This window comes from Camelus ferus, chromosome 21, assembly GCF_009834535.1.
Source record: "Camelus ferus isolate YT-003-E chromosome 21, BCGSAC_Cfer_1.0, whole genome shotgun sequence".
Classification (NCBI taxonomy): Eukaryota; Metazoa; Chordata; class Mammalia; order Artiodactyla; family Camelidae; genus Camelus; species Camelus ferus.
This window is the reverse complement of record NC_045716.1, coordinates 19366363-19437288: the sequence shown is the minus strand read 5'-3', so window position 1 is coordinate 19437288 and position 70926 is coordinate 19366363. Positions and strand designations below refer to the sequence as shown.

Sequence of the window (70926 nt, the reverse complement as noted above, 5' to 3'; positions counted from 1 at the left end):
GGATGGAGCACTGAGCACACTGTACTGCAGTCAGTGCCGTGCATGTCTGTCTCCTACCAGACGGCGAGCCACTGAGTTCCTCCTACCCTTGTCGGTCTGAGCAGTGTCTGGCACATGGCATTGCTCAATATATGTTTGCTGGGGAGAAAAAAAAAATAATGAAGAGACAAACAAACTGACTTAAACAAGTCTCTGTTCCCCAGAGACTGTTCCATTATACCACAATCATTTATTTTTATAATGGAAATATTAGGTGGAAATCCTTGAAGTGGGACCTAAGAACTGGAGCCTTTTTCTGCTCTTCTACCGCAAAGTGGTAGTTGAAACAGTCAACTTTCTCCAGAGCTCCAGTGTTGACACCTAGTTTACTGAGTGTTTCCTATCAGATGGGTTCCCATAAGCTTAAACTCAACAGAGTTTAAACAGAATTAATCTTCGTCCATCCCCTAATACAACACCCCACTGACAGATTCTCCTGACTCCACTATTTCTTTCCATGGGTCAGCCTTTTCCAAGCCGATCGATCACTGCAATCGCAGAACGGAGGGGGCCCTCCGCCTTTTCCCCTGTCTCAGGCTTCCCAGGACCTACACCAAACACAGAGCCTCCCTTCTGTCCCCAGCCCCCAGTGCCACCACCCTAGTGCAGGACTGTGTGACTTTCTTCCTGAATGTCTACAATCCCCTTTCAACAAACCTCCTTAGAATAAGCTTTTGAAATTATCTTAAATCTTAAATCTCACGCCCACTCCTCAAATAACAATTTTCCAAGTTTTACATGTTTCTGTTTGTTGTTTTTTTTTTTTTGAGGGGGGTAGGTAATTAGGTTTATTTATTTAATGGAGGCACCGGGATTGAACCCAGGACCTCGTGCATGCTAGGCACACGATCCACCACTGAGCTATACCCTCCCCCAACACAGTCTGAATAAGAGAAGCATGCATCCAGTGCCTACTCTGTGCCAGGCACCATCCAAAGCTCTTGAAATAGATCCATTTATTTAGCTCATATCATACAGCCCTAAAGCGTATGTACTATTATTACCCCTCTTTTCCATTCAAGGAGCATACAGTATAGGGAGGTGAAGCATCCTGCCCGAAGTCGCACGGCCAGTACGTAGCTACTCGTTTACTTAAACACCCATTTTCACCTATGTGAAATGTCACATATGTAAATATATTGTTTTAGGCTTTTTTTTCTTATTCTACACAAAAGGGATAAGAGTATGTGTATTATCTTTGTATTTGCTTCTTTTTTTTCATTTTTTTAAATGAAGTACAGTCAGTCACGATGTGTCAATTTCTGGCGGACAGCACAATGTCCCAGTCACGCGTATACATACATATAGTCGTTTTCATATTCTTTTTCATTAAAGGTTATTTCAAGATATTGAACATAGTTCCCTGTGCTATACAGAAAAAACTTTTCTAAAATCTATTTTTCTATATAGTGGCTAACCTGTGTAAATCTCAGACTCCCAAATTTATCCCTTCCCACCCCTTTTCCCCAGTAACCATAATATTGTTTACTAAGTCTGGGAGTCTGTTTCTGTTTTGTAGATGAGTTCATAGTGTCCTTTTATTCTTTTTTTTTAGATTCCACATACAAGTGATATCATATGGTATTTTTCTTTCTCTTTCTGGCTTGCTTCACTTCGAATGACGATCTCTAGGTCCATGTATTTGCTCTTAACAATACATATACATACATATAAAAAAAATTGGTACTTATAACTTTACCTCATTCTTTTCAACTGTTATATGTTATTCTGAAGCATAAATATAGCGTAATTTCTTTGACCGATTCACTGTTGATGGATGTTCAGGTTGCTTTCCATTTTTCACTGCTGTGAAAAATGATTCACATCTACGTGCATAAATCACGGCACACATGTGAATGATCTGTAGCAGACTGGTGGAAACAGCACTGTTGGTATTTTCATTTTTAATTCTGATACATTCTGCCAGAGCATCTCCAAAAATGCTACACCAATTTACAATCTCACTAACAATGAATGAAGGTACCTGTTTCCCCAAACGCTTGCCAACACTGGATATTATCTATCATTTTAATTTTTAACAAATGAGGATCTCCTTGTTGCTTTAACTTGTATTTCTCAAAATTCAAATGCAGTAGATGGTCTTTTAGATGTTTACTGAACAACTGTACTTTTTCTAAAACTTCCTACTCATACCCTTTGTCCAGTTTTCTACTGAATTGTTTTGTCTTTTTATGTGTATTTATTGGATATTCCAGATGTTATCAATTTAATATTTTGTTACCTATGTTGTAAATAAAATTATCCCCATCTGTAACTTACTTTTAAATTTTATCTCTGGTGTCTACAATGATATCAATGTTTAAAAATCCATGCAGTAACAAAAAAAAATCATGCAGTAAAACTTATCTTTCTTTTATGGATTCTGGGTTTTGTGTCTTGTCAAAGAAGCTGTTTCCCACTCTGAGATTAAACATATCTTCTATAGTTTTTAACAATTTTCTTTCAGTTTGGTTTTGTTTATAAAACTTAGCACTTCTGTGCATCTGAAATTGATTTTTGTATGATATGAGGAGGGCTCAACCTACCCCACCTCAACTGGCACATAGATACATATCAATCATTCTAATACCACTCACTAAGTAGTCCTGCCCTTGGGTTCCAGTGAGAAGTATAGTGTATGATATGGTGTATGTCTTCATACACTAAACCCACATTGGTTTGTGACGACTACACATACTTTAATTCCATGGAACTACTGCATATTCCCATGTCAATACTTCAGTGTTTTCACTGCTACAATTTTAAAGTAACTTAGGATAGCTGGAACATCAACCTCCCCCCAACCAACTCCATAGGTTTTTAACAAATCATGGCTATTCTTGACTTTATTTTCCAAGGGATAGTTTGAATTGACGGATCAAGTTCCATGAAATAAAATATTGGGGTTTATCATGGGATTGCACTGAATTTACAGATTAAGAGGGAGAAAGAGTTAACATCTTTACCATCTGAATCTGAGGATTAATCTCTGACTGCCCATCCAGTCACAGAACATCCTGGAAAAAATTTTCCCACTGACGTTGGGATAAAGATAAAACTCTTCAGTGGCTGGTTTTCACATCCTAGCCTCTCAAACTTGGTTTTTATTTCCTTTTATTCTCATCCACAAAGTTTTTCAAACTGGTGTACTTACTATATCCTTAACCATCCTTCATAAGCTTTGCTAGACATGCTTTGCAATTAGGAGAGGGAGAAAGCAGGTACATCCTTTGTCCACACAGCTTCACTGTGAAGCACTAGCATTCTGGCTCCATCCAAGGTCCACCATGACCCTTTGGCAAGGCAAGAATAGGTATATTTCCACTTATTAACTTAAAGAGCTCTGACACTGGGGGCAAAGAGAGGGGGCCTCTATAATTAAATAACCTGTGACAACTTACCACTCTTTCAGCATTCATAGGCCAGAGAACCTGGTGTTGAACAGGGCAACGGATAACAGGATTTGAAGCCTGAAGAGGTCTTACTGGCAACCAAACTCTCAACATGCAGGATCCATTTCTTACAGAATCTCCGACAGATGAGTTGAATATTTAAAATGGAATTGAGGAAAGGTTAGAAGAACCGAGATAATACTACCTGAGAAGAAAAGACGAGTTAAACTGAAAAGTGCTTTATGCACACGATCGAAAGTCAGAGCAGTTGGGCTGATTCAGCTAAGACGCTGGGAAGAAGCTGCATTACAAGCAAAGCGACCACGGCGAGGGAGCAGAGGATCAGGAATGGCGAGGGGTCAGGGTGGCCACACGAGGGCAGCAGAGAGCAGGCGAAACAGAAGTGCTCTGGGTACCGTGAATGAGCTGCTGCAACGGAAAATCTAGATCCAAGCAGCACTTGGGCACAGAGCAAGCTTCTACGTACACCCAGGTAGAAGAGAGAAACGCCTCTGACACATCTGCTCTAAAGTGAAGAGAGCACAGAGAGGGGTCACTAACGTGTACTGAGTTCTTAGCTAGGAGTTTTACATAAATGTCCTCATTTAGTCTTCACAGCAAGCCTACAAGAGAGACAATAACCATGTGTAATGTGAAACAGGTGAAAAGACTGATCTCAGACAAAGGAGGTGGCACAGCTGGTGTTCAAGCCCAGGAAAGTCCAACCTCAGAAGCCGTGCTCTCTCGCTGTCCTGCACAGCCTCTACCAGGAATCAGGAAGGGCTCCTTGCAGCTGGACCCAGAGCCTGCTTAACTTTATTAGAGAAGGACGCACAGCCCTTCCCTGCCTCATCCTTCATTCATAAGCCAGGGCTTCACGGGAACGTAGTGAGGATAACCTACACGTATCTGCCTCCGTGTCTGGCTTAGCCACAGGATCGACAGGTATGCGGGAGGTAGTGGGGACAATCGCCCACAAGGAAGCCCTGGGATTGGAATCTCTCGGGGCAAATCTCATCAGGTGGCGCCTGGCAAGGGCATATTTCTTGAGTGGCTGCAAGTTCTGGAATTTGGGGGCTTAAAAAGGTCTTAGGACCAAAATGGGCCACACGTGATCATGAGTTAGTGACAGATGAGCTTAAAACTCAAGGATAGCAGAAAAATATACAAGGGAGTAATGTAGCTCATGTTCAACTAATAACCATTAGCTGTGGCCTTACTCACCTACCAGGGCCTGTTCTGAATCCAACTACCTAAGAGGGAGAAGAGGTTCTGAAATAATAAAAGAATTGGCAGAAGGTTAAGCATTAGGACACTTCACCTGGTACACAGGAGGCTGAGGGGCAATTTAATAGCAGTGTTAAAGCCTCTAGAGGGACATTCTACAGAAGCGAGAAAGACATGTCTTCATTCATGAACCAGAGGGAAAATCTTAAATGGTGGTGGGAGGTTCCTGATTGTGAAATCAATGTGTGAAATCAAAGACTGTGGACACTCTTCTTTAAACGTGAGTTCTGAGAGAGTTCTTTCATGCATCTATTCAAACAGCACTTAATAAGCACCTATTATGTGCCAAGCATTGTTGTGGGCAATAGCATTTCGGTTTCCGGCCACAATTTGACAGAAACATTGACGAGGTTTCTTCTCTCGTGATGCCTACGTCTACTGTGAGAAGGCATACAGACAACAGGTAAATAAAAGAGAAACTAGTAACCTATAATGAAAAAGAAAATGAAAACGAACATATGTATGTGTACGTATGACTGAACTATTGTGCTGTACACCAGAAACTGACACAACATTGTAAACTGACTATACGTCAATTTAAAAAAAAAGAAAGAAAAAGAGAAATTATTGAGAAAAGAGCAGAAAGTGCTAAGTGATTACACGGAATGGGAAGGCCTCTCTAAGGAGGCAGCATTTAAGCTGGGAAGTGCTGGCAAGAGCAGCTTCACACAGAATAGAGGGAAGGTTCCGGATCAGGAGGACCAGCCAGTGCAAAGGATTCGGGTGGGCCTGAGCTTGGTGTGTCCGAGATACAAAAGGAGGGGCGGTGTGGCCAAGAGGTAACATGAGGTCGGAGAGATACGCAAGGGCCACGCTGCATAGGGTTTTATAAACAAGGCTAACAATCACCAGAGAGGGAGAGCCAAGGATATTATTTGCAGAAAGACTCAGTGATTTTTTTGGTTTTTGTTTTAAAACCTAACATAACTGTGTTCTAATAGACTGTTTACACACATGGTTCTCTCAGGAGTCAGTGAGTTCTTTGTGAGGAGACACAAGGTGAGGTGTGTTGTTTCTCAGGACTGTCAGGACCTAGGCATCACCTGGGAGCACCTGCTACCCTACAGAACCAGAATCTCCTGGGTATCTGAATTATATGTAACCAGTGCCCCCAAGTAACCCCGATGGGCACAGACAGATATACTGGTTTTCTGGAAGAGCAGGGACTTTGGAGACACACCTAAATTAACATTCAGGTCCACCAGTTCATGTGTGACTTGTAGGAAATGACCACATTTCCTGAGCCTCATTTAGCTCATCTGTAAAATGGGAATAATAATACCTACAAGACACAGGGCCATGGGTGAGGAGTGAACGATAACAGCATATGCAAAGTGCCAGGAACACAGCAGGCCCTCCGCAAATGAGGGAGGAACAAATATACATAACTGTCCCTCAGTATCCATGGGGGATCGGTTCCAGGCCTCCACCCCCAGGAAACCAAAATCCGCAGATGCTCAAGTCCCTTACAGTTGGCCCTCCATATCAGAGGGTTCTACCTCCTCAAACACAGAGAAGATGACCACACATTTATTGAAAAAAATCCACATATACGTAGACCTGTGCAGTTCAAACCCGTGTTGTTCAAGGGTCAACTGTGTATGAACCCCTTGCATGAATGGAAAGCTAAATATATACATTCAATTCACTCTTTGCAATGCTTTCTTTGTTTTGAGTCTGCAGTGTTCCTTACCACCAGCAGAGAGCCCTAGAGCTCAGAGAATGGGGGTGAGATCCTGGACCAAAAACCAGCCTCCACCCTCTGCCTCTTACTTAGCCTTGCTCCTTTCCCCCTGTTCCTCCTCCCAGCTATTCTGACTCATTGCCATCCCTATCCTTCCCATCTCGACCCTCCCCCAAACAGAAAAGACCACGCTCAGCTCTCCTCACCCTCCACTCTGCCCTGGAGATGACCCCCAGCGGCTAGCCAGGGAGATGGTCTGAGTAACAAGTGCTACCGAAGGCAGGCTGTTCCTGCCAGGAACTGCCTAAGGAGAGCAACCATCCCTGCTTGTCTGGGGCTTTTCCAATTTCAGCACTGAAAGTCCTGGAAAGTGCCCCAGTCCCTGGCAAGCTGCACAGTTGGTCATGGTACCTAATTCCTTACTCTACACAACGTTGCGTTGCTGGGCACCACTGCTTGGGTCTGCGCGCTCCACAGAACTGTCCACACTAGGTATTGATGTATCCTGGGGCTCATCTGCAACCTACTCATAGGATCGGACAAGACCACACTCGATGGGTTCTATTCAATGTCGTGGTACTGGATTTGTGGTCCCCAGAAGGGTCAGGATTCTGAATCAAATGATGTGTATCCTCCAGTCCATCCATCCACCACTGCCAGAGTTATCGCTCTAAAATGCAAATCTGACACTGACATTTCCCTGCTTAAAACCCTTCAATCCTTCAATGACTCCTCGTCTGCAGAATGAAGAGCAATCTCAAGCACTGATTCCCTTCCCAGGCCAGCCACAACTGACTATACTGTTTCCTCCTTTCCTGCTTTTGCATACGCCGTTCCTTTCTGGAATGCCTTTCATCTTTTTGACACCTGGCCAACTCCTGGTCATTTCTTTAGGTTTTCCATAAATTTAATCCCTGCCTCTTCTCTGATTCTGTGGTGCATTATATAGAATTGTACTGTAGCATTTCCATGGTGTGAACTATGGTGTAGTAACTATGTGTCCACCTGTCTTCCCTACTGGACTATGAGTTCCTTGAAGGTAAGTTTCATGACTTACTCAACTTTGTATTCTCCAGAGCCCAGCACTAAACACTGACGTTCTGTTACAGTATTTTTTAACATTCACTCCTATTTTATGGTTCTAAGAATTAAGCCATTAGTGTCAGCTTGGTCTTCATCATCAAGAACTTTGCATCCCTGAATATTACTCTATCCCTGACCCTTGTACTATTCCTTGCAGATAAAATGAGGCTCGAAAATGGGGCAGGAATTGGGGATGGGGTAAGAGCATCCACTGACCATTTTGCTCTGTAATTATAAAAATAAAACCTGGGTTTATAGATTTTTTTATAGACTTGCAATGAAACAGCCGGGTCAAAATATCCAGTTTCAACTGGCATTGCGCACTGCACATAAAAACCCAATACACTATAAATGAATGAATGAAAGAATGATCAGGGAGTTGTACTCTGGACATACGATTTTTTTGTGTACTTATGCTCAAGCATGTATGTTCACCAAGTGTGACTGTAAAATGACATCACTTGTTTGATTTTGTTTGTACTAACAAATAGATCAGAATGCCACAGCTCAAAAAATTTTCTACAACTCCTTTTCAGGAACTGCCTTAAGAACCAATGTATTAGTCAACCTATAAGCCATTATTTTCCATTACTATTACTCTCCAGCCAAATCTTGTTTTTGTGTTACCTGACATGAACTGCCACTTGTCTGTAAGGCTTGGATCTCAAAGACCTTTGGCTATTTTCAAAATTAAAAACCAACCTCAAAGGATGAAAATTTTCCACAATTGAAGATACGCAAATGGATGTGGCAGGCTCTAAAGTCAATTCCAAGAATTACAAAATGTATCTTGAATAAGTGGATGAAAATATGTACGTGTGCATTAGACTCATTCACCTTATTTGGGGCACACTGTATCTACATGAACATATATTCCTACCAGGAGTGTACCAATGAACTGAGGTTATGTACATGGACGCGCTTAAGAAAAAAATGGTTCATCAAGTCTATGTGTTTATAAACATATCATCTCAGCCTAATTCAGCAGAATTAACTGAGTATCTACTATTTTTCTGTTTCTATGTTAAATACTGGGAATAACAAAATTCACAATTATCATTTCTGCCCTCAAAGGGCTCTCAGAAAAGAAAAAAAAACATACTTAAAAAAAAAAGAAAAAAAAGAAAAACACATAGACAAACCATTGCAACACAGTGAAAGGAGCACAAGAGTGGAGGTATATGTTCAATTCAGTGGTAGCACCTAACAAGGAGTGATCATCTCTGTGTAGAAGGCTTCCCAGCAGCAAGGACACCTAATCAAAGTTTGGATGAATAAACACAAGCACAAGTTTCATCAGGCTTAATAAGATGGGCAATCCAGGTACAGAAAATAGTATGTGCAAAGACACTGAGGCATGAAACAGCATAGTGTGTCTGGGAAATTACAAGCCATTCGATACCGCTGGAGCACGGAATGCAAGGGGAGGGATGCAGGCATACTTCACTGGAGAGGCTACAGATACCCAGGTAAGTGAAATGTGTATTTCCATTTGCAGATGATGCTGTGTGTCTACTGTCTGACCAAAATATCTCAATCAGCCTGTAGCTGAAGCATTAGTGGCACACATGTTTATTATATGATTTTATTTTTGCCTGAACTTATCACAAAAATAATTTCCCGGGTCTCTGCTCGTATTTGTTCTATTCCTTTCTTATGCTCTAAGAGGGGACTTTTACTGTATGTTTTTTTTCTTTTTAACTCATTTCCCTCTGTCTGCTAGTCATCTTGCTCCTTTTCCCCTTGTATTGTCTCCTCCCATATCGATCTGAGTCCATCTACCGTCTCATAGGTCATCCTCCTTTCTAATATCAAGCAACTCCCCTTCTCTCCTCTAGAATAAAGCGCCAATGACCTCTTCGCTAACAAGCCTCCCCGGCTTATCCTCTAGCGGTTAAAAATGTAGGCTGTGCAGTAAGACAAATCTGTCTTTGAAACCCGTGTCTCTCATTCATCATCTCGGTGATTTTGTGCCATCCTTTGGCTTCTGCAGGCCTCGCTGTCCTCATCTGTAAAATAGGGGCAATGCATCCTGCACAAAGAGCTGGTGGACAGGAAAAGGGACAACAAATGCAAAGAGCTTAGCATAGAACCTGGCACCCTGTTAGCCTTTAACAATTCTGGTTAAATCATAAATACAAATGGTCTAACAATCTTCATGCCTAAGTCACACACGTGCACAGGGTGACTTCATTGGTTTTACTTTGACTTTGGCTGCTTTCCTGACACATACGCTGTGGGAGGAAGGGCCACCATGTCGCAAAGCTCCGGTGGGAGCGATGCCACCAGGAGTGGTGCAATATGGCGCGTCTGGGAAGGAGGAGGAAGCTTTTCCTCTCACTTTGTTTCTTCCCCTAGTTTATTTTAACCTTATAAATACATTACCTTAATGTTTTAAAGTGGAAACGGGGTTTCTGGGCAGGAAGATTGGAGCTTTTTGTTGTTGTTGTTGTTGTAGATTTGTTTGGTTTCTATTTTGTACCACTATTTACTGGAAAAAAATTTTAACTAATAATATACTCTCAAGAAACTCAGTATTTTAGAAGTTATTCTGGTCAGAATTAGTTAGGATTTTAGGGAAAGGTCGATCAGAAAGTTTTTGTTAGCAGAAAGAGAAATGAGCACAAACAATGGATTTGGATCCACTATTTACAAAGTATTTAATTCCATGAAATCTTTATTTCCTTGTATTTGTAAGGCAGCTAATAACTCCAGCCACATCTGGGCACTTTCGGGTACATAAATGATACACTGTGCATGTAAAGTACCCGGGCAAAGTCTAGCATACAATAGATTCTCAAAAAATGGTACCTGTGATCATTTTCATTATGTCCAAGATGCTGTCTGAGTTGGCGGCTTATAACAGGTTAGAATTAAGATGCTGCTTAAAATTAACAATTAAGTTGGGGTTGGTCTTGGGATTAGCCGTTAGAGTCTGTAATAGATTAGGGTTAAGGTTGAAATTAGAATTCAATTAAGGTTAGAATTAAAACACATACAAAGGTTATTATTAAGGGTAGGGTTAATTAAAACTGGATAATAGAAGTAAGATGGAGGATGAGGAGTCCTGGTTTAGTTGGGTGGAAAATTAAAGAGGAAAGCAATGCAGAAACCTGCGTAGAATTTACTGAAAAAAAGTCATACAGAGGCGAAGGGTTAGAAGGCAGAGCAGGTTTTTCCTGCAGGTGTTATCATCCCCCTCCTGGATGAATATGCAGCATTCACCCGACTCAGTCCAAGTTCCTTCCCTCCCCCGCCCAGCCGAGCAGCGTGGGGAAAGGAATGCCCAGGGCCCACACAGCTGCGGCCGGCCCAGCACCGGTGCCAGCGCCACATTCCTCAGCCCCGGCCACCCAGGCTGCTGCTGAGTGGACAGGGGCACCCAGGAGCCAACACCCGCCTTCTCTCCACTGCCCTTCCCCGCTCCCCCCGGTCTCCACTGTTGCTCCCAGTTCTTTAATCCCACAGACAAGCTACTCCAGACTCTGTGCAAGTCTCTGGGAAACCCAGATTGTATACTGTCGCATTTTGGAGTGAAAAGTAACCATAGTGATCAGCATCCAACGTGGATACTTTTATTTTACCTGTTTTCAGGATGAGCATAATCCTTGTAGGTCAGTCTTTCTTTGTAAAACCCTATTTCTAGAGAATGGGGTCCCTGGAAGATGCTGGGTGCACAGGTGCAAAGGGCAAGAGAATGCTTACAGGTAAGGCGTTACCCAGGAGACAACCACACCTGCAGGAAACCTTCCCCTTCTACTCTGAGATACACGGGAGTGGGAACTCCTCAAAGTGGACACTGCTGGAGAGCACGGGAATGACCATCCTCATTCCTCCTGCCCCCAAGGGTACCCTCTGCCTCGTTTATCCAATACTGGGAACCCCTTTACGATATAGCTATGTGAACCCGGAAAGTCACTTAACGTCTCTGAGTTTCATTTTCCTCATCTGTTCAACAAGGGGTATTAATTAGGTAATCTTGATGGCCCCTTACAACTCGAATATTCTTTTATCTTAAAATTCTGAAAGCCAGTGATTGCTTCCTATTCCCAGGGCCTAAAGTGCTGCCAAACTGATGCTGATGATGCAGAAAAGAGAAAAGAGCATTCCACAGTCTCCTTCACTAGCTCTTAAGACGCTCTCTCCACAAAAGCTCTCCCCCTCTCCTCCCACCCCTGGTTCTCATCCCGTGCAGTTACGGTACAGGGTGGGGCCGGAGCGGCAGAGTCATTAGAGAATTACAGGAGGACAGGCAGAAGGGGATCACCGCAGAGCAGCAGATGGGAAAGATGATTAGTTGCAGGAGCTTGGGACCTAATCCCACATCCTGCCATCTCAGTCCCACTCATCCCCACTCTCGCTCCCCAACCCTAACCTGTCCTCTCTTAAGCCCACTTAGAAGATCTCTAAAGTTTCCTCTAGCTCCAAAGATAATACTCTTTATCTATCAAGACTCTTTAACTGAGATAGCCTGATCATTCTTCCCTGAAGCCTTATTCTCTTTTCAAAAACACGCCCACCCCCCCGCTTTTCTCAGCATAACTAAACTCATGCCAACGAAATCCCAGCTCTGTCAGAAAATCCAATCTTCCCCTTCTGCCCCGCCCCACAGCCCCAGCTCTCCTCTCTCTTACATCCAAGTCTCCATAACCCTCAACCACACTACTCCATCCATCTCTGCCTCTCAGAGATTTCAAGATGTCAGGGAGCCCCAGGGAGGCAGAGAAGCCCAGGGCAGCAGAACAGTTTGGAGTCACTGAGATACGTCAAGGCGGGAAGTCAGGCAGCCCAATGTGGACAAAAGCTGTCTTGCAAATAAGTCTTAATAACGACCCAGACACTCAGGAAATGTTCAAGAGGGAGGCAGAGCTCCTCTCCCAGAAACCATGGATAAACTCTGCAAACAGAGAGAGGAAAACAGTGGGGCAGTTTTCTGACTATCCTGTAGGATCTTCCTGGAAAATACCCTGTCTTGGCTGCTCTCTCAGTGACTAACATTTACATAGAGCTTTCCTGATTACAAAGTACTTTCCATGTCCTTGTCCTTGAGTTACTAGGTGACAGAGACATTAAGTCCATCACAGACATCTGGGAAAGCCTGTCTGAGAAGAGGAAATATTACCCAAACATTAAAGACTAGCATGGGGAGGCAGAGGCATCAGTGCAGAGAGGGGGCTGGTCCACGAGTTAGAAGACATTCATCCAGAGCCCTCATCAAGGGAAAAATCAGCCTCACGGGATTGGACAGCACTTTAAAAATTATATTGTTTCATGTCCTAGCCAACACTTGTGTTTTCCACTGTTAACTGTCAGTATAACCTTGAGTAGACCAGTTCATACCCGTTGGATCTCAGTTGCACCTGTGCAAGAAGGAGTTGGACCAAATATTTTCTAAGAATCCTTACACATGTAAAATTTTTTGATTCAGAGATTCTAAAATTTAGAAATGTATCCCCAAAAGCTAAGTTTGAGCAAAATGGACTCAGAAGGATCTCTTTCTGAGACGTCCCAGCACTCACTCAGAGAGCCTCAATCACAAAAACAAAAGCAAGCCAACAACAGCAAGTCCCAGGGACCTGGGACTCTTGAGCCAAGAGCAAGTACAGACATCCTGCCTCTTTCGTTCATCTCTCTGGCCTCAGGGGCAAGAGCTACCTTAGCCTCAGATGCACTGGTCCTTAATAGGGCAGCTTCCTGAGGGTCTACAGATCAGACTGTTTGCCCAGGAATCTTACTAAAATGTGAGAAGTTGGGACAACATCCTCTGAAATATTAAGAAGGAAGAAAAAATACTGGGGGATAAGAGCTGGGAGTAGAGATTAAGAGGGAAGATCAGTGAGTTGCTTTGTGGGCTGCTTTGTTGGGCAGAGTTTGAAGTGAAATCACTGTCTTTGGCGGGGGTGGCGGGGAGGAGTAATTTATTTGACAAGGGATTGAGGGAAAGGTTGATTCCATGGCCTGGGGGTTTGCTGGAAGAGGCTCTTCAGGGGAAATTGCCTGGGGCCACAAATTGTTGCTGGACAGTTAACTAGGGGCTCTTGGGTCAGAGGAACTAAGGATGTTAGTGTTCCGGAGAATAGTTAGGATAACTGGTTACCCACTGCAGCGATGTCCCTGGGCACACTGTTGATAGGGGGACCCCAGGACTCCTGGGGATCCCCACCTGCCAAAGGAGGAAGGGCGGGGCTGGAAGACCTCGGGCAAGTGGGCACGCCCTTGCCCAGGCCTGCAGTGGCTGCTCCCGCCAGCTGGCCCAGGGCCCTGCCCGACTCCCCTCCCTCCACCCCAGGCCTAAGAGGGGTGGGCGCCGGGTCCCACTGCTGAGCCAGCTCGCTCCCTCCGCTCCACACACGAGCCGGGCCGGTGGAGCTCCCGGGGGAGAGGGCGGAAGGCACCACGACGGCGCGGAGGGGGTGCGGGAGGCGGGGGTAGTGGGGAATGCGGCAGCCTGTCCCCCCCGCGACCAGCCCAGCCCCCCGTCAGCCCCCCCTCCACCTCCAAGCGAATGGTTTGCTCCGAGCGCCCTATTTAATCCCCGCGACTGCAGCAGCGCCGGCTCCCTCCCGGTCCCCGCCTCGGCCCCGGGCTCCGAAGCGGCTCGGGGGCGCCCTTTCGGCCAGTGTCGTCGTCGACCCCCTCCCCAGCCCCAGCCCCTGGGGACCCAGGCTCGCCAGCGCCCAGCCAGAGAGCCGGCCGGGAAGCGCGATGGGGGCCCCTTCCGCCCTGCCCCTGCTCCTGCTTTTCGCCTGCTGCTGGGCGCCCGGCGGGGCCAACCTCTCCCAGGACGGTGAGTGAGGGAGGGGGCGGCGCCAGGGGAGGTGGGGAGTGACCGGGGCGGGGGCTCCGACCGTTGGCGGGGGCGGAGGGAGCCTGTTGGCTTTGTTTGGAACCGGGGGTTAAAGTCGCCAGTCGCTGCTAACACCCCTGTGTCTGTCTCTGAGCATCCGTGTCTCTGTGGATCGTGGGGTGTGCCGGGTTTGCCCCCTCCGTGTACGCTGTCGAGTGTGTCTGCGTGTGCACCCGGGCTTTGGGTCTGTTATCGGCAGCTCGGGCTCTGGATGTGTTGATGTCCGCGTGTGTGTGTGTGTCTGGGTGTGCGCGTCTGTGTTGGTGTCTGGTTCTGCGTTTCTGTGTCAGTATCTGTGTGTATGTCTGTGTCAGTGTGTGTTGGGGGCGGAGTGAGATCTGTCGCTGTTTCAGTCAGGGCGTGTGTCGGGTGTTTGTGTATGTGCGTCTGGAGGGGCTGGGTAGCCAGTGCAATCCCCCAAACTGCTGTATGCAAACATTTCTGCTCCCCCGCCCGTCCCCCCCCCACCCGCGGCGGAGCTCCGAGTGGGCAGGGAAGGGGACCTGGGTGAGGCTGCTGAGGGGGGCGTGGGCAAGGAGGAGGGGGGCTTCTCCTTGTAGCAAAACAACAACACAGGGAGGAGAGGGCCCCGGGATGGCAATATCCCTAGCGGTAGCAGAAGCTGGGAAAAGAAGCCCAGACAGGAGCGGAGGACATGGTGGGGGCGGTGGGGGGAGGCTGGGCAAAAAGAAGGAGGAAGATATTTGGGGAGGAGGCGGCATAGAAAGCCCAAAGCTTTCTTGGGCTAAGCATTGATTTTCCCAGATTTGAGGTGGGGTGGCTTGCCTAGCCCCCTTTGCTTCGGTCTGGAACTCAAACCTTCTTGGGTTTGTACTGGTAAAGAGACGGAGGAGAGTCGGGGGAGAGAGGAGGCGGGGCTAGAGGTGAGGGGACTTGGTGAAGAGCCCCTCCCGCCCTGGACTGGGCTATGTAGGTCAGCGCCGTGGGGGCACCTCAGCTTTCTTAAAGGCTGCTTGACGGTTAATGGGGTGACAGGGGGCAGTTTGTAGGAGACCAGGAAACGAGCCACAGCTCAGAGCCTCAGGTCCCCGGAGGAGGCAGGGCAGGCTGTGAAGGGACTAAAGGAATGCATCCTCCTGTCTCCTCCGCCCCATCAGAGGCGGGCTGGCCTGGGGGAGGGGAAGAGGGACCGGGACCTCTGCGGAGCCATGGGATATGGGGAGAGTGAGGGGGAGGGTGGTGGCTATGCCCGGCCAGATGCCAACGAAAAACAGAAAGAACCGCAGGGGAGGAGAAAGGGGAGGCGGCTCCTGGGCGATGGACCCAGTGGCCAGCAGGGATGGGCACAGGGCGGGGCGGGGGTGGAGAGGGGAGGGGTTGAAACTGGGGAGGATGATGTAGAGAATTTCATCGGAAGGAAACAGGAGAAGAGCCAGGGTACTGGAGGAATAACTGCTCCATCTCGCGTGACCTTCTCCCCCATCCCTGTCTTCATCATGATAAAGGACCTTCTGCTGATATGGGGACACTAGGGATCCCCTCCCTACAGCTGGCTGGCTGACTCCTTCCACCCTGTACCCATCATCACTCCCCAAAGGGAGTTCCTGCCCAAGTCGCCACGGAGACAGCAGCCCCTCCTCTTTCCTAGGTGGAGTCCCCCTTCCCCAGAGGACTGTACTGATGACCCCACTCACTGAGGAGGTCAGCAGAGTCCTGAGGGAGGGCAGGCTAAGTGCAAGGCAAGGAGAGGCTACTGGGTGTCTGTAGCACAATAACAACCCTCTACTAGGCTGACGTTCAGCTGCAGCCCCTGGCCTTCCCATCCTGCTAGCTGTGTTTAAGAGAGCCAAGCAGGACCCAAACTGCACCTGTTCTGCAACGGGAACTGATGGGACCAGGCTGAGACCTAAACAGAAAGAAATCTTCCCAGAAAGCTGTGAGCTCTTTAACTCTAGGATATAAACCCTGGAGAACAGAGTAAATCTGTATACTAGACAAGTCTTTCTTCACCAACAGCACTGTTCTTTCTTGGTCCTTAATCTGGGGGCCAGCCCCTACTCAGGCTTAAGGTTGGGAGGAAGAGAAAGGCTCTAGCCTCATATTTCTATCTGTGTCTCAGAGCAGTGGCTGGAGGGAAGAGTGGAAGGCACTAACTTTGGAGTGGAGAATTTCCAGAGGAGGGGTTGAGAATTTGGGGATGGGGAGGGGATCTGTTCCAGAGAAAGAAAGAAATCAAGCATCATTTTCCTTGTAGAGCATCATCTGTCCAAGACACTGTCCAGACATCTGTCCAGTGGACCCTGGTCTGCTGTGCAATGTCGCAGGGTACACTGATGTACAAGAGAACACAACCATATACCATCTTCTATCTAAATTAATCCTACTTCTTAGTTTCTGGATCTAAAAGGGCCAGCTCTGATGTGGGAAGTAGGTGCATAGATTTAATGCTCATAGATGGTGACTGAAGGCCATTCTGTCCAGGATCATGCAGAAGGTGTGTCTAGTACTTCTGACTGGGGACCGAGGCCCCAGGACAGGGAGCTAGCCAGTACATAGCTTACCTGGTAGTGTTTGACCAAAACAAGGAGAGATGTGGTGTGAAAGTTTAAGGACAGGACATCCTAATACACTGATGCTGGGGTGGTCGAGGGTGTATGGTAGAGTGGCTATTTCCATTAAAATGAGGAACACCAACTTCATGTGCTGCTGGGGTGCATAGCTCCCTGGTGTACAGCATGTATGTTTTAGGTGTCATAAGGCTGAACAGGGACTGAGATGTTGCAGAAAGGCAAACAACTGTTATTCAAACCTGGCCATTAGTGCTGTGGCTAGAGGCTCAGGAACGTGTAGACATTCAGAGTTTGGCACGTGCCCCTTCCTTCTCACAGTTCACTAGCACTGGCAGGAGTTGGTATTCCAGGTTCGGAGGATACAAGGCCTGTGAACTTAATGCTAGCCTGTGGTTGTCTCTCTGGTGAGCAGCTCGACATTCAACACTGTGACCAGCTTTCCTTGGAGTCTCCCTTCTCAAGTTATTTCCAGCACTCTCAGTTTTGATCGAGTGCAGAGACAGACAGGTGGGCAGCCTCACTTTGCGTTAGACCAGGATATAGCAATTTAACCTTGTACTGCGCTGCCTTACACATGAATATCTTTCCCTTCCCGATGACCTTCTGTCCACTGCCATCCATTCTGCAGCCCCCTGGCCAGGTGCCCAGTGTAGAGCTCAGGCCCAATGTGCCAGAGAAGTCCAGCAGGCATTCACGCCAGAGCTGCCCACGGACCTGCTTGGCAGACCTGCTCCATCCAGTTTCTGTTCTTAGTTGCAGCTGTAGCTGTTCTGTTTCTGTTCCTAATCTCTTCCTCACTGCAGCTGGAACCCCTGAGAGGGAGAGGCTCTCCCTTCAGACATGTGCATTTTCTGGCACAGAGAAGGTGAGACGGTCAGAGACACTGGTGAGGCAGTCTCGTTAATTCCATGTAAAACCAGTCTGTCTGATGTGGCACCCACGCTGTGGCGTGTCAGCTGCCCACCTAGTGGTTACGCCAAAGGTTCTGTCCTGAGCTCTCCCAGAGCTGGGCAGCACTATTGGTTTTACCAGCGTCTTCTAGGACAGTGGTTTTCTCCCTTCTGTTTTTAAAGATGTGAAATTCCTTGGTCAAATAAATAAAACAGATCAAAGGAAAATTACTCTTACTGAAACAGTGAAGTAAGACTTGGAGCCCTCTCCTCCCCCTTCCTGGCTTCCCCTATGTGCCCCCTAATCCTTAAGGCACAAACTGAGTTTCTGCTACATACAGCTGGAAATCTTCTGCCCCAGACTGACAGTAAATGAGACAGCTCACTACCCTTCGGCTCTCTCTCTCTCTCTCTCTTTCCTCTTCCAACTGAGGAAGAAAGGAGGTCCAAATCTAATTTCAAGAGTGCCTCGTTGGAGACATTCACTATTCACTTGGAGAATGACTCATAGTTCTGCAGCCATAAAATTCCACAGATGGCATCTTTTTGGTGTTCTGGTCACTTTGAAACAGCAGACCGGGGAGTTATGCCACTGCTCTGTAAATCCTCAGATCTGATTCTGGCACCCTTTGCTCTTACTACTTTCTCGCCGTCCAAATAATATGTACAATAGAATCAAAAGCTGTGTGTCCTTAGGTCTCACACACACAAAAAAATGACCTAGGGAAAAAAGTGCTCACAGTTATCATCAGAGAAATAAAACCCCTGGGGCTATGGCTAGTCACATTCTCTGTCATTTTCTATTTTCTATTCCAGCAGAACCGGTGCAACAATCCCCTTTTTGTCACCTATTTCTCGATAATGGAATTTCACTTGAGGATGGTAATCTAGGTCCCAGATTCTCCACAAAAGCAAGCTATGGACAGAATCAGTTCCTTACTGACTATAGAATGCCAGGGTATTAGAAAGTTTTGGTAATTATATCCTCTCCTTTCATTTTTCATGCTAAAATTTACTGTTTCCTGTTTAATCACTGGCTATAGGTCCATGCACTGGAACATTTTGTTTCCTGGATGAGGTCATGTCCTAGAGGTCCATCCATAAACTCTGAGAATAGCAATCCCTGTGGGAATGCTTTTAAGTGACAGAGGGAAACAAACCATCATAAAAAGAGCCTGGAAAAGCAAGCCATCAGAAAAGGATTCAGGTCTCTAAGAATTCAGTCAAATTACAAACATGCACTCCATGTAATTGTAAAACAGAGAAGAACAAGTCTCAGGGGCCAAAGACCTGCCTCTCCCTCTAGGAGTCACTGTAGACATGATTCTTTACAGGGTCAGAACCAGCTGAAGCTTAGGGGTACAACCCCAGGGAAAATCCAACCCTGCTACACCAAGGAGACTCACCCACTGCAGCAGTGAGAAGCCAAGCTCTCAGGAGTCTTGAGCACATGAAGCTGCTGAGATTTTTACAAAATACAAGCCCAGTAGAACTACACATTCTTCATGGAAGCAACAGGTACTGAAAGAGAGAAATGTCTGTCCCTTTACCAAAATTTCCCTGAGTCTAAAGAGAGTGACCAAATTTCCCAACTAACACAGAGGCCTCTAAGTCTGAGGACAATACCTTTTTTTTTAAGAGGCATAATCCATTCTGCTTTTCCATGTACGATAAAGGTTGGACTATTTACAGCAATTTGGGGTGCCTTGGAGCACTCTGACTGTTACCTCTCATACCCTACCTGATTGGAATGCACGCTTTAGCTTCCTCATGCCTAGTGTCTCTGAGGGGACAAAGACTCTGTGGCACTGTTTCCCACACTAAAGGATACTCTTAATTTCATTCATAATTGGTTGTAGCAAATCTAAACCCCCTCCAGTACCACTAATAGTTGGGTAATTTTCATAATGACCGAGGCTCGTGTTGACAAACTCAGTCTGGTGGTGGTCCTCACTTTTTAGCACAATCTCTTGGTTGTGTGTGTGGCAGGCTCAAACAGAGCACTTCAGGAGGCCTTTTAGAGCAAGTGATGGTTGTGGCATGATCCTCACAGAAGCCTTGATGTCTGCGTTTCCATATGAGTGTTTGAGAGCTGGTTGCCTTAACCCACCATGCTGGTTCCCCTGTTCTTTGTGGAACAAACTACAGGTGCTTTGAGCTCTCCATGGTGCTAGCCCCTGACAGGGACACTCCAGGCTCTTGTTGCTGCTCTCCGTGGTCCTGCTCTCCCTCCAATCTTCATAATCTCTTTGCTCTCCACACTGCAGCCCTCAGAACAGGGTTGGAATCTTCCTCCCGCAACCACAAATACACATATGATCTTGGCTATGACCCCTGACCTGATCCACCAGAAAGAGGGGAACAAGATCTGGAGATACAGATCTGGAGAGTCCTCAGAACCACCTAATCACCTGTAGGAAGGGGACAGAAAGAGCAAATACTTCTGAGGTTGAAAAGAAGTGTTATTTGCAATGTTCAGTAAACTAGGTCCTAGAGTCACCTCAAATGGCCTTAGAAGAACGGAATCTTTTGCCGTACATGGACTCATAAATTTAAAACAGAATACAAGTACTCATGGTTTAGACAGAGGCAGCTTTGCTCACACACAATAACTACATATACACCTATGAATGTGGAATGCAAAACGAGACCGACTCAGTTTATAAGCATGAGCCTGATGGCCAAGTCTGATTGTCCTGTCATGGTGCTTACTGTCCCTTTCCCCTCTGCCATAGCAATAAATGTAAAGACAATACATAGTGATGGGTTATCAGTAGACAACAGAGGAATTCAATATATGAGAGGCATAGAAAATAAATATCAAATCCCTGGCTCATGTCCCTCACCATTATAACCATCTTGTACAGAAAAAAATGGCCTTAAGTATAACCATTCTATCCCAGAATCCAAGTCCTTGGCCAAAACTCAGGAGATGCATCTTTAAACTGGACTCTGCTCCTCTTTTGGGGTATCTGCCAATAAGCTGATGGTGTCAAGTGAGGCAAGGAGCCGAGAATGCTCAGCCCCTGCCAGTCCAAGACTAGACAGCCTGTTCCTCCCCTCACGTCAGAGCTACACAGAGCTTTTCTTCCCTAAGTGCTGATCCCCCCATGTCAGTTTTCACATAATAGTTCATATAATAGTTAATACTTATGAATAACCTACACCAGAGTGAGGCTGGGGAGACAGGCTTCCAGAATTAATTTCCAGGACCCCTCTTCCATTTCCTTATTTGAAACAAGGAGAAACTTCATTCCTCAAGGACAGGTAATGGAAGTGATTTATCTCCATGAGCGAGCCTTCACCGAGACAGAATTAGGGTTATAGTAACAGCTGGAGTATCTCCCATCTACTCATCTCCCTGAGCCCCCCTGTTCTCATAGAAAGCAGAAATGTTTCTGAAAGGATTCTAATGCAGATCCAACACTTTTTGCAGTATGCATCTCATTCTTCTATGTGAGCTCTTACCTCTGAGATTCTTTAACCCTCCCATCTCTCTCCATCTTTCTCCTGGAGGCCTCCAGGAGAATGATAAGAAAGCTACATAATATAAGGAACGAAAATGTTGTTCTCTCTTAAGGATTTATTTTTCCTTACCCCAGCTAGATCTACACTAATTGTGTATTGATTGCTAATTATAAGCACCTTGGGCTCATTTACTTCTAGTTCAGGGTCAGAAAGGTCAGCCACATCACCTCACCCTAGGAGGAAAAAAAAGAAAAAGAAAAAGAAATGAAGGCCATTATTATAGCCATTCATCTCTAAGCCAACCATTACTTAGCTCTCCACCTCCTTCATATAGTCCCAGATATTAGCAAGGTAGAGTGGAGGACTAGTTCGTCCAATGCCAGATTTCACTGGGAATATGCAGATCCTTGCTTCTTGTGTTTAATTTCCCCTCTTCTGGGACCTGGCTCTTTGCTTCCAATTTGGATTCTAGAATTCCAGCCAAAGCCTCAGACAGGGTAAAAAGCTCCAGAAGGTGAACTGGTTTATTGAGTCGCTGACTTAAATATCTTATACTTCTTGGAAACCCAGCAAGACTCTAATACGTACATCGATGGCGGGTAACTTGAGACTTAGCATAGCCTAGGTCAGCCTTAGAAGAGCCTGGGGCCAAGTCCTTTCATTATTTTAAAATGATGGGCCCATTCTACCATCTGCTCCTAATCACTTGGCCCTCAGCAAGTGCAAACATAACACTGGGACAACTGCATTCACTTGTTCTTATTAGTTCCTACTCTAGTTCTTAAGGATGAGCTATTTCCAAACACATATTACATGTTTCCTCCCCTAATCTCCATGCTATAAACTCAAACAAATATAAAAGCCACCATCACTAAGCCCATGGGCCTCACACATTTTCATTTATCCTCCACTGCAGCTTAATGCCAACTCTCTTCTGGTTTCCAAGCCCTGGAGTCCAGTGTCAGTGACAGATGGACTGAGCCTCAGCCCTGGGGAGAAGAGGATTCTGGCCCTCTCCTGGGGAGTTTGAGCAGGAGAGAGAGCCCGAATTCTGCTCTGGGGAGAATCTGAGTTTAAACCATATGGTTTTCTGGAAGTAAGGAGTTCTGATTAATAACGGGCTTGTGAAAAGGGCTCTGTATCTGGGTCATAAGAAAAAGCTGTGTTTATGACAGAAAAAAAAATGAAAACAGAGATACAAATAGTGAAAACTGTAGTGTGTCACATGTGTGTTTAGGGTCACATACTGAAAGAGAAAAAGTGAGTAACCAGGTTGTAATATGTATTGACAGAATAAAATATATGTATTGAAGGAATAAAACCAGTCAAATGTATAGCCACACTGAAGAAGAGACTTTCAGTGAAGGTTTAAGAAGAGGAGATCTTTGGGTTGGAACAGAGTTGTTTGCCATTCGGGGGGACTGTGAGGTCTTTAGACTTGGAAGAATGCGTCTGTTTCACAGGAGAGTTAAATTCCCAGGAAGGCACAAAGTAAGGCTAATTGAACAATGTGCCACTTTCTGAAAAATACATTTTAGGTGGGAAAAGTGAAGGGAAGAGACTAAATCTCAGCTGGGATTGGAGGAAGAGGGGAACCCCGGGGAGTGTGGGCAGTGGAGAGCAGAACACCCTTCTTTCCAAGTGATGCTCCTCATCATGGCCCTGAACCTGTCCTCCACACCCTGACTCTGATCACCTTGTGGAGGGAAACCATAAAAACAAGTCAGTAAAATCAGAACCAGCAGAGATGAATGCTTCCTTGCCTGACTTCTAACAAATTAAACTTTTTCACAGCATTGTTATCTTACCACACCAGACCATCAGTCTGAAATATCTAAACTGCAGCATGAAAAGAGCAAAGGGGAGTAAAAAGAGCCTGTTGAGAAAGGGAATTCACCCACGGGCTCAAACAGTTTCTGAGGCCCTGGAGGGTAGGAGCAAGGCTTCGGAACCTGGTCGGACATGGCTCATCCTCCGGGAATCTATTCTTTCCTCCTCTCCGGTGTCCCTGGGCTCTCCTGCCCATCCCTAGGCCCTGTTCTCTCACAGCTAAACGAATTTTCCAAAGAGCTAAACTGAATTATGCTTTCATTTACTCTATACTGACTCTGTATTCCTTTTCCAAGTACTTTCTTTCCTAAGATGGGGTGGTACTTCCCCCCAGTTCTAGTACCTGTGTGTGAAAGCAGCAGGGTAAATTTAGGGAAAGGGTAAGACAGTGCCTGCACTTGGTTCAAGGAACACGTAAGAGTTCCAAGTCTGGCCTCCTGACTCTCTATTGCATGAGAATGCAGACCCCAGGCAATCCCTGTCCTGATCTCTGAGTATGTGTGAGCGTGGTGGGAAGGGAATGAGGAGATGGGGGTAAGAGGCTAAAATGGCTCAGGGCTGTCATCAGCTGGAGTGATTTTGTGCCCAGCCGTAGGGGCTTACTTGAGAAATGACTGATGAAGGTCAAAGCCCTGCACGGAACCTGTTCTCCCAGCACCTCTTAGCCAGCCATCCTGTCTGCTCTGTCTCATCGCCCCCACCCAGCCCCTTAGTACAGAACACAGACGCTTATCTACAGCACACAGCCTAGTCCTAGAAGGCAGCAGCTAAGGCTAGGAAGGGGGTCTTTCAGGATCAGATACCCTTCCTTCCTGTCTCTCAGTGGCAGTCTTGCTACAACAAATTACTGGCTACAGAGGGGCTTGTTTTCGTTGGGGGCCAGCCCAGGGCTCCCTCCCAGAGCTAATGCACCGAGAACACTGACTCAACAGCAAATCAAAGCAACAGCTGTCCCCACCTCCTTCTCTGCCACCCACTTCCCAGTCTCTGCTCCTCAGAATCTTAACTAAGTCTCCCGGCCCCCCCCCCCTCAGCCTACTGCAAGCCCACTTCTGCCTCCAGATTTTTTCCCTCAGTAGCTCAAGAATAGGACATGCTCCTCTGCTTTTTTGTCTCTTCTAGCCTCTGTCTCCCACTTCCCAATCAGGTTAGCATCCTCCAGCTCTCCATCACGCAGACACGAGCACGCACACGTGCACCTGGCCTGTCCTCATAATCACCCTTTTTAACTCCTAAGGGCATGGAAGTGGCTTTTGCCACTTGGCCTCCTCTTTTGTGAGAACTTGAATCTTCCAGGAAGACCTGGACGTTTGTGAAGATGCCATTCTTCGCATCTTTGGAGACTCCTTCCTCATCTCATCCAACTTCTCTGACCTGCCCAGTGTTTAGAAGAGTGACTTCCTTTGAGGTGCAGGGCCCTGGGGTTCCTCACTACAATCCACAGGGAGATGGGGAGCAGGAAGAGTGGCTGTCACTGGAAGTAAAATCACACTAAATGGCAACTTAGCTTTCAGATTAGCTAGTTCACAGCCCTGCTATCAAATGACAGTGAGAACAGAAGACTCGGGTCATAACCACCGCCCCCACTTGCTGCCTGTGTGACCATGCTTAAGTTTCTAACCCTCTCTGGGTCTTGGCTCGTCATCTTTAAAATGGGAAGTTTCCACTAGGTGCTACTTAGGATTCTTGTCAACTCTAAAATTCTACAGTTCCAAGAATTATAGACGGAAAAGATTTTGGGAAGGATGAGGTGCAGAGAGAGAAGGAGAGGAATAACTGAACTTTGGTAACAGGGGGTTAGAAAGGACATCAGTTCCATCCTCTGGGAGACTCAAAAAGATCTTAGGAAACCATCTCTGCCCGTTGGAGGTCAGTAGAGTGACCAGATACAGTGACCAGACATGCAAATTGATTGCAGGGTTTTAGCAAATATATCAGGTATAGTTTACTTACGACACCTTAAAATTTGATACTTTTTTAAAAATTTGGATATGGGAAAACATTTGGAATAACTTTTTTTTTTCAGTGAAAAAGGAGTTAACACCAGGATATGCTTTTTGTTTTAACCCCACCCTCACACCCACCACAGGCAAGCTAGCCAGCTACCTTGAAGAGTCCCTCCTTCTCACTCAGCCTGGAAAAGCTAAACCCCACACCATTCCAAGCCTAGGAAACAAAAGCCTTTCATTTCCAACAGCTGCTTAGGATGGAACCAAAAGGTGTGCGCCAACACGCGACAATAAACCTGTCTGAGCCCAGATCCATCCCTTCCAAACCTAAATGTCTTGGATCATCTAACAGAATAGGATCCCTGGTTCTATAAATCGGATCTCCTGGCCTCGCTCTACCAAGCTACAGTGCTCAGCAGTGTAGCAGGGACTTGTTACAGTGAAGATTCCCTTCCCCACCCTAGTCACCAGGCACTTTCCCTCACAGCCTGTGTGTCTCCTGGGAGGGTAAAGCCACACCCAGAGAGTAGTGTCTTCAGGCCCAAGAGACTGTTGGGAACCAGAGGGAAAGTGGATAAACAAGACTGCAGGAGGAAGAACCAGACAGCAGCAGAAATAATGGATGTGGGGAACAAGGAGGAGCGAGGGCTCAGCAGCCCAGCCAGAAAGAGGGTGGAGGGGGCAGTGAGCTGGAGAGAAGGCCCGGTTCAGGGAGGCAGGCAGCCGAAGCGTGACTGAGCTCTGAGGTTCTGAAGTGGATGTGAGCTGGAGCATATCTGAGCTCAGCAAGGAGATCCTTTAGGAGATCTTGCTGCCTGTGAGGGGACAGAGGCCTCCCCGAGGAGCAACGGAAAGGCAAGAAGTGCACCTGAAAAGACAGGCGAGCCCAGGTGATGGGGTAACTCTTACCCCTTATGGCCCCAGCTTTCTTCCGCCTGGCTGCGCTGTGACACTGGGGACAGAAGGAGACTGGGAACTCAGGGGAGGACAAAGTTGGAAAGGAATGTAGAGCAGGCAGTGAGAGAGTATCCCTGACACTCATGCTCTCAGTGTCTCAGACCAGGGAACACCACAGTGACCTCAGGAGAAGTAGCGTTAAGTCCTGGCAGCCCAAGAGCTCTGCAGGCAAAGATTAAAGAGAGTCCTTTTTGATCAGGGTGCTGTGCTCTGAAGTCTCTTGGGTCGAAGTGACCCCCACCCAGTCTTGGAGTAACCGCTGGAATCAGGCCTCAGGTGGCACTGGTCCACTTGCCTCCAAATGGAGAATCAGACACTCACTGATTTTTTGTTGTTAGTTTTTGTTTTGTTTTGTATTGTTTTTGTTTTTTAAAAACATTCACTGTTGAAGAAAAAAAAAGTGACTGTGGTCATGAAGGAAAGCTCCCAGGGCTGAGTTCTAATTCCAATTTGGCCACGGCCCTTGTCTTCGAAGCGTGATCCAAACACACACAGGAGCTCACTACGCAGCTAGGGTCAGGGAAGAATCCGAGTGAGATCACCTGGCCAGGGAGCCCGGCAGTGGGGGTGGGCGAACCATTCTAAAAGTGGGTCCCTTCAGCATTCTGGGCCACAGCCCCCAGTGTGTTTTTCCCCTGGAGATAACACTCCTCCACCCACCTGTCATGGTAGTCGTGAGGAATAACAAGTAGGCTGGGACAAAGAGTATTTTTAACTCTGGAGTCAGAGAAGTGCTGAGTCATCATAATCACCACCACCATCACCATCAACTCCTACTCAGGGAGCTGGTGTTCTCTACAGTCTGGGAAGTGGAGCTCTGGACCCCAGCATGGCAAGGCCAGCAGCGGTTACGCAGGAGGGAGCTCTGTCCCCTTGTCCCACCATCCCAAATGTGCACCTGTGACCCTAAGGCAAAGGCAATATAGATCCCCAAAACAGAGCAGGGAAGGTACATACACCAAGCAACTGGGGGTTACACTGGCATGTAGACTTCCCTGCTAGCATTACTTACATTGGAGACATAATACATTTTTATTCATTTGAGTTACTCGTTCATGTATTCAATAAATATTTATTGAGCACTGACTTACTACGTGTGAGGTCTTGTACTAGGGTGAAGAGCTGAGCCGCAGGTGCCAGTGTGGGCTTTAAAGTGGCACATTGGTAAGTCTCCAGTTCCACCTCTGCTACTCTTAACGTGAACAACCAATCAGAGGGAAATCGGCAGGTGAAAGGGCCACTTTGTCCTTTAAAATACTGGGAGTCCTGAAGGTCCTGGAGCCCACGGGCATAAACTAAGAGAGCAGACAAAAAGTCGATCCTAAGTTTTTAGCCTAAGGGGCTAGCGTGCTATGGAAATGTTGAGGGGACTCTGTGAGTTTTACCCAGATGCTGCTTTTGCTTGGTTAACTGAAGAATCCCAAGTTGTAAGGTTCTTTGGGGTGCACAAAATAGCCCGCAAAGGTATAGATGAAGATGCATTAAGAAATCCAACTAAAAATGTAACTCAGTGGGTACAAATCACACCACCACCACCACAAGCACCCATTTCCAACTTGTTACATATTGCAAGAGAGTGTTGTGAATATTGTTTAGGTGAGCAACCCCTGGCCAGCAACGCAGGAAGGAACCTTTCCCTCTAGAACCTCTGCCCCAGCCCCAACCACACACCCAAAACACATGTTTCTGCCTGTGGGAGGCAGTGTAGTGAAGATGTGCAGAAAGTCAGGGCTGTGTGGTCAGAGAAACCTAAGTTTAAAGGCTGTCTCAATTCAACACTTATTGGATCCATCATACGGATAAGTTACGTAACTTCTGAGTCTGAGTCTCTGTGTCTTAGTTAACTCATCCTTCATACATGTATAACAATACCTATTACAAGGGTTATTCTGGAATAATGAATACAGAGCATCTAGCTTGGATCTTGACACATGAAAGGTAATCAATAAATACAGATTCCCACCAGCTTGTAGACTTCCAGAGCTTCAGCCTCTGGATGGTCTACCCTCTTCCTTGGCTTGTTTCTTCCTATTCTGTTTGGTTTGCTAGTTCCTCTTCCCTGGCAGAAGCTGGACATGGTTCTCACAATTGAAGATGCTTCACATCTTTGATTCATTTATTAAATAAATATTTATTACCTCCTATGTGCAGTATGCTGTATTAAGGCCAGTACCAGAGACAGAGGTGAATCAGATATCAACCCTACGTGCAGAATCTTATAATTTAGGAGGGAAGCCAAACTTGCAGTCCAAAGTAGAGAGTGATGCATAAGTTAAGAAAAGCAGATAAAGTGTTATAACTCAAAAAAAAAAAAAAAATCAGAAACTATTTCTATCTGAGACAACCAGGGAAGACGACTCCTTGAAGGAACTGCCACAAAAAGTAGGCTTTATGGATGGATAGGGCTCAGCTATGTGAAGATGGGTCAAGGGCATGATGGCGCAGGGAGCTATGAGCAGGAAAGCAAAGGGTTTACAGAAAGAATTCCAAACAACATCATGTGTCTGGGATATGGGGTGAGCAATGTAAAGAAAAGACAAAGCTGAAAGTCTACTGGCGTCAGACTGTACGGGATCTTGTAAGCCAGGGTAACAAATCTGGACATTATCTGCAGACAATGGGAAGTCAGTGAAGGTTCCCAAGCAGGGAAGCAATAATGACCCATTTGGCTGAGTTACCAGGGCCTCCCCTTACTGATGGGCTTGTGGTCTCAAAGTCTGCATTCCCTTCCAATGACCCTGCCCAAGCAGATCTGTCACTGTTGACACTGCAAAATGCATGCCACCTTTTCAGAGCCCCACATAAGTTTTCCTTTCCAGTTGGAATCCACTCAGGGAATTTATGCTGATGTCATAAACAATTAGCGTGACCTAAATCTAAAGAACAAGGATTTAGCGATCCAGGTTATAATTTCTGCCACTTGTCCATGTTTCTGTTAATAATATAATAACCACTCATCTGTTCCCAGAGGAGTGGCCATTCAGGGTTTATCATTCCAGTCGTACAATTTTATAAAAACAGCAAGAAAAGTTTCAAGCATGTTAGCAGGCAGCTCTCAAGAGCAGACATGAGCTTAAAAGTACTTTGCAGAATTAGAGGGAAAAATACCACCCCCAGCAGGAAAAGAAAATCGGGCTATTTCTTAACCAGTTTCTTCAGACACAGCAAACCAGCATGAGTTTCCTGTAAACCGATGGAAACAATATATCAAGCATATCCCCAATATGCCGTTTATCGGAGATCATGTGTTTAGTTATCAGTCCCCTCATGTAAACAATTCAGTACAGTTTGAATGACCTACATTATCATTTCACTCATTCATCTTATGCAGGAAAAAAAAAATGCCAGCCAAATGCAGGAGGAGGGCAGGGATGAAAGGAATTGTAAGCAAGGAGAAAAGCAACTAAGGGGAATGCAGAAAACAGCACAGAGGAAAGAGCGAGCAGGAGAGTAAAGACTAGATCCGTGCTGTATGGACAGGATACCTGCTCTGCCCGAGTAAGAATGGACAGAGCACAGTGCCAGTTGAGACTGAATGAATTACTAGAGCCAATTAAATGCACTGAGAGTCCACTGTGGGCTAAGGGCTAAGATTAACAAGGAGAGACTCCTGCTCTTCAGCAACTCAAAGTTTAGATGGGGAGGCTGATAACTAAACAAGGAAATTGCAGTACAAAGGGCTGAAATGCTGTAAGAAACACGCGCTGCTGAAAAAGCTTTGAGAGTACCACCAGCGAGAGAAAGGATCCTGGAGAGGTGTATTTGTGTGCCTTTAGGTAAGTCACTGAACCTCTCTAAATCTCAGCTCTAAAAGTGATTCTATCCGGTGCTTCTCTCTCAAGGTTGTTTTGACATTAAATGAATTCATAGTTGAAAATCCACTCTGCAAACCGAAAGCCCTATGCCGACGTACAAGATAGCTATTTTCTCCTTTGAGCAAAGGTCTATTTAGTGCTTACTTTGTGCATGGGTACCAACACCGTGGGGCTAAGCACTGCTCTGGCTTCTCCCTGTCCTTCCACCATCCCAAGCTTTCGCACAACCAATTTGGCTTTCCATTGTGCCTTGAAGCACCCACAAACACACGACCTGAAAATACTACGAGACACTCACCAACTTCCGGTTGCCTCCATCCTTGCAGTCCACGGAAAGCAGCAGGGCGCGCGCCTGCCCCCAGGGAGAGTCTCTGTTGGATCTGAGCGCCCCTGTCCTCATCCTGGCCGCCCTTCCTGCTCCCATTCCCATCTTTCTTCCCTCTCTTCTTCAATACTTCCCTTGTTCCCTTTCCTGCTTACTTCTACCTGTTACAGATAGTCTGGCTTCCTCTGCTTTACTGCGTCTCCCCATTTGGGCATTAGAGCGTCTCCTGTTCGCGAACAGTCACTTCTCAAACCTCCTGGAAGAGGAGCAACAGTGGAGAGGGGAGGCATCTCCTGGGATGCCAGTGAGCCTTTGCAGCTCTCTTAGAGCCCTGCGCCGAGACCGGGACTCTCAAACTCCCCGTCCCTCCCGCCACCTCCCTCTCCTTCCCCGGCCTCCCTGCCCCCTCCCCCACTCTCTCCCCTCCCTCACCCCTCCTTCTCTGTGACTCGGCAATTCTCTCCCTCGTCCCCTTTCTTCTCTTGGACCCTAAACCCCTGCCCCACTTCACTTTTCAGTCTTTCACCCCTGCCACCCGCTACCCTCCCCACCTCCTCTACCCAGCCCCCTCGGTCCCCTTCTCGTCCTTTCCTCTCGCAGCCGCCCTCCCTCGCTAGCTCGGAGCCGGCGCGCAGGGACCTGAGGCGAAGTTCTGCCGGGACTCCCGGCCCGGGACGAGGAGCAGCTCCGGACTCTGCTCAGCAGCCGATGACGTCACTGAATTTTGCACACGTGATTGGCTACTTCTGAGCTACGACGGGAGACCCTGAAAAGATTCTCGTGGCGGGTTTCTTTGTCCCTCCGCCTCTCAGGTGGAGTTGGGAAAAGAGGCCATCTGACAACTACACAGTACTTCACAAAAGGGTTTAGGGGCCACCTAGTAGGAAGAGAGGCAGTAATGCAGGCCTTGGGCGGGTTTTGTTTGTTTTTTTGGTGATCGAGCAGGGAGTAGAGTCAGTGATACAGTGAGTGAGGCTGAGGGTGGAGGAGGAAAACTTGAGAATTTGAGTACCAGTAGAAGGTAACAATCTGGGAAGGCGCGGGGCAACTTTCAACCCTAACTGTGGTCTGTGTCTTCGGTGGTAGGCTTGTCACCTTGAAATAAATAGAGCTTTGGATTTGGAATCAGGCATTTATTTTCCCGCCTTTGTTCTTCTATTTGCATGACCTTGGACAAGGCATTTCCCCGTTTCCGCTCTGCAATGCATAGGTGATAATACGACCGGTACTTATTTAACAGATTTATTAAAAGGATTAAATGGGAAAGTATTTTTTCAGTATTAAACCTGTCGTTATTTTAGTAGGTAATACGGTGTAGCAGAAAGAACCTGGATCAGGAATGAAAAGTCTTTGATGATCCTTCTTGTTTCTGTATGACCTTCACCAAGTCACTTTTAACCCTTGTGGGCTTCATTGTTCTCATCTGTGAACTGGGAGAACTGGACCAGATGATCCTTAAGATTTCTGTTGGCTCGAACATCATATGATTGTCTGATGAAGCTTAGCATCCTCCTTTAATTCACCCCTTAGAAGGAGGAGTTCACTTCCTTTTTCAGGGCTCTAGTTGATTTCTCCCTTTTATGAGAAAGCCACCTTCTCTTAGGTGTCCTGGTGAGCCTCCTTTTCATAGGGTCCAATCCTTTTCCCCATCCCCAAACTGTAACAGCATATATGTAGGGCTCATCCTTGATGGAGACTCTCTCCCCAGGCTACTGGCAGGAGCAGAATTTGGAGCTGGGAACTCTGGCTCCACTGGACGAGGCCATCAGCTCCACAGTCTGGAGCAGCCCTGACATGCTGGCCAGTCAAGGTGAGAATCCAGGCCCCCTCATCGCAATGTCCCTCAGCACCCTCAGCCATCTTCACGCCACCTCCCACTCATGTTGCCTACACCCTGTGTTCTCACTCCCCTCATTACCACACAACTCGTCCTCCTTACCATTTGACATCTTAGTACTTAGTGCTACACCGCCAACTTCTCCAGCACCTACTCCTCCTTCCCTTACTCCAGTACAGCGATCTCTGTGTCCCGTACACCTTTTTCTGAAAATAAAATGGTTCCAGGAAGAGTGTATTACTCAGAATAAAGAGGTTCTTTGGAAAGACACAATCAGGGTAGAATTCTTCAGAAGGAACCAGGGGCAGTGGGATTACTAGTCAAAGACTGGTATATGGCTAAAAAGATTCCCTAAACCTTTCTTTTTTAATTAATTTATTTATCTGTTGAAGTATAGTCAGTTTACCATGTGTCCATTTCTGGTGTATAGCATCATGTTTCAGACATACATATATACATATATATATTCCTTTTCATATTCTTTTTCATTATAGGTTACTACAAGATATTGAATCTTGTGTACTATACAATAGAAACTTGTTTATCCTAAACCTTTCATTGAGATATTTAAGGAATATATCACTTTCAAATTTGCTTAGCAGCTCAGTCTCTGGCTCACTAACTTCAAAGTCAGAGTTTTAATTCTGAAGTTAGATGATTCACCCGAAGTGCATTCCAGTGAGAAGAGCACTGTATTGAGCGTCAGGAGGATTCTGGTCCCCACTAGAATCACCGACCAGTAGAATGATCTTAGGCAATCACTTCACCTCCATTGCCTCACTGTCTTCATCTGTGAAATGAGGGCATTGGATTCCATGATCCCTGAGATCCCCATCAGCTCTAATGTTTATGATTCTATACACTTAAACTAGCGGTCAGGCTATCTGCTACAATTTGGAGACAGCCACGCTCAAGCGTGTCAACCCCAGCCCACGCCACCTTCACCCCTCAGGGCCCCTTCTAAGCTGGGAGCGCTCATTGAATATTTCTTGGAAATGGAGTTCTGATGACCAAGAAAGAAGGAATAAACAGATAGGGCAGGCGTAGGGTTGGTGCCATGGGGAGCGTGGGGATTGTTTTAAATGGCTCAGGGGACATAGGAAGTACATTTCTTGGTTTCCCATTCAGAGAGGACAATGCTGGTTAAGTAACTGAGCACCACAGAAGGAATTTGGTGGGTGGATGCAGGCAGCAGAGCTGGAAGGTGTTGTTTATGTTAGTTCTGCGGAGGTCAGTGCTGTTGGGCCCCAGAGAGTCAGTCCTGAAGATGAGGGAATCAGTCTTGGGAATCAGAAGCCGTGCTGTGGGGAACATGGGACAAAACTGGGTGGAGAAGGCAAGTGTCCCACAGTCTGAGGGGCTCATACCTGGGTGTCCCCAGAAGGCAGCTTTGGGATTCAAATGGTGCATCTGTACGATACCTTCTTGGTCCTTATTTTATGTAACTTGACTAAGCAGAGCGGGATTAGAAACCAGATTTCCACCACATCACGGAGAAAACGTTAACCTGCTATTCTTTCAAATAACATCAGGATGGTGATTTGGGTTGGTGTTGATTTGGGAGGCAGGTCGTACTGCTCCTGGAAGAAGTACGTTCATTGAGCTGAGGATCAAAAGGAAGTTATTGTTGGAGAAATTGAAAAGTCTGGGTCCAAACGTTTTGGGGTCTTTTTTTTTTTTTTTAATCTTTTTTTGTTTGTTTGTCTGTTTTGCAGTTTCCTCCACTACCTCTTGTGTAAATGAATGTCCAACCCAAGGGCTGGCTTAGCCTTTTCCTCTCTTTCAGTTGGGGGACTATTAGTCACAACCCTTCTCCTGTCCTTGCTGTCATATGCAGGTGGTGGCAGGAAGACAAAACATAGAATGACAGATGTGTGTTTTCAAAGGTGAACGGTAGAACTCTATCAGAAAAGAAACATGTGGAGTGGTACCTGTAGATCCGGGGTGCCTTCTAAATGTTTGTGGACCTGTCAGTTCATTCAGCAAACATTCAACGAGTGACTGGCTTTTTTTTTTTTTTTTTTTCGTATTGGAAGCAAGAGAAAGTTCTGTCTCCCTCTGCTTTCCCCCACCCCCACCTCTATTCCTTCCCCCATGATGCATTGAGAGAATACAGAGACATGGGCCTTGGATGGTCTGAATTAGATGAAGTGGACTTTGGCCCAGAAGTGGGTGGAGGGGCAGAAACTAACACTCTTCTACGCCTGCAGACAGTCAGCCCTGGACATCTGATGAGACAGTGGTGGCTGGTGGCACCGTGGTGCTCAAGTGCCAAGTCAAAGACCATGAGGATTCCTCCCTGCAGTGGTCTAACCCTGCCCAGCAGACTCTCTACTTTGGGGAGAAGAGAGGTAGGGTCCCATGAGCTGTTTCTCTGCATGGGGGCTGGGGAAGGGGGCTGCAGAGCCGAGGGGAGATGTCTGTATCGTCCAGGGGCTGAGAAACGTGGGTGGGTGCTGTTTGGGGAAGCAGCAGGCCACGGGATCCTCAGCAGGTTCCAGAGAAACTTCATTATCGTGGCTCTAACCTAGGCCATGCGCGGTCTTGTGGGGTCCTGGAGTGATTCACCCCACAGGAGCCCTAAGAGACAGCTCATGTCAGTGTTGCCCCATGTGTCTCCCAAGGAAGCCCAGCCTACTTTTTGAGCATCTTGGAGACTGCTGAGCCCCCTGTGGCCCAGGAAGGTGACTGAATCACCTAAACCATTCAAACTCAGGAGCAGTTTTTTTTCCCCTGCCCCAAACCACACCAGGCCCTTCTTCCCAAGAAGCTGGCCTGGGATTGGAAGATAAAGATGAAAGGCGCCAGTAAAAGCCCTGCTTCCAATTCTCCCGATTTCCCTCAGCCCTTCGAGATAATCGGATCCAGCTGGTTCGATCCACGCCCCACGAGCTCAGCATCAGCATCAGCAACGTGGCCCTGGCGGATGAGGGCGAATACACCTGCTCCATCTTCACCATGCCCGTCAGAACTGCCAAGTCCCTCGTCACCGTGCTCGGTGAGGCTCCCAAGCCCCAGGTCTCCGCCGCATGCTTCCTTACAGACAGATCTCTCCGAGGGGGCCCTGAAGCAGCCTAGAGCAGGGCCGGTCTCCCAGCATTTCTGGAAAGTTCAGCTTTTGTTTCCTTTGCAGTAGAACAAACTGCAGAGAGCACTGGGGTGAAATGTTTTCTCCTCTGCTTACTGTTTGTTCTGGGTCAAATCAAATCTCTGACTCTCTTTGAGCCTGAATTTTCTAGCCTGTAACAAAAGGATGATAGTGTCTATTCCATCTGCCTCCCAAGATTGTGAGAGGGAAGCGTGAGAAGGGTGTGCAGTGTATGGTTACCATTTCCAAGGCCAGTACCCCGGCCACCTGCATGCTCTCACCTTGATCCTACATTTCAATTTCCTTCCTTCCTTCCCTGAGCCTCACCCTATGTCTGTGGCCACTCTGTTGTGCTTCAGGGTGTTGGGTCTTGTATCATGTCTCAGGTATGGTAAATCTCCCATTCTCATAGCTCCCCCACTGCATCTTCCCTCCTGGTCCTCAGGGAGGAGGTCAAAGAGGATGATCATTTCTCTAGCCTTCTGCCCATCATAAACCAAACTAGAACCCAGATATCCTGACCCCCAAGAGAGTCCGTCTCAGCAGGGAGAGCTGAGGGATGCCCTCACGGTGCCTCTCCCTCCCATGCTCGCCACCCCCCACCCGTGGCAGGAATCCCACAGAAGCCCATCATCTCTGGCTACAAGTCATCGTTACGGGAAAAGGACACTACCACCCTAAACTGTCAGTCTTCTGGGAGCAAACCTGCAGCCCAGCTCACCTGGAGGAAAGGTGACCAAGAGCTCCACGGTAAGTTCCTCCTGCTTTGGGGATGCCGGGGAGGGGGTGCTGGGGCAGCAGGGGGGAGAGAGGGGCACATGTGTCTATGTCTGTGTACACACACATAAGGCATGGTTAGAGGGAGAAAGACCGTGACAGATAGTCTGTGTACACTCGTGAGTGTGTGTGTGTGTGTGTGTGTGTGTGTGTGTGTGTGTGTGTGTGCGCGCGTCAGGGCCTCCATTCTCCCTGTGTGTATTCATATCCATTTCACAACTTTCTAAGTCTGAGTTGAGACTCGCCATCTGCACGTCTGCCGTGGGGCCCACACTCTCTGCGTGTGAGGGCCCACTCTGCGTCTACGCGCGTGTCTGTTTCTGCTCCCAGGAGAGCCAACCCGGATACAGGAGGATCCCAACGGCAAAACCTTCACCGTGAGCAGCTCGGTGACCTTCCAGGTCACCCGGGAGGATGACGGGGCGGACATTGTGTGCTCTGTGAACCATGAGTCTCTAAAGGGGGCTGACAGGTCCACCTCTCAGCGCATCGAAGTCTTGTGTATGTCCTGGGCTTGTGGGGGGAGAGGGTCTGCTGTGAGATGGGGGGGGGGAAACACAGGCACAGATAAGTGAATAGGAAAAAAAATTTTAAAAATATATATTTTTTAAAGACAAGAGGTGCCAGGACTAGGCCAAAGGTCAGTAAACTTCTTCTGTGAAGGGCTCACTAGTAAACACTGTAGGCTTTGACGGCCCTAAAGTCCCTATCTCAGCTACTTCACTCTGCTGCTGCTGCGGGAAAGCAGCCACAGTTCACATGTAAACAAATGAGCCTTCCCCACCCCCACCCCACCTCGTGTTCCAATAAAACTATTTACAGGGGGAGGGTACAGCTCAGTGGTAGAGCGCATGCTTAGCATGCACGAGGTCCTGGGTTCAATCCCCAGTACCTCCATTAAAATAAATAACTAAATAAAATGAATTACCTACCCCTACAAAAAAATTTAAAAATATATATATTCTGCTAGGAAAATACAATCTCTCTGGCATCATCATTCCCAGATTTTTCCCTCTAGTACCCCCCGATCTGCCCCAGCTCTATGGTTTTTCTTGGGATTCTGACGTGAAATGGCCACCATCACAATCACTACTCTCATCTTCCCCAAGAATCCTCATCCCCTCGCTGAAATCTGCCTTGAGTGGGGACAGCAAACAGCCCTCCTCACCTGAGGAAACTCAGACATTTTTAAAAAGAACTTTTCTGAGTGGAGACGTCAGGGGGAAAAGAAAATACAGGACAGAAGGCGGAAGGTGATGAGTTATAAACACATTGCCTGTCCTAACTCATCTAAAGGCTGGGTGTTTTTCTAAAATAATGAAAACCCTTAACCTCTTTCATATGGAAGATCCAGGCCTGACTTCAGTGCTATTTAAATCAGTTGCTGGACCCATTGCCGAAACTTGAACATGAAGTCGGCTTGGGAGGGGCGTCACTGTCCGTTTAGCAGACTCTCGATCTGGAAACAGGCAACCTGGGTCCTAGCTGCAGGGTCCCTACTTAGTGGTTGGGTTACTTTCACCAAAGCCTTGAATCTCTCAGTGGCCCCTGCTTATTGTTTCAGAGAATTTTCAGGAGGATACATGAAACCATGTATATGGAAGAGCTTTGTCAACGTCAAAGTTCTCCATTGCTGTAGTTTTTCTCTGATTACTAGTTCTGAGCATGAGACCCCTGGCCGCCGGCTCCTTGTCCTGAGCCTGTCTTCCCTGTCTGAGCCCCCGAAGACTTCTCTGTTAGGTTCCAGGCCATCTGGGAGCCACTCTCCAGGGACCCTCTTGGCCCAGCTATGATCAGCAGTCAGTCGACAAACTCCAGGCGCCATGCCAGACATTTCTATGGCTGCAGGACCCGGGAACCGCCATTCTCTCACCTGGCCTGATTCTCTTTGTCCTGTCTGATTTGGCTGAAACACGTTCACTAACTGGTTGTTAAGGTTAGCTCTATCCTTAGGGGAAGGGCGGCCTCTTTATCTGTTGTTCTGAACCGGCATCTGGCTGTATTGTTCTGTGCGGCCATCTGGACCCAGCCTCCTAAGCGGCCCTTTGGCGTCGGAGGCAGATGTCATTATACCTTCACAGAGCCCATCTATATTGTGTCAGTGCCTTTTTGCAGCCAAAATATGACCACCACCACCCCCGTCTCTCACTGTTCCAAAGCTCTCACTTTATTTTTGGACTGACCAGTAAAAATGATGTTTTGCGTTCAAGCATTTCATCCCATTTAGGCTCCCTTGCAGAGAGGATGGAGAGGTTGTGAGCTCAATCAATGATCCAGGTTGATTTGTTCAGTCGGAAATATGTATTAAGTCCCATTTGTGTGCTATGCACAGATGATCCAGTGATCCCCCTTCTCAGGTCTCTGTTAAGACATCCCTTGGGTCCTGGGCAAGGTCAGACCTTCCATGATCCTAGCTCTGCAAGGCTGTGGGACAGCTCCCTCACACGTCCAATAGCAACAGTGGTCTTTGCTCACAGAGGTGGGGGGGGGGGTCCTTTGTTCACAGCCTTTTTTTTTTTTTTTTAATTCTTATTTTTTATTGAAGTGTAGTCGATGTGCAGTGTTAGTTCCAGCTGCTGTCCACAGCCCCTTGGGCTTCTAGGCCTTTGGGCGTGGATGCCGTGATGTGTAGCAGGGTGATTTAGAGATGGAGGCGCTGTCCTGCGTGGTGGAGGAGTTTCACACGGACACCATCTCCTTCTCCACAGACACACCGACGGCGAAGATCAGGCCGGACCCTCCCCATCCTCGCGAGGGCCAGAAGCTGTTGCTACACTGTGAGGGCCGAGGCAACCCCCTGTAAGAAGATCCATTTCTTGGCCTCTGACCCATGTCTACAGACCAAGACTTCACCTGAAGTCTCCCCACCTGTGTTGTCTCAGCCCCTCGCTCTCCCCGACACTAACATCGCCCCTCCCCTGCTCGTTTCTCCTGCAAAGCAGCAGAAGTGGGGAGGGGCCGCCCCCGGCTCAGCCCCTGGGGTTCCCATAAGGAACTGAGTCACAGTAAGATACAAGCTCGGAAATCTCCCTTGTCCCCAGATTGAACCCCAAGGGGTCACCCTCCCCCTGCCTCAGAGCAGCTCAGTGTCTCTGGCCCCTGTAACTTCTGGAGCCTTCACCCAACTGTCCTTGACCTCCCTGCTCCCAGTTTTGGCCTCTGTGGGTTTTTGTTGGGTTTTTTTGTTTGTTTGTTTTGTCCTCTGTTAGCTCCCTGGCTGACTCTCTCCTGACACTTGGGATTTCTCTGCCTCAACAGCCCCCAGCAGTACCTGTGGGAGAAGGAGGGCAGCGTGCCGCCCCTAAAGATGACGCAGGACAGCGCCCTAATCTTCCCCTTCCTCAACAAGAGTGACAGCGGCACCTACCGCTGCACGGCCACCAGCAACATGGGCAGCTACAAGGCCTACTACACCCTCAATGTTAACGGTGAGCCCGCCAAGCTCTCCTCCAGAGACCCCCCTCCTCCTCTCTGCCAGCTTACACAGCATCCCCAGACCACACTTGCGAGTGGACTAAAGGCACCGCAGCCACCACCAGGGGGCCCGAGGACTAGGGCCCCACGGCCATTGGCTACAGAATGCGGAGTCAGGAAAACCAGTGGGAAGGTGGGCTCTCCATCTGCCTTTATGCAGCAGCAGGGACCTGATGACACCGTCCTCCCATCCCTGCGCTCCCCTGGCAACAAAGATCATGCTTCTTGGCTGGGGGGGGGGTGCCCAGAGCCGCTCAAGTGTGAGTGTAGGTGCATCTCCCCTACACCACGCTGCTCTCAGAGAGGCCTCTGCTGTGAGGAGCATGAGCTGCGTGCGGCTGTCCTTCCCTCCCCTGCCGACCTCGGGCACACTGTACCGAGTCCAGGGGGAAACAGATAAGTCGGTGCTATGCTGAGAGACAGTCAGACTTTTCCTCAGATGTCATATCTTCTAGAGGGACTAGGTGGTGCTCCTTCTCTGAAGTTCTTCCCAAAAGTGTGACCACAAAAGCCAGCTTCAGGAAATGTGACAGGCTAGGACAGAGGCCCCTTGATGGAGATTTGGGAGATTTTTTTGAAGACCCCTCCACCCCCCAACAGCAGTAGGGTCCTGCCAGAAAGCCTTCATAAGCCTTTTTTCAGAACAGGGGAAATGCATTGTCGGGGGAACATCAGAGGCTCCCTTACTTGGAATGCCCGTTAAAGCAGTGTGGGGATAGCAGCCAGGCCTCCCAGGGATAAGGGTTCAGAGATCTTGGGACCCGAGTATGTAGATGGGGTGATTCCAGCTCCAGGGGCAGAACTCAGCACGTGGGAACTGCCTCAGCACAACAAACAAAGTGTTGTCGGATGCCAGGAGCAGAGACAATGCGCTGAAGCCCGGCGTCTGCCCCGAGATCTCTCCAGACCAACTCTGACGGCGATTGGCAGTGACAGGAAGTTCCTGTGCCCTTGTGGTTGGTCTCTTGCTGGTCCCCCTGCCCTGGCAAGAAATCCGAGTCCTGTTTGGCTACATCTGCTCCCAGTGCTGACGCCTGGCGGTGGAATGAGTTACTGCATCTCCTTCCAAAACTAATCCTGAACACTGTTGACTCCCAACTGCCTGGAATGAAATTAAATGGAGCTCTACCTAGAGACAGCAATCTGGAACTGATGATCCCAGAGGTCATTTTGTCCATGGAAACCTATGCTTTTCTAGGGAATTCCCATTTCCATAGTCTCTGGGATAATTATCCAGGATTGATTTTTAATGTAGATATTATCCCGCATACTCCCTGGGGTGGGGGGCAGGGGAAGCAGTGAGTAACATCCCTCAGCTTCCTCCAGCTTACACCCTCACACCCACCCTTCATGGCATAGACACCCCTGGGACCAGCCCCTCCCTCCCAAGCAGGGCATAAAAACCAGAGCATAAATATGGTTTTCAAATAAGGCAGAGACAGGCAAGGAACTACAAAACTGGCCCAGTCAAGCCTGAGGAGACATAAGGTAAGAAAGACAAAATGTATAAGGAGTCAATGAGGCATCAAGACTCAAGCTGAGTCTATAAAATAAAAGAAAAACAGTAGCTCGCCCATGGGTGGGGGAGTTTTAACGACAGCTTGTATAATTTTGGACACATTGGAACTGTGTCTTGGGCCTGTGCACTGTCTCCTGAGATCTGTGGGACTCTGACTCCAGCTGGCTCTCCTTGGCATGTCTGGCCAAGTCTGCTCAGGGATCTGTCCTCTCTAGATGCTCCTGTGGAAGATGGATTCTCTGTATCCAGTGGCAGAGACCTTGCTTCATGGGAGGAAGCAGTTCAATTTTGCTCTTCCCACAAATCTCTGGATGGTGGGGAAGTGAAGACAGAGTCCCAGGCCTCTCTGATGAGACGTGCTAGAGGATGGGGTCCTGCTGGAACTCTAAACTCCCCTGCCAAGAAGGAACATTGTTCTTTATACAGCAAGTCACAGTCCATCGTCTTTTGTAAGGTGCTCTCAAAGTGCCTAATTCCTGGCTCCATCAGTTTTTCACTGCTTCCCAATCTGGTATCTGATATATGATATTGGGGCTGTGAGTCAATAGGCTGCAAAGTCCCCTAGAAAGGACAGCTCAGGATATCAAGCAGACAGGAGGTAAGAGGGCATGGGGAATCAGGAAGGAATACTTTGATAACCTTGAAATTAAAAGAAAGAGATAAAGGAGACACACAGAGAGAGAATAAAAACAAGAGATGATTTAGATGTTAAAGTGATGATCTTTGACCAAGGTCAAGCTTCACGTCCACAGATTCAACTTAAAAGGTTATATGTGAGCAGATTTATCTTGTCATTCATGAATACTCAAAGAAAAATAACAATTACTATGTTCTAGACACCATGTAGGAAACTAGGTACAAAGTAAGACACATCCCCTTTGCTGAGTGATGCCACTCCCTTCTCCGGATGTTAGTCCATGTTCTCTGCTAAGTAAGAGTATCTGTGACCAGGTGAGAAATGCTGTAAGATAAAGGTTCTTCCCAGATCTGACTGTGTGCCTCCCTGCCTCCCTCCAGACCCCAGTCCGGTGCCTTCATCCTCCAGCACCTACCACGCCATCATTGGTGGGATCGTGGCTTTCATCGTCTTCCTCCTGCTCATCCTGCTCATCTTCCTCGGCCACTACTTGATCCGGCACAAAGGTCAGAGGCACGAGGGAAGCGGCAGGAGAACTCAGGAGGAGTGGGCAGGGAGATGAGTCAGGGGCAGCCAGGTAGGAGCTGGCTGCATGCAGGAAGCAACTTCGGAGACGCAGTTGGCCCCTCGGAGTGTTTGAGGCAGAAAGAACGCAGCCAACCCCGGGATAACGGAGCACCACCAACCCCACAGTAGAGCCTGATCACTTGCTGATCATCCAGGTCACATCAAACCTTCCCACTCAGTCGGCTGCTGCTCCCATGCAGCTCAGCCTCGGGGTCTCCTGCTGTAAGACCCAACTGCCACTGCCGAAACTCCTCATCTCCTCCCAGCCCTTCCTGCACTTCCTTCCTCCCTGTGCAGCCTCATGGCTTTTGTCCCTCGATCTCCTTGCTCCTGGTCCCCATACCATCTCTTTCCTGTTTCTCCTCTCCAACATCCCTGCCATCTCTCCCTCCCTCGGGTGCTGCCTCTAGGCAGCAGGACTCCATGGACTGGCCACAGGTGAGCCAGATCTTAACTGCGTTGTCATGGAGCTGACGTAGCAGTTTCCTCATCACCCCCTCAGGGCACACACGTGCATCCACACGTACACACACCCAGATACACACATATGCACCATTTTTTTTCTGCCTGTATTATAGATGAGATTCCAGTTAAAGGCAGGATTCATTCATTCCTTGGGGTGTGGTCAGGTGAGGGATGTTGGCAGCAAGAGGCAAATTAACACAGGTGGGGGGGAAGAAAGCTCTAGAAAAATTACAGAAGCAAGGTGTGGGTGTCTGGGAAAGTGGGCGGAGGGGGTGGCTTCAGAGGTTTGGAAACTGCTCCTGAAAGAAGGGGCCTCTCTCTCCCCAGGAACCTACCTTACACACGAGGCGAAAGGCTCCGACGACGCTCCAGATGCGGACACAGCCATCATCAACGCAGAAGGCGGGCAGTCGGGCGGCGACGACAAGAAGGAATATTTCATCTAGGGGCACCCCCCCCCAGGGACCCCATGGGGACTGCTGGGGCCATCACCAACCGGACTTGTACAGAGCGACCGCAGGGCCGCCCCTCCCGCTTGCTCCCCAGCCCCCCCCACCCCCCTGTACAGAATGTCTGCTTTGGGTGCGGTTTTGTACTCGGTTTGGAATGGGGAGGGAGGAGGGCGGGGGGGAGGGAGGGTTGCCCTCAGCCCTTTCCGTGGCTTCTCTGCGTTTGGGTTATTATTATTTTTGTAACAATCCCAAATCAAATCCGTCTCCAGGCTGGAGGGGCAGGGGGCCCTGGGGTGAGGAAAGCAAAAAAACAAAAAACAAAAAACAAAACAAACAACCCAGGGTGTTAGGAGGAGAACGAGGAGAGGGTAAGGGCAGGAAAGGAGCAGGGCTGGTTTGGGGGGTGGGGGGCTCTCCCCAGCCCTCCACCCTCCGCGGCAGAGCTTCTTCCCGGGCTTCCCAGGAATGGGGAGGTGGTGAGCAGGAGCGGCAGGTGGCTTTCCTCTGTCAGTCGCACGCCCTGAGTGGTGGACAGAGGAGCAGGTATCACCGTGACACCCCTCCCCCACCACGACGGGTAAGGAGTGAATGGAGGTCCCCGCGGCCACGAGACCTGCAGATGGCCTGTTGCCACGCAGGGGCTCAGGGCTTCCATGTGCGGAGGACCCGGGTGCCTGCAGGAAGGGTGGACTTGGACAAGAAGGATGGTAGAGATGGCCCTGTCCCCCCCCCCCCTACAGTGAGTGGAACCATCCTGGGGGGAACAGCAGAGCAAGGCTGCCCCTCCAGGCTCTCTCTGTGGGAGAAGCTCTGCTCTGGGGCCTGAACTGATTCTGCTCCCCGCGCCGAGGGGCCCCTCGCTCTCACCCAGCCCCGGACTGTTGCACGGCAACCACTCCTCTCCTGGCATTGCTCAGCAACTTCTCCTCCCTGTTTTGTGCTGCCCTGTGCCCCTTCCTGTTCCCGAAGCCATCCCTCAGTCCTCCCTACCTCCCTCAGCAGCCAGGCAGACACAACAACAAAAATACTAAAAGGAGCTTCGCTGCACTGAGCTGTTTCCTGCCCAGACGAAGGGAATAACGTGTGTGGATGCGTGTGCGCGCGCGCGTGTGTCTGCGCATGTGTGTGAGTGTGTGAGAGGCAGAGGGGGTCCTGGGCAGGTGGGCGGGCTGTGGGGCATGTGAAGAAGGGCTTTGGGAGCCGAGGCTTCCTAGGCAGGCTTTGCACCTCACCTGGGATGTGGCTCCACCCTGCTCTTTTCCATGTCAGCCCCAGTGCCCATCTGTCATGCAGAAAGCAGTCCCAGGGTGTGTTTCTGCTCCGTTGTCCATCTCGTCTCTCCCTCAAGCAACCCCTGCCTCCACATCCCTTCTCAGAGCCATGAGTCAGTGCCACAGCCTCTGCTATGCATCCCTCAGGCCTCTCCCTGGCGCTGACCCTGGAATGACCACTGTCACTTCTTTTGCCCATAGTCTGTACCCAGTGCGTTGAGGGCTGGGAATGCAACCTGTCTCCTTCCCTTCTCCGCCCCTCCTTTGGATTTTCTGTCTTCCTTCCTGCCGGAGCTGGTTGCCGTGGAGACGAGGCCGCTCACCCTCCCCATCCAGCTGCCCCGCCTCAGACCCGGGGTGCCCCTTGGCCCCCCCTCACCCTCCTCCAGCATGTCCTCCCTGCTCGGACAACCCAGGGGCACGCAGAATGGGGGCTGCTGTCTCCAGCAGGTCTGCCCACCCCCTTCCGTTCAGGTAATGCCGTTGTGAATCTTCCAGCCGCAGGTGAGGGCCCCAGGCACCGCAGGCAGCCCCTCACCTAAGCCAGGGCCCCCTCCTCTTCCCGCAGCAAGGCAGCCTAGGGCCTCGGGCCTTATCGGCTCCCTGTCTCCCAGCACTTGCTTTTGGGAAAATGACTTTTCCTCTTTGAGCTGAACCACTCTGTCCATATTACACAGAAGCCATATTTGTACGGGGGGGGCGGGGGGAGAGGGGCCGTTGTGCTGTGTGTGTCTGTCTGTGGGGGTGGGGTGGGGAAGGGAGCAGGGAGGGCACCGTGTATCTTTATAATCTTTCTAACTCTCCTGTGCTAATCTCAGAGGGGCCACCCTCAATATATCTGGATTATCCGTGTCTTTCAGCTGCCTCCTTCTTGCTGCTCTGGCTCCTGTTGGGGTGCATGTACGTAGGGGCTGTTCTGCTGGTGCCACCGCACCTGGCGCCTCCAGGGGTGGTGTGTGCGCTGCCATGCCGCGCGCCCCAGGGCACTCCTGGATGGAAAAATTATAACTCTCCAAGGGAGAGAAATGCATTCATCCCCTTTGGACAGGTCCTTGCTTTCCAGAGTGTTTGGGTTGGGGCATCTAATGGCTCCCCACTGCCCTCTGCCAGGCTGTGCTGGAGATGACGGAGACGAAGGTGGAGACCTCCGAACACCACTCCGGGACCCCTTCAGCAGACCCCCAAACTCACTTTCTAGCCCCCCTCATGGTGAACCTGAAACTGGAGCTAGTGTCCTGGGAGAAACGGGGACCAGCTCTGCAAGGCAGTCACCCCTTTGCCCTTTGGCTTCCCTGCTCCACCTCCAGGCATCCTTCTGTGAGTGGGAAAGAGCCCTTGGCAGAACCAGCTACCACGTCCCATGCTTTCTTGGACAAATGAAACAGCGTCACCTAACCAGCCCTCTCTATCTCATTGTTCTGACTCGGACACTCCACAACCCACCCCTCTCAACGTCCAGGCTAGGTCTCCCCAAGTGGGGAAATCAAATGCAGAGTCAGGGTGGGTGAAGGCAGCGGGGGGAGGGGAAGGGACTACCAAAGAGCAGAGGCGATGGCTTTGGGGGATCCTCGCGCAGAGTCCGCGCCCTTTCTCCCTGCCCGCTGGAGAGACAGAGAAGTGCTCCCCCGGCACAAGGATCTTCACATCTTGCCACGACACCAGGCCAATGTTGCCTTTCCAGAGCCTTTATGTCCCCCAACAGAAATAAGAACAGAGATGACCTCATAGGCAACCGTTCCATGTTAAAATAGGCCGTCCTGTTGTCCCCCAGAGCCTGCTTTAACTTGTCACATTACGTGTTCTGCTGGGTAACAAGGTGCATCCACTGTGCCCATGGGGGGGGGGGGCTGGGCCAATGCCCAGTTGCTCCCTGAAGTAGCTTCATTGTGCAGTCTTGACAGTTGCCCCCAGCCCTCCCTTCTCTCACACCCAGACCCAGAGATATCAGGACACACACTCAGACACCTGCCTGAAAGCCAGCACCCAGATAGGCTCCACATGATGCACAACACGGCCGAGCACAGATGAGTAAGTAGTCTTGCACCCAGACTGATACACAGAGAGCGCTCGCCTGCACACATACCACTCAGGTTGTCAGCAGCCCAGGCTCCAGCCACAGGCAGCACTGACACCCCCTCCCACCAACACATCGCTTTTGAACTACCTTTCCTTGGAGCAAGTTCAAGGTGGTGGAGAAGCAGTGAGAGTCATCGGCTGCCCTTTCCCTCCAACTTCCCAGCACGTCTCTTATCTCTGTCTCAGACTTCACCTCTGGCCCCCTCTTCCTTCCTTGTGCTTGAAGAATCCCTTCTTGCTGGAAAAAACCCCCTGGCTTTCCAGCCTCCTTTTCCACCTTCGGGAAAATACCCGCTTTCTGGTCCCCACCTTTTTCCTTTCCCGAAGTGCAGGTCCCTAGCAGCAGAATCCAACCTCAAAACAGGAAGCCCCGGGACAGTGCCCCCCGGGGTCCCGAGGCTCAGACAGGCAGTGGGTGTGAGGTAAAGACTTCCTGAATGCTGCCCCCCTCCACCGCCTGCCCTGTGACCCTGCCCAGAGCCGGTGGCCTTCATTAGTCCCTGGCACTTATCTTGCAACCACAGCCACTGACAGACCGATCCCAGCCCTTCTCTCCGCCTGCCCTGAGCCCAGCAGTGTCATGGGGAACTGTCTGCACCCGGTGAGTGTCGGCTGAGCCCACAGCTGCTACCTCTGGTGGTGGTGCCCCCTACCACCCCTTGTGTCTGCCCTCGGGTCTGTCCACTCCTCTCTGTATCTCCTCATCACTTACCCCCTCCCTCGTTACCCCTTCTCCCCTTCTGACTCCAGCCTCCTAGGTCCCCCATTATTTGCCTCCTCATTTGTCAGTTCCACCTGGACCCCCGACCTTGCCCCACTCCCCTAGTCCTGTCTGCTGCCCTCCCCCATCTTCCACGACACCTTGCTTCTCCTGAGTCGCCCTGCCTTGTCCGCCCCCGATCCCCACTGCAGCCAGTGCTTCCAGCCCCCACTTCCCCTCTGTTCTCCTCTCCCCGCCTCATGCCCCCAGTTCCCAGAACACTCGTCAGTGGGGTACGTAACCAGATGCTCTGATTGCCCTTTGTCCTCCAGGCGCCAAATGAGAACCCTACCACACTGGTCTTTGATGAGGAGATGCTGGAGATGAATGTGTCCTACAGTTGGGACTATAACCTCTCCGACTTGGAAGCCGCTGCCCCCTGCCACTCGTGTACCCTGCTGGACCACTCCTCGCTGCCTTTCTTCATCCTTGCCAGTGTCCTGGGCATCCTGGCAGGTGGGGCTGTCCTCTACGCGCTTCTCAGACCTCTGTTCCACTGGCAGCTCTACTGGGACCGAGCTGTCCTGGTACAGGTGGCTGTGGGCAGTGTTCTCTTCAGCATCATGGTACCCATCCAGGCCCCGGGGCTGAGTGGGGCCTTCATCACCTCCCTGTGCCACGTGGCCCACTTGGTGTCATACGGCTCAGCCTTTGCCCAAGCTCTGCTGATCGGATGCCACGCCTGCCTGGGCCCCAAACTGGATGCCAGCCAGATCCCAGGCCTCAGGCTGGGGCTCCCTGTGGGACTTTGGGGAGCGGCCGCCCTACTGTCACTGCCAGTCACGCTGGCCAGCGACACTTCCCAGGGACTCTGCACCCTGACGTTCAGCGGGGAATGGGGGGTTTTGAGGCACATAAATGCTGCGGCCTGTTTCGCCCTCTTCAGCTTGTTGCCACTGGGTTTGTTGGGAGCCAAGGGACTGAAGAAGGTGCTAGGCAGGGGGCCGTGTCCCTGGGTTGACATCCTGTGGGCCTGGTTCATTTTCTGGTGGCTGCAGGGGCTGATTCTGGGATTGGACTCCCTAGTGCGGTCCAAGGCCTTGGTGCTGTCAGCATGTCTAGCCCAGCAGGCCCTGGATGTGCTGCTGGACCTGGCGAAAGCCCTGACAATGTTGCATTGCGTGGCTACGCCCCTGCTCCTAGCCCGGCTCTGCTACCAGGCCACTCACTCTGCCTCACCCACCCTGCCTCTCTCGGCCAGACAGCCTTCTCATCTGGATGCCCTTGGAGGCAAATCCAAGCTCTCTTCCCACCTGTCAAGCTGAATTAAAGTCGATGCTCTTTTTATGAAGTTGGTGGTTTCTTACTTTGTCTGGGGATGCAGAGGAGATGGAGGAGAGTGGCGGGAGAGACCTTGCACGCCAGTCTCTCCTGCCAGTCTGCTCTCTAGCTGGCGTGGGGAGAAAGTGATGCCGTGCAAACGCCCTCGGGGCGCACAGATGTTCTCTTGAGGTGTGAGGTTCCTGCCATCTCTAGGAGGAAGAGTGAGCAGGGGGACCAGACCATGGGGAGGGCAGCTAAACCTGAAAGGACTAGGAGAGATGGCTTAGCAATTAAAGAGAGGAGAGAAGCTGCCACAGAGAGCAAACGAAATCGGAAAAGAAATCAGAGCGAGAACAGAAATGAGTGAACATGAGCCCAGAGCAGGACTCCTGCTCCCTGCCCGGCCTGCCTAGCCTCCCTCTCTGCCTTCCATCTCCCTGACGCCTGTTGGCTTTGCTTAGAGATAGAGCAGGCAGGGAGCAAGCATCCGAGGGGGGCTTACTTAGTCCAGGGAAACATATCAGGATCACTCGAAAGCCACTTCTCGGGAGTCATCTCTCCGAGGTTTGTTCCTCAGCATAGTCCTAATCCGCGTGTGTGCGCGTGCACACCCGTGTGTGTATCTGTCTCAATCTGTTAGAACCCGTATCCACGTTAGAGGCAGGCGTGTGATAACCGATGCCTGCGTGTGTCCTGGCCTCTCCCTCCACCTCCTTCAGCTCTTCATCCTTGTTCCCAGGATATGGAGTCAGGATTGATAACTCACTCTTTACCCAAATAAACTTTCTTTACCCCGGTTTCTGTATCTCGTCTTTTCTGCATAGGATGAGTAGAGGGAACAAAAAGCCAAGAAGTTGTGAAGCGTAAGATACTTAATGGGGAAGGGCCTGATCAGGGTCACTTTCTGCTTGGAATCCCCCCCAATTTCCCTTTGAAGCACCTGCAGCCCTCAGAAGAAACCGTTTCTTCCCCACACAAATTACCCTTCCACTTTCCACACTGTACCCCTTTGCCCCAGGAATCTCCTTCCCAAATACCACTCTGCTTAGTCATGACCGTGGGGGCTTTTTCTCAGCCCCCCACACAGCCAAGTTCAGGTGATGACTGGAAGGATGATGAATAATCCCCTCTTCATAAGGGGAACAACTTCCACTGGCACCAACAAATCACCCACCACCCAAGATACCCACAAAAATGAGTTTCTTCCTCCAACCCAGGTGAAACCTGGGGAAGCTTGAGAGGGTACCTTACATCTGTCTGAATCCAGACTTGGTCTTTCCATTTTTCAAAGATGTGCTACACTTGGATTCCCCCTAAACAATTTCTGCTTGACTCTTTGGGCTTGGAGATAAACAGGAGAGTGCAGGAGAGGAGCAGAGACGAGGTAGAGCATCCTAGGCAGCTGATGTGAAAGGCTCGGGGAGTTTTCCTGGGTGGGTGCAGTGACAAATCCGTTAAATCCCCTCCACCTCCTGTCCCTTAGCAACCACCACATTAGCTGCTGATTGGTGCACCCTAAATTGAAAGGCGGGATTTAGGGACCAATTGAGACACGGGAGACATTCTGAAACAGACAGGAAGGGAAAGAAAATGAAGAAAAAAAAATAGATAATTTACAAGCCTAAATTATGCTAAGGTCTCCAACCACAGTTCATGAACGTGTCCCAGTGTTTTCTTTTTTTTCTCATCCCCTTCCCAGCCTATTCTCAGAATTTCCCCTCCAGCCCCTGACCACTTTCTCAGTCCTTCAGGCATTGCCCAACTCCCTTCAAGCTACTGGATTCAGAGGCTGACCTAGTTAAGGGGGAGAAGGGGGCATTTTCAACTTGCTGAATCTTCCAGTGTCAGCCTGATGCAATGGAGGCTTCATTAAAGACCCCCAGGGTGGTCTTATCTGCCCCACAACCCCACACCTCCAGATAGAAATCCCTCCTCGCTCAGTCCCGTTGGAGAGACCCCCATGCAGCTCTGTGGCTTGTCACATCTCTCACAAAGGAAAGGCAGAGGCAGAAGCCTGCAGCTGATAAGAGGTCTGGATGGGCTGGCGACGCCTCCCCACGGTTATCTCCTCCCCCTTCCATCCCTGCTGCCTTGCCCAGGCCTCTCAGGGGCTGGCCTTTTCCTCTGTTATCTGCACTGCATTCGGATAGTTCTTCTGTAAGTCTAACCCTGACCTCAGTCATTTCTTTAAGGCTTTCCTGGGGGTCCTGTTACCCCAGTCCGTTTAACCCATTGCATGCCACTGACCACTCCAAAACTGGTCTGAACCTGCCGTCTTTCCTGCAGCCCTCCAGGAATACAAATCCCATTTCCTTAGAACCCTTAAGAATTTAATCTTGGGGGATGGCAGGGACTTTAGCTGTGTATGAGTTATTGGGCCTCCTGGCTAAAGAAAAAAAATCCTCTCTGAAATATGATGGCCAGGGAACAGGCTCTTGGGAACACACCACGCCCTGGGGAGGGTCAGTCTGCATGGCTTCTTTACGGAAAGAGATTTATTTCTTAAGGGAAGATTGAAGACCACGTTGACTCCCAGAGTTTATTTCAAGCTGGGGCCCCGCCCAGAGGATTTAGGAAGCAAATACCAGGTGCTTACGCCCTTCTCTCTACCCCTATTTCCCTAAATCCCCAGCCCCATCATCACCTTCTTCCAGAAACCACCCTCGGAGGAATTCTGATTGAAAACTTCCCTGGGATTTCAAACTTAATTCATCGCCAACTCTAATTGCCAGGGATTTGCATGAAAACCATCGTATGCTATCTAATTATTCTGACAACAGCAGCCCGCCGTCTGGGCACAAGGAGAATCGCGGTTTTAATTAACAATAATGCACCTTGCAGACGAATGTGACTGTTTAGATTAATTAACAAGTCCAAGTCCTTCCAAGTCATCTCTGCACATCTTCCAGGTGATTTGGGCCGGAGCCGGTGGGGCATGCAGGGGGTGGGGGAGTTTAGAAATCAACTCAGCCAAAAAGCATGTCGGTTTTCATCTTTCTTAGAACTATTTGGTGACTGGAGGAGACAATCTTCAGGAGAAAGAGATTCTTGAAAAAAATTGACAGGGGGTTTGGGGGCATAGTTTTAGGAGATTTCAGACATGTTTATGTCACACTCAGACTTTCAGAAACCTTTGACACATTTGTATAAATGGGAGGAAGGCGTCTTTGTAATTTTCAAATCCCTCTAATTTGCTGTCCCGTCATCTGCAACCTTGGTGTCTTGCATGAGAATTTCCTATAGTCCCAACACTGCCCTCTCTCTCTACATTTTTGGTCCATTCCTACCACATTCGGGGGGCACTTCAAGTTGCTCACTCCCTACGATTTCACAGATAATGTCCCAAATTCCACTTTTACCTCCTCCAGGCTTACTGTTTGTACTGTTTTTCTAAGTGGTTCCCTGAGTCCTGGAAGAGTACTCTGTGTGTGACTCCCAGTTGCATTTTTCTGAAGGGCCTGGGCTTCCCCTTCTTCCTTCACATCAGATATTATTAATGTTTGGGGTGGAGGGTGGATCGCAGGTCTCTTGGAAAATCTGTTGAAAGTTATGAAGTCCGTCTTCAGGAAAATATAGTATTACACCCCAAATGCGGCACTCAGTTTTCCCCTGCTGCACCTAGAGCCAAGTTCACATGCTGTCCCGCTGCCTGACAGCTCTTCCATCAGTCTCCTCCTTGCTCTCTAAGCTGGGAGCCCAATGGCCTAGGGGACTTTCTGTTCTTTGAGTGGGCAAATCCCGTTTCCACTCCAAGAGTCTTTGCAGTTGAAATCTCTTCTGCCTGGAACGCTCTTTACGTGATTGACACTGTCTCATCCCTGAGATCTCCGTGCACACATCATCTCCTCCAAGAATGACCTTCCCTGACATCCACTGGGATGTAGCCCCTGGTCACCCCAGGCACCCAATGATCCCCCATCAATTCACCTGGGATGCTTCCAGCGTCCCACGTAGCACACATTGAAATTGTCATGTTTCTTCATTTGTTTGCTTACCAGCTCATTGCTAACCTACCCTCCTTCCCACCATTAGCAGGCAAGCACCAGGAATGCAGGAATGTCTCCTCTTTTGTGAGTGGACTGTAGTCAGAGCTCAGTCAACATGTGTTAAGTATGTGAATCAGTTTCATATGAGGAAAGTGTGGTGTCCACCCTGGAGGGTTTCCAGGCCCATGGGGAAGAGGAACAAGGAAACAAAGAATTAGCACAGGAGAACTGCCAGAAACCAGATCTCCGCAGCTAATGTCCTCCAGGTCACCTCTCCCAGGCTGTGCAAGTGTTCGGGGGTTGAAAAGCCTAAAGGACCATCAGTGCACAGTTTCTGGCCTGAGAGCCTGTCTTCTGAGTCAACTTTCGGGTGGCTGGGGCTGGGGGACTTCATCACAGGTCCCGAGTCACAGAGTCACACGTCGGAGGAGCAGCACGTTCTTTTGTTTGGAACAAAACTGCAGGCTTCGGACAGCCAGGGAGAGCTGGGAAGGGCTGTCATTCTTCATCTTTACTGAGGACAAGTGAGTCCCAGGGGACTCCCTGAGAGCTCTAGGAGACAGTCTTCCATTGGCTCAGAACTAAATCTGGAGTCCAGCCACCTTCTTGGATTTCATGACACTCGGCCAGAGAGCCCACACCCTTTTTGGGCCTAAAAGTCATTTCCGTTTCCCTGTTGCCTTTATTTTTCTTCTCCATCCCCCTTCCTCCTCTGCAGTTCCAGTTTAGTGCCCCTGCCTCCAGCCCTTCCTGAACTCTGAACTCTGGTTCCTTCTTTCATGGGTCTGGCCTCTGTAGCCAGAATTCAGCATTTGACTCTGCAGTTCTGCGTACTTGGTCAGGTTAACCCTTGAAGGCACTTAGAGGTATGTAACTTATTTTATTTAAAGTACATGTAATGGGGAGAGGGTATATCTCAGTGGTAGAGCATGTGCTTAGCATGCCCGAGGTCCTGGGTTCAATCCCCAGTGCTTCCATTAAAATAACTAAGTAAATAAAGCTAATTACCTCCCCCAACCCAAAAATAAAAACAAAAACAAAGCAGAACACCAAAGAAACCCCAGAAACAAAAAAACATTTTTTTAAGAACTTATTGAGTGCTTTTTAGTAAGTTCAAGACACTGTGAGAGGCTCCAGAAGACACAGAAATGAATCAGACACAATTCTGGATTCAGCATGTCTCTGGACTCATCCACTCCCCTCCTGTCCCCTTCCTTCCTTGGTTCTCAGTAATTCCCAGCCCTCTCCCTGATAACCCTAAACATACATGGATCCCAGGACACACAGAAAATCCGCAAGGTCCTCAGTGCAGGCCTCTGTTTCACAGCTACAGACCCTTAGCCCCCTGTCAGTGGGGGGTTCTATCTCACTGTCACGTCCAGGAATGTTCTTTATGTACAGATACAGGGAAGGTACAAGAATAGAGGGCATTTTCCCTGCATCCTCTCACAAGGTGGGTGTGGTAGATTCTGGAAGCCAGTGCAACGAAGGCCAATTACCCAAAAGAAAGGGAAAGGGTGTGGAGCATTGGAGAAGAAGGCTATTTACAAGTCAGCTGGCCCTTTTCTGTCTGTGACCTGAGAAAGTAGTGAGGAAGAAGTGGACAGTCTCTACCATCAGCCTGGAAACTTCCAAAAACATGACCATGTCTCTCCTCTGCAGCCACCCCTGCAGGCCCCTGGCTCACTTCACATTCTTGACTGATCGGCAGAGGGAGACCCATGGAAACCTCTAGGAATGTGACAGGAGTGAGTTGGAGGGAAGGTCTCTGGGACAGAAAAAAATTGCAGAAGTTAAACAAAGTTTAAGAGTGAATGCAAAATCTGTTTTTTTTGTTTTTTTTTTTTTAAATCAATTGCACAAAAACAGGATGGAAGAGGCCTGGCTCAACAGACATTCTTACAGGAAAAAAAAAAAAAAAGACTTAGAGGTTTCACTTGGCCACAGGCTAAAGATGATTCAATAGTGTGTGTAGCAGCCAAAAAGCTAATGCAGACTTGCGCTGCATTAAGAGACGCAGTGCAAAGGACGGGGGAGGGCACTGCCCAACCCTCTCCTGCCCTGGACAGGCCATTTTTGGAATAGAGGGCTCAGCTCTGGGTTCCACATGTTGGAAGGGCCACTAACAGATCCAAGCTCTTAACAGCAGGGTGGCCAAAAATGATGACCATTCTAAAGACCATGCCTCATCTACGAGGAGGGGCTGACGGAGATGGGGTGGGTGCGGGTGGAACACTGGCACTGGAAAAATGTTGAAAATAGAAGCTGTCTTTGTATAACTGGATAGTTGTGAAAGGAGCATTAGATGTGTGTGGCTGTCGCTTTGGAACTAGAAACACAGGATGGGAAGAAATAAGAGACATGGATTTTGACTGAATGTTAGGAAGGGCTTTGCACAACAGGATTGCAGATTACAGGGATGGGATGTGGCATTCTTGATAGTGTAAAAAGATCTCTCACACGCACACATACGGTGTGGTCTAAGCTGCTCTGTGTTCTTGTTTTACAGTGGCGAGCATATCATGGGAAGGCCTTGCCCTTGCAGAGTTTAGAGACAAGTAAGAGAGGCAGAGGTTAGACACTCAACACACAGATAAGTTACAAATGCTGTTACAAGAGAAGAGAGCTGGCGCCGTGGAAGAGTATATAAGAGGATAGAACCGATTTGAGTTCACAGTTACAGAAAGGACTCAAGCTGGGGCTGGACAGTTACAAATCATCAAAACGTAGTACATGGATATCCCACGCTTTGGGACAGAGCCAGGACCAGTCCAGCAGCTTTTCCTCAAATTGGCAGTGCATCAGAATCACCTGGGGGGAGGTTTCCCTTGACTCAATTCAAGATATTCTGAATCAGAATATTTGGGGCTCGAAGGCTCAGAAAACCCTAGGATAACAGGTTAAATGAAACAGCTGGACTGAAAATGCATATTCTTTGATTCTGGTGTCTGGGTTCCACTTGTGATGATTTTAATCTCCTTGCTTGGACCCTCGAATTAAAGTCCTCTGGTTCAGAGCTGGGGATGCTCTGGTCTCTCCCAGGCCTGGTTTGTAGAACAATGAACATTCTTAGCCAGATATGCGCCTGACCTGAATTTTTCCAGGAGATGGGTACCATTACAGGCACCAACTGCTGCAGAAAAATTGTAGCTGGTGCCTGGGGTCCCTCTAGTGGTCAGAAGCTATCACTTCAGCTCCACGTCTCTCCAGTCCCACGAGGGGCCAGAGATTTATTTGCTGATACAGGCTCTAGGAAGACAAAGGGGCCCTATGAGAAGGAAGCAGAGAAGCCTAAATACATATTTTAGAAAGTTATTCGCTAGAATTAACGTTAAGAAATAGAAGCGGTAGGGGGAGGGTATAGCTCAGTGGTACAGCGTGTGCTTAGCATGCACAACGTCCTGGGTTCAAGCCCCAGTACCTCCATTAAAATAAATAAATAAATAAACCCAATTACCCACCCCAGCCCCCCACAAAACAAACAAACAGAAAGAAAAAGAAGTGATAAAATTAAGGAATTGCTTATCAAATTCCCCTTGCCCCTTGCCATGTCTTGGATGATCTCAATTTAGATAATTTTTTTGGTGTGTATATATATATATATATACACATTGTGTGTGTGTTGTGTTGTGTGTGTATTTATTTATTTACTTTATTGACATATAGTCAGTTTACAATGTTTTGTCAAGACAACTTTTTAAAATCAGAGTTGACAATTCCCCAGGACACCTGGCCATCAACTAGGAACTCCGAGGGTCATTTCCATGCCCCAGGAAAATACAAAATGTATGAGAAATGGGTGTTTGGATAGAGCATTGGGTTGAGTTGGGAGACATGGATCATGGCATTCTGAAATATGTCACTTACTAGCTTTGTAAACTTTAGTTTCCTCCCTTGAGAGGAAGCAGGGAATGATACCTGCGCTGCCCGGCTTACAGATATGACATAGAGATTAAACAAACTGACAGATGTGGAAGCTGTAAGATGAGTTACAGTGAGGAGGAAAACACACGACAATTAGCATTGAAGAGCCTGCCCTGCAGGCAATTGGGAAGACGTCCATTGCTGTCTGGGCCATTCCACCAAAAATGGAAGCTTTTACAAACATGATAGTCCACCAGAAGGTGCTGGACTGCTGGGACCTACCCCTCTGCCTCTGACCTTCTGTCTCCACTCAGCCCTGTGACCAAAGGGCTGACAGAATCTGAGACAGTTTAACAGAAAGGTCCCAGGAAGCGTTCCTTTAAAAGAGATGCTGGAGGTGATGGCGGTGGTGATAATGGGGGATGCTGCTGGTATCTTGCTGACATTTGGGCTGGCTTTTGCTGCATTACAGTCTTATTCAGGGTCGAGCACAAAATGTTCTTGGACAGCCAAAAAGCAGCGATATCCCTGCAATGCTGTGTATGGCACCTGACCTTGGCCTGGGGACCCTAAATGACCACATTCCGGCTCTCCTCACGTGTTCGGTCCCCTGGAACAGGGCCTTCCTTTGGAGGTGCCTGACAGTGGGAGGGTGGCGTAGTGGGGGAGCAGCTCCTGAGCTTCCCCCAGCTCTTCAGGATCGATTAAGTCTACATATTCTCCACCCTTGCCACTCAGAGTGTGGGCATAGGACCACAATATGGGCGTGATCCAGGAGCCTGTAGTGAATACAGACGCTCAGACTCCACCCGGAGCTGCTGCTGGATAAGAAACTGCACCTTGACAAGATCCCAGGTGATCTGTTTGCTCAGGGAAGTCTGGGAAGCACACGTGCACTTCGTTGGCTATTCACCCTGGGTTCCATTTTCATCCAGTGTCCCCCAGCCACCACCACACTCCCGGCAGATGGAGGCCCTGGCTCCCCTTCCCTTCTCCAGTCCCCCTGCCTTTCAGAGTCCACCTCAAAGTTCAGAGATTACCATGGGTCAGGGGCAGGCCCTGCACACACTTAGTTCCCATGCTTTAGGCAAAGAGAGAGAAACACCACATCCCGGTTCCTTCTCATGCGCCCTCTGCCTCAAAAGTGTAGACCTTCTGCAAATCTTGTCCCGAATGGCACAGGTCTGAGGGCTGTGGGGCAACGGAGAACACATTTTTCTTCTTTTCTTTTCTCCTCTAGCTCTGGGTGAGGGGGATCTCTAGGAAGGGGGACTGTAGGAGACAGTCACTAAGTCAGGCTAGTGGTTAAGAGCAGGGTAGGAAGTGACTGAGTATCTAAGGGTTGCCGAGGAGCTGGCTAACAGCCACAGGACGGAAAATTATCACTCCCTCTAGGTAGTGGGTCGGGGGGAAGCCGGGCAGAGTCACATCATACACAGGGGCAGGCAGATCCACTCACACACGTCCACACATCATCTCCCCGTCCTAGATGCTGTGTCTGGGCACCTTGTCCTTGAGGCAGAGACCATGCTGCCCTACCCTCACTGGCCAGGCCTGGTCTGCATCCGGTGGCACAGACCTTCCCCCAGCAGGCAGTCCCAGATCTCCTATGTGATCTGAGTGAGTGGGGTGGGAGGGGGTGGGGAGGCAAGATTGGGAAGGGATGGTGGTGGGAAGGCCTCATAGTCCAGTCCTTGGTACCCAAGCACACTCCGCCCATTCCCAAAATGATGGATCTTGGAAATCTTTCTCTCATTGGTAAACATTGCTGTCACCCTGGTTCCTCTTTTAAGGTAGAAATTCCTCTAAGAGGGGCAATGAATTAAGTAACAGACACTAAGCATGTTAATTTATCAGAAATGGTGCTGCAAGCAGGGTCAAGGGAAACGAGAAAAGCGGGCAGCTGAGAAGGAACAAAGCGTCAGGTGGGAGGAGGAGTGGAGGTGGGGGAGCCCAGAGATAGGCTCTCCCAGCCTCACAGTTGTGCTGAGGAGCAGCTCTGTTCCACGGTGTAGGATGCTGGCTGGGGTCATGCAGATCTAGCTTCCTGGGGCAAGCGGAGGAACTAGCTTCGCCAGCCTCCTGACTGGGCCCATCACCCTGGAGCAAAGCCAAGCCTCAGCGGGGCACCTGCAGGCCCCCTTAGCGAAGTTCCTCCAGCCTGCCTCTTTAGCCTTGCCAATCATGCTGAGTTCCAGGCATGATGCGTGTCCCCCCAAAAGCAAACCTCCTCCTCTCAGGCCTCTGCGCCTTTGCACGGGGTGGCCCTATTGGAGTGAAAAGTTCTCCGCTCGTCTCCCTTGGTCAATGCCTAAACTTGTTCTTCAAAACTTGGCTCAGGTGCCCCTTGCCTATGACCATCCTCCATCTCCTCGTAGGCTGTGTTGGTGAGTTAGGTGCACCTGCTCTGTGCTCCCAAAGCATCTTGGGCACGAAAGTTACCACTCTCTGTTATTCAGCCTCTGTCGCTGTGTGTTGCTACCACTGGACTAGGTGTCTTTAAGGACAGAGTCTATGTCTTCCTTATGTTTCAATTTCTATAACCTAGCCCTGTACTGGATATAAAGTATGCATTTTAAATGTCTGTTATGGGTCTTAATGCATGTATGGAGGGCAGAAATTAAGTACCAAAAGGGGAAAATGTGGCCCTCTAATCAGAAATTATGCAATTTGTCCAAGTATAAATTGTTAGGAACCAGAAAAATCTAGGATTTGAACCCAGGTCTGTGTTTCAGAACGACTTCGACTGTAAAAAGCTGCTCGTTCCTCTCTTGCATCCAGCTGGTGGTGAGTCATCACAGCACAGTCCTGTTGCTATATTTTCCATCAGAGACTCCAGACATTCAGATCTGACCTTCTGGGGGGGACCTCACAGTGAGTTAAGTTCAGCCTTTTCTTTTTCTAGCTGATGATTGAGGCTCAGGGGTGTGGAAGTTTCCCGGTTTATTGTGGTTCCAAGAGCAATATGATAATGTCATCATGTCGTCATCTCATGGTCTGGGCCAGGGTGCGACGGGAGGGGCTGGGGACAAGGAAGGGGACACAGAACACAAAGCCCACCTTCTCCAGATCAGATCACGTTGAATCAAAGAATCTATATTGATTGATCATAAGCTAAGTACCCTAGCCCCCTTCCCAAATCCCAGCTATGAGAAAAAGGTGGTCTGGAGGACAAAGGATATGTTTCACCAGCCCCTCCTGCCCACCAACCCAAAGGGAGAATTGGACAGAATCCATCATTTAGAGCCCACTTCCTTCTGGCCTCACCACAAGGGGCCACATCCAGATGGAGAAAATAGTTATGAGGGCCTTGTATTTGCATACATTTGCATATATTTGCATATCCACACAAGAACATGTAGTTCATTCCCAGGCAATTTTCAAGTAAATGTGATTATTGCCACCTTCAGGTTGTCATGGATAGATTCTGCTCTTCTCACTTTCCTTCTCACCCGCCTACAGTCCCTGAGCCCTGACACTGGAGGAGTGTGTACAGGGGTTGTGGGAAGGGCAGTGCTTACAGGGGGACAGGGGCACCCAGCACCGGCGTAGTGGCGGAGAGAGGGGCAGCTCTGGCAGCTCCGGTGGCCTCACCTGAGCCCCTGTCCTCAAGACACGCCGGTGGAGGCTGCTCAGTCACCCCTGCTGCGCTCACGCTGAGCAAACGACGGTGCTGCTCGGATGCTCCTGGCAGGTTATGCGCGTCTCACTGTTGCGGCGGCAGTGCGCTACAGCAAAACCCTGCCCGCACACAGGACGGTGGGCACGTGACGAACATCCTATGAGTATAAACTGTGAGGTCAACCACCAGGCTCTCAGTCCCTTTAGAACTTTTCCCCCTTGACCGTATGATTCCACATCCTCTCACCTTTCCTCCTAGAACCAGCCTTTCCCCTCTTTGGCTCACGGTGGGTTCTACCCAACAGCCTTTTGATGGCACAGAGGCTCAGAATGACCCAGAGGGGAGCCTATTTGGTCTTTCAGGCTGTAAGGCGGGCAGCAGGTGCAGCCTGCGGAACCCAGGAAATAAAGGAGCGGGTCCTTGCAGTTCCCCCTGGCACGGAGGGGAGAGTCTGAGAAGCAACAGGACATGAAGGCTTCTCTTCTTTGGGTTGTTAAGTCTGAACAAAGACTCTCCTTGCTGGTGATTCCTGTGAATTTGAATACTCAGATAGCATATAAGTTAAACGAGAGAACTATTTTACCAATTTCATAGCGTCCACATTCTCCTATAGGAATTTGCTGATGAACTAGTCAACAGATATCTTCTGTGTGCCTCAGTGAGCCCTGAGCTGATACACACCAGGCACTGAATAAATATTTGCTAATTTTGTTGAATGCGGTAGAGATGCTGCACTTAACTTCAGTCGTGGGATTCAGAAATTAAAAATGTACAGACTGCCATCTAGGAACTTAGAGGCCATGAAGGTTCTTGAAATATTTGATTAGTATTTAATGATAAAAAGTGTGGACTGCTGTCATTGAGCACAGACATCAGAACTGAATTCCAGCTGTGTGACCTGGGATAAGTCATACAACTTCTCCGCATTGGTCCCCACTGAAAGTGGACTAGCATTTGCCTATCACATAGGGTCATTTGGAGGATTAAACTGGCTGACATGGAAAGAACTTCACACATTACTTGGCACTGAGAAAGCTTTCAAGATGTTTGCTGAAAGATAAGAAAGCCATAATTAGGTACCCAAATGTATGATTTAAAGTGGTACAATTCTTAGAATTAGAAAGAACCTGAAAAACCTTCTTATCCAATGTTTCACAAATAATGGTCTGTGGACCGTTGCCAGTTTGTGACAAATTTTTTTACCAGTCTACAGCAAAATGTAAAAACAAAAAGGCAATGGAGTAGCAGACTCCTCTTCCCTCGGTGTTCAGTTTCCTTTTTTAACGAGCTGATAAAAGGCAGGTAGGAAGAGTGTTAATTATTAGTATTGTTGTTGTTGTTGTTGTTTTGTTCATGAAATTGAAGTCTGAGGACCACGATGGTATCAGACCAAACTCCAATCAGTATCATAATCTTACAAATCCATCTCGGGGCTCCATTTGAACACGTCCAGGGTCAGGGTGCCATCCTGCTGGGAAATTCCTTCCCCTTTAGACCCCAGGAGGAGCTAACAGGACAAATCTAACCCCTCTTCTACACAACTGTCCCTCAGATGGTTGAAGACAGCAAGCACGGGGGAGCCTGGGATCCTGTGCGGCACCTTTGGTGTAAACTCAGTTCCAGGTCTGCGAGCATGTTGGTTTCCTCCTCTATCCTAAAAAGGCGAGGAGCACCCACTGCTGAAGAATATTGTGGGGACCAAGGAAGATAACTCATGTGCAAGCACTTTGTGAACGGTGGCGTGTAAATGTTACATCTGCAGTCACAGGGGGGCCCCATTTCCACCAGGAGCTCTCCATACGGCACAGCATTCAATCTTTTTTTTTTTTTAATTGAAGTAGAGTCAATTTACAATGTTATATCAATTTCTGGTGTTCAGCAACATGTTTCAGTCATACATATACATACATACATATATTCGTTTTCATAATCTTTTTCATTATAGGTTACTACAAGACATTGAATATAGTTCCCTGTGCTCTACAGTGGAAACTTCTTGTTTTATCTATTTTATATATAGTAGTTAGTATCTGCAAATCTCAAACTCCCAATTTATCCCTTCCCACCCCCCTTTCCTCCTGGTAGCCATAAGTTTGTTTTCTATGTCTGTGAGTCTGTTTCTGTTCTGTAAATAAGTGCATTTGTGTCTTTTTTTTTTTTTTTTAGATTCCACATAAACATCCACACTCTACCATCAGCCTTGCCTCCTCTGGACATGGATGGAAGGGTCGATGAATGCGTCCCACAGAATAGTACACCCAGAACTGAGCATCATCTAGTCAACTGTATGGAGTGAAATGAGACAAAAAGCTGGCCTGGATGGTCGTTAGGGCCCTGGGTTCCATGACTCTCACCCCTTTACTCTTCCTGACCCGGGCACCCTGTGTGCAGTCACAGCACGGAGGGGTCCTGTTTCCTTTCTGGCCAGCTAAAATCCCAGAATCCCAGGACAGCTACTATTTTGGAGCAATAAGAAACGTTTTCCTTTCTACTTTGGCTTCGATATTACAACAATGTTTAATCTACTTTTTCCAAAAAAAAAATCCTCCCTTTGGAGCGAATGGTAACAAAATGAGTTTAATAGGACTGCCTTTCCTTTGACATCAGTTTCCATTTTTGTCTCCTCCATTAAGACCCTTTATTTTCTTCTTCTTCTTCCTGTTACCTGGAATATCCCCTTTAAAAGCCACATGGACTTACCATTTTGGCAAAGACCTACGCATTCTGCTCCTGAACCTGCCACACTGTGGCCTGGGAAGGGCTGTAAAGTAGATGGAAGTAGAACACAGAGGTTAGGAGTGCTGACTCTGGAGTCAGCTTGCTTGGAGTCAAATCCCAACTCTGCTGCCTCTTGGTTTTTTTTTGACCTTGGGTTGGTAACTTCATCACTTTGTTTCCTAGATCCTTCCTCTGTTAAAACAAGATCAATTTCACACCTGCTTCATAACGTTCTTCTGAGGAATCAACGAGTTAATGTATGTAAGGGGCTGAGAATAGTACCTGGCACACAGCAAATCCTCGGTAAATACCAAGCATGAATATTATTACTGTCCTATCAGACCCTGTGAACCTTTGGATTTGTGGTGCGTGATGCTTTCCTCCTTACATCTTTTGTGCAGGGCTTTATTCAATCTGAGCTCATCAAAGAACTCTTTATGAAGCCCCATGGGTTTTGTTAGCTGCCTTCTCCCTTTTTTATCAGGATGACTCATGGTTATTTTATTCGAATTTCATTTCTTAGAAGTGCCCATCCCATTAGAGACTGGAGCTCCATTATTATTTTGCATCATGGGTTGCAAGATTATAATCCTTTGCTCTGAACTTTTAGAAATCTGCTCTCCTGGTGTCTGGGGGTACACTGATCTGAGTATTTTAACTAATTTATTCATGCATTGTCTGTTTTCCAAAAGGAATTAAGTTAGTTGCTGTATCTTATTATAGTAAGAGGCTACCCTACCATTTATTATTAGTTTTCAGAAATGCCATAGTAGGGGGTGGGTATCACTTGGTGGTAGAGCACATGCTTAGCATGCACAAGGTCCTGGGTTCAATCCCCAGTACCTCCATTAAAAAATAAATAGATAAGTAAATAAATATTGAAAAGAAAAAAAAAAAAAAAAAGGAAATACCATAGTCACTTTTGTCCCAGTTTCCTATAACATACACATCGTTATCCAGGTCTCCCTTCCTGGTCATAAGTAAGTCCTGAGCAGCACTTCCCCTTCATCGCTTTTTCTACCTACTGAGAGATTAAGTTGTCAGCAAAGCAAGGCAAGAATTCATCAGATGTTCTGCATGAGACCTCCAGCAGATGTCCTGCTAGTTGAAGTCCCTCATCACCACTAGATCTTGCTTCTCTGCCAATTTTTGCAATTCGGGGAGAAGAGATTAGAAAGATATCTATATGCCAATTGCACAAGCGCCTACCTCATGTCCTGTGTAAGAATGAAAGTTCCCGGAAGACTCCATATTTTAAACACCCTTCATGCATTCCTAAGACTCTGCTAGATTTTTTTTTTTTTTTTCACATCAGCTTTCTCTAGGCTTTAGGATTTTTCCTCAACATGGAGCTGCTTGGGAAGAAGTGTCTGTTAAACATCCCTTTGGTATCTGACTCTGTGCTTGGTGGGTCAGGGCACTTACCGCCCCTGCACAAAGCTTGTATCTCACCCAGAACCCTGTGAAGAATGTGAAACACCAGGGCTCCTGGGGGACTTCTTATCACAGGCCTCAGACCGATGCTGAATCATCACAGCTGGCCGTTCGGCTGATCTGATGGTTGTTGGTTAGCTAAATACATTTCTGTGTGTCTCCATCTGCACAGTAATTCTTCATCCACCCCGCACACCAGGTAAATATTATTATTCATAGCAGTAATAATGAATGTTCGTTGGATGTAAGTTCCTTGAGGGCAGGGGCCAGCTCTCTGATTCACTCCAGATAGCAAAGGAGGTCAGTGAAACAACAACAATCATTACTGAGCATCCACCATGTGTCAGACACTGCTGACAGGCTGAAGAATACAAAGATGAGTAAGACATAGCTCCTGTTCTCGGAAACTCGTAGGCACAGTGGAGATAGGCATATAAACAGATCATCGCGACACAGGGTGATAGATGCAGTGAGAGACAGATTGCTCCGCCTATTATGGGACACAGAGGAGAGGCACCCATACCGGCTGGGGGGAGTGGAGAAAATTCTGCTTGTTAGAGTAGCTTCCGGTGAGCGGTGATGTTGACCTAAGTCTAAAAGCTTAGCCAAATGCCCTGTGGTAAATAAGTGTCACCATTTCTTTCTAACTAGGGATATTTTGACACAAAATAAACCCCTTTTGCCCTCACGGGGAAAATAATAAACCTTTGGATTTAAAGACTAGACAGGAGAAATCACCAGGTAGCCATAGGATGGCCCGGAGCATAGCCTTCTATTTTTAAGAAAATGTACGGGCCCTGATAGGCCATCAGCCCTGTCATGTAAAGAGGGTGGAATCATCCCTTGTTGGAAGGGCTGAGGGAAGAAGTGAGAAGACCTGAGAAGGACCTGAGAGAGCAGCGCCAGGGTCCTCGGTGCTTGAGAGAGCAGCTGAAAGGGCCAGGGCGCGGGGCCGGGAGCGGGCAGGGCTGGTGGGCGCCACGGCAGGCTGCCTGCAAGTACTGTCTGCACTAGAGGGCCACTCCAGCGGTGTCAGAGGGGACAGTCCTCCCACAAGGGGAGCTGGCCAGGCCACATCTGGACCTCTGCCCACTCTCGTCCGGGGACTCAGGGTCACTGCGTGCAACCTGGTCTCTGCCTCAGAGATGCCACCCACAGCTCTGCAGTCGGTGCAATGGATCCAGCAACACCCAGGCGTCCCAGATTTGACTCACCCAAGCAATGCTCTTGGAAACTTCAAACCTTTAGAAACTCTGGTCACGTAATAAGTTGGTGGGAGGATTGTTTTGAATTTTCTTCTACCACACTCCACTGGGTAAGGAGCTCAAGAACCTGTACTCAGTGGATGGACTGAAGCAACCGGGAGACGGAGTGAAAGGGATACCTCTGTTACCTAAGGACAGATAGGGACTACAGCCAGGTGAGACGAGTGGGGAGGGAGGATCCCAGCAAGAGGGAGGACGTGAGCTGGTGCAGGGAGGAGCACCATCGTGGTCTGAGCAGAGCATGGCAAGCAGGTGTGTATTACCGCAGCACCACGTTGCGGGGCAGGGAGTGACAGGAGTGGTGGGGAGGAGCTAGACCTTGGAGAACTTTGTGCAACAAGTTAGGGAGCGTGTGCTTTATCCTGTAGGCAGTGTGGACTCAGGACAAGAGTTTGAGCAGAGAAATGAGATGCTCTGGTTTGTTGTTCAGATATTGTAGACAAGTCACTTTGGAGGGTGTACAGAAAGCTGTTATAATCAGCCAGAGAAGAGAGAAGATGGCCTGAACCAGGAAAGTGATGGTAGAGATGGAGAGAAGGGGATGGCTCTGAGGAATATGGAGGCAGTAAAATCAGCAGGACACGACAGGAAAGAAGGCAGAGGAAGGAGATGGAGCTGTCAAGGATGATGTCTGGGTCTGTAGTTTGGGTGAAAAGGCAGTGTCTGCCACATAATAGGTGTTTGATAAATATTGATATAAATACAGTTCACTGTCATGATGATTGCCTTTTCTATCATTAGTACTGAGTGTTACTGAAATGGACACTTAATAGGAAGTCAGGAGATTCAGATTCTGGTTTCAGTTCCCTCGCTGTGTGATCCTGAGAAAGTCATATTGTATCTTCCATAAAATGAAAGGGTTTGACCAGATGCATTCTGAAGTCCTTTCCATCTTTGACTTTGCTGGCAAAATATCATGGAGCAATGTTGAAAACAGACCATAATTTATGACAATGTTTCCATGGGTAAATGTCGTCCAAATTTCCAACAACTAACTTAAAATGAATTTTTGGAGGAGCTTCTCATTTAAGCACTGCCGGTACTCTCATATCATTTCCTTGTTTCTCCCTCAGGTATAATTTCTTCATGAAGATAAGTCTTGCCTGTCCAAAACATTTTAAGAGACTATGACATATGTTTTGGATCCCCTATAATATCTGATACAGTGCCAGGTACGTTCTCACCATTCAAAATTGACCTGAGCTGAATTAAATTGTGTCTCTCAATAGGGGTTTGATTCAGATCCCGAACAGTTCACTACTTCAAGTTCGCATTCATTTATTCATTTATTCATTCATCCATCCATCCCATCAACAGATACTGAGAGAGTACATAATCAGGTGCAAAAAGAATAAGACAGCTTACCCAACAGTTTACCCAACGAGTGAGCAGGGTGGCAGGGCAGATGAGACGTGAGTGCAGGATTCCATACTGTGTGCTGGGAAGTGAAGGATGCTACGTGGAAGGGGTGCAGATACAGTGAGGTGCTTATTAAAAGAAGAGGCTAATTACATCTAGTGAAAAGAGAGGAAAGGCAGCAGTCGTTGGGACGCTCTATATGTACTGGTTTGTGCTCCCGACGGAAACCTCTATTGCTATTAGCTCTGTCTGAGAACTTTGAGATGGCTGGTGGAGCACTGGGGTGTGCCGTCTGACCTACAGGGCAGATTCTGCTGGAGCGAAGCTCATCAGACCAGCCAATGGTCAAACTCCAACGTTTGGTTTCACAGGGAAGCACAGTGTATTAAGAAATCACTACTGGAAATTAGGATGCTTGGGGTCCACTCTCATCCCCAGACACTTCTGAACTGGGTGACCTTTGGCACTCAGCCCAACTTGTCTTAACCTCTAGTTGTGTCTTCTGGAGCATCACCGGAAATGCCGCTTCAGCCTTGTGAAGATCAATGGACATGATAATAGTAATTAACATTGTAGCTAATGGTCACTGAATGCTGGCTTTGGACTGTTCAAAGGACTCAAGCACTTGAATGTGTTGATTTATTTAATCTTCACAGTAACCCTATGAAGTAGGCACTTCTGCATTCCTTTGGTAGAGCTGACACCACTGAGACACCAGCAACTGCCCAAGGTCACGTAACAAGGTGGCAGTGGAGAAGGTGTCTAACCTAGGCAACATGGTGCCTGAGCCCGGCTCTTTGAAGTTTATGGCCTACAGTCTGTCTTCTAGCCCAGCAGCACTTTGTAAACTATAATATGACATTCAGTGTGACAATAATATTGTTCTAATGAAGCACGTTCATCGGTGCAGACTGAAGATAAATAGAGGTAGCAACGTTGTTAAATGGGAAAAGACGCACGTTACATACAAGCACACCTCAGAGATACTGCAGGTCCAGACCACAACCACAAAGCTAGCATCAGGACAGAGAGTCACACAAGTTTTTTGGGTTTTTTTCCCGGTGCATATGAAAGTTATTTTTACACCATATTGTAGTCTATTAAGTGTACAATAGCATTATGTCTTTTTAATGTACCTACCTTAATTAAAAATAATTTATTGCTTAAAAATGCTAACCATCATCTGAGCCTTTAGCACACGATAGCATTTTTGCAATAGTAACGTTGGTGATCACTGATCACAGATCACCATAACAAATAAAAGAATAATGGAAAAGTTTGAAATACTGAGAGAATTACCAAAATGTGATACAGAGACGAGAAGTGAGCAAATGCTGTTGGGAAAATGGGGCTGAGACTTGCTCGACCCAGGGTTGCCACAAACCTTCAGTTTGTGAAAAAAAAAAAAGCAGTATTTGCAAAGCACAGTAAAGCAAAGCACAATAAAACAAGGGTATGAACATCAATCTTAAGAAACAGAACTAATGGTCTTATACTAGATTCTCGGTGGGCTGCCCAGCTCAGGAGATAAAATTACAGATGATGATAATTTACGCAAACTCTTAGCACTTGAAAGTTACGCAGTGATCATCTAGCCCAGTCTTTTCACTGGATGTTTAAAGATTATGCCCAGAAATTTAAGTGAACTGACTAAGGTCACACAGTTGGTGAAGCAGAGAACACAAAACTATTTGGCAATTTTAGAATTTAAAACGAAAAGAGTGGAATGTCCCTAAAAGCTAATGTTATAAAAGCTTCTGTTGGTTGGCACGCTGATCTTCTCTCATCAAGGCAGATTTCTCGATCACTGAATAACTGAACTGCTTCTTTAAGTCAGCGCTAGAGACATACACTCCCCGTGGGTGGTGCTTCCTGTAGAAGGTGACAGCAGCTGACTGTCCCATTTGTATTACACTACTTGCCTTATGACATAGAAAATCTGCAAAGCTATCTTCTTTTATATTCACAGCATTTAAAGGTGGTTACTTCTTCCAAGTGTGTAAGAAGCAACTAACTCCGCCCACTATGGGTGGATTGCTGTTTTCCTGTCATGCTTATTCAGCGGATTTGTTTTCTACTTAGACTAGGGAATTTAAGGGTCTCAAAGCACCACTTTGAATGCACCACTTTTGGGGCAAGGAAACCTCCTTTTACTCACTGAGTTCCATGGCTCTGCTGCTACTTTGGTCTCTGGTAAGTGACTGAAGCCAATCTGATAAAATTGAAGCTATGGTCCTGGCTGATAATGACTTTCTGTGAGATTCAGATAAGACGTGTGTTTCAACAAGAGCTTTCACAGAAGGAATTTAGGGTTCCAGGACGGAGCCCCAGTAGACATGGTACTCTGGGGAGGGGGCTGGAAAACAGAACAGTAATCAATGAAAAATTGTAATAAAAACATAAGCCCAAACCACTGTTTACAGGATGCCTGATCTGTGCCAGAAACGTGGATTCTGAGTGCAGTTTGCTTAAATGTCCTTTGAGAGACTCAACTAAAGATCAGATGACTTTCTTCTGGCTTTAATTATTTTCTGTTTTTGGAGTGTCTTTATAGGCAACGTGGAGACATGACCAAGTCAGGCAAGGCATTTTCTTGAGGAGTTTTGAGTTTGGGAGAAAGGCGGCTTTTATCTTTGGGTGGCTCAGAGGAAACGTACGCCTAAATATTTCTTACAGAAGCCAAAAATTAAGTTTAGAAGCAACTTTTTAATTAATCAATGGATCAACCTCATAAATAAATATTTATTGTGCATTTTTAAGCTACCAGACCCTGAGAAGGATTTATTCAAAAGAAGATCAAGCCCCCTTTCTGGCCTAGAAGATACCCTGGCTCAGCCCCAGGTTGCCCTCTGAGCAGGGAGGTACATGAGGGCCCAGGCTGCGGACCCCTCTCCACACAGAAAGAGCAGAATCCAGGGTGTGGAGAAGTGCCCTTAGTTCACTGGCAAGGCTCAGGCCCACAGCTACGATTTAGTCAGGACATGACCCTTTGGCTACTGCTCAATGCCCACAAGTTCAGGATGTTGGCAGAGAAGCAGGTGGCGTCCATCTGGGCTGGTGAAAGCACATGATCAATCTTCTGTAAACATGTGATAAAGCAGGCACACAGAGCAGCCCCCAAACAGCAGGCTCTGCAGCCATGTTCGCCGCCAAGTACATCTCCACCGCCACCCCGTAAGGCAAGAGGGAGTCGCTCCTCCAAAGATCACACCCGGAACCCGTGTCCTTTCCCCCTCGCTGCTCCTGCTCCACCTCCCCTCCGGAGCTGTCTCAGGGTACAGAGACCCTTGATGGTAACAGGCAAAGCTCTCAGGATGCAAACTCTACCTGGGTGAATAATTAGAAGTAGGGTTTTATTCCTTCAGCTCGGCATTCACTGACACAGAAAGCGAGTCCTTATTGTCATCTGCATCCTGCTTCCTAGTTTGAACTTTCCTTCTCCCCTCCTTCACCCAACTCCAGTCCTAGAGCTGTTTTCTCTGCTTCTCTGGGTCACTGAGGAAACAATGTCCTTTCTCTCTTGCCCTCAGGTCCACACCTCATTTCGAAGCCCAAGCTATCACCCTCACTGCTAGATCATAACCTGGAGAGTCCCTCATTTCTTCCCCTGGATGTCCCCGGACAAGTTGATAAATGGCACGAATTTGAGAAAGATTGAGGGGTCTGGCGAACACAATATGAGTTGTCTCCTGACTAGATAAGAAAGATAACCATGCAAAAGGGAGGTGCCCAGTGTTTGTGACATTTCATTAGTTGCATCCTGTCTGATAAGTTATTTACATGTGGGGAATGTTATGAAATGGTGTGTATGGAGAGGTTAGGGACAGGAATGATGAAGGTCTGGAACCACATAACTAATTCACTTAAAAATACTTACTAGGGACTTCTACATTACTAACAACAGGAGCAGCAGCGGGCACTGAGTGCTTAATGCATGCCAGTCATTATGCTAAATGCTTTCTATGGATTATCTAATTTGATCTTCACAATGACTATATGAGATAGTAATGACTATTATCCCCATTTAAAGATAAGGAAATCAAGACTTATGGAAATCGGGCAGCTTGCCAAGGCTTGGAGGCTTGGAGGAGCCAGGAGTTGAACCTCAGTAATCTGACTTTAACGCCTACGTCCGTGCTTAAAATCAGATACGTGGTCATGCGCTTTGTGCTGGGCATTCAAAAAAATTAAAGCAGAAGACAGATAGTATTGCTGCTCTCATGAAGTTTATGGTTTAATTTTGCAGAAAAACAAATGAATAAATACCATAGTGTATTTATGTGTGATAAGGGCCATGATACACTCATGACTCATACCTGTCATGGAACATCACTGGTCCTGTTGCTTCCTTCCTGCCTCTTTCTTCTTTGAGCCGTCCTGTGAATGAACACCAGG

General features: G+C 48.3%; 2 protein-coding genes across 3 annotated transcripts; both read left to right on the top strand.

Moving 5' to 3' along the window:
* Positions 1-14013: 14013 nt before the first annotated feature.
* Positions 14014-45040, top strand: CADM3 (cell adhesion molecule 3). Of its 2 annotated transcripts, XM_032463958.1 has the most exons (10): positions 14014-14272; positions 31806-31907; positions 34145-34285; positions 34780-34932; positions 35635-35772; positions 36130-36300; positions 38508-38598; positions 39058-39227; positions 41810-41935; positions 42789-45040. In XM_032463958.1, the coding sequence occupies exons 1-10, from the start codon at positions 14191-14193 to the stop codon at positions 42905-42907; spliced, it is 1293 nt and encodes a 430-aa protein (XP_032319849.1). In that variant the 5' UTR covers positions 14014-14190; the 3' UTR covers positions 42908-45040. The 2 variants fall into 2 exon arrangements, with proteins under 2 accessions (XP_032319849.1, XP_032319850.1); XM_032463959.1 differs by lacking the exon at positions 31806-31907 and having other exon boundaries at positions 14017-14272.
* A 1607-nt stretch (positions 45041-46647) lies between these two features.
* ACKR1 (atypical chemokine receptor 1 (Duffy blood group)) lies at positions 46648-48311 on the top strand. Its single transcript, XM_014553825.2, has 2 exons — positions 46648-46861; positions 47293-48311. The coding sequence occupies exons 1-2, from the start codon at positions 46841-46843 to the stop codon at positions 48283-48285; spliced, it is 1014 nt and encodes a 337-aa protein (XP_014409311.1). The 5' UTR covers positions 46648-46840; the 3' UTR covers positions 48286-48311.
* The last annotated feature ends 22615 nt before the right edge of the window (positions 48312-70926 follow it).

Excerpts from the sequence above, each read along its gene's own strand:
- CADM3 (XM_032463958.1), top strand. The coding sequence starts at position 14,191 with ATGGGGGCCCCTTCCGCCCTGCCCCTGCTCCTGCTTTTCGCCTGCTGC. Across the intron at positions 14,273-31,805 it reads GGCCAACCTCTCCCAGGACG|GCTACTGGCAGGAGCAGAAT; the intron begins GTGAGTGAGGGA and ends CTCTCTCCCCAG. Across the intron at positions 34,933-35,634 it reads GTCCCTCGTCACCGTGCTCG|GAATCCCACAGAAGCCCATC; the intron begins GTGAGGCTCCCA and ends CACCCGTGGCAG.
- ACKR1 (XM_014553825.2), top strand. The coding sequence starts at position 46,841 with ATGGGGAACTGTCTGCACCCG. Across the intron at positions 46,862-47,292 it reads TGGGGAACTGTCTGCACCCG|GCGCCAAATGAGAACCCTAC; the intron begins GTGAGTGTCGGC and ends TTTGTCCTCCAG.